The 72,089-nt window shown below is 38.8% G+C and overlaps 1 protein-coding gene across 1 annotated transcript; it reads left to right on the forward strand.

Moving 5' to 3' along the window:
- The first annotated feature begins 18,200 nt into the window (after nt 1–18,200).
- On the forward strand, nt 18,201–57,082 carry ADSS2 (adenylosuccinate synthase 2). The gene is made up of 13 exons (XM_027740993.2): nt 18,201–18,613; nt 34,987–35,089; nt 37,357–37,425; nt 38,179–38,229; nt 40,452–40,518; nt 43,588–43,695; nt 43,997–44,078; nt 45,806–45,932; nt 48,762–48,916; nt 49,329–49,453; nt 50,094–50,191; nt 54,852–55,001; nt 55,764–57,082. Exons 1-13 carry the CDS (start codon nt 18,452–18,454, stop codon nt 55,814–55,816), a joined length of 1,350 nt encoding a protein of 449 aa, XP_027596794.1. The 5' UTR covers nt 18,201–18,451; the 3' UTR covers nt 55,817–57,082.
- Nucleotides 57,083–72,089: the final 15,007 nt, after the last annotated feature.

A 72,089-nucleotide genomic window follows, 5' to 3' on the forward strand; every position in this document is an offset into this window, starting at 1 on the left:
GGTTTCCTTCTCATGCTTCTCCTTACTGAATCAGTATGGAAATGGTACTCAGGTAGTCTTTTGTGAGCCTTCAAGCTGACTTCTGTTTAAAAAGGACTAAGAAGAAAATGGTGTCAGTACTTGACCTCCTCTCATGGCACTGTCAGTATGCATTTCTATGGTATCTAGAGGTTATTCTCAGCAGAAATATTTATCAAGTCCTTTTTGAAAATTTTCTTGCCAATCCCCTCGGCCTGGCTGCCTGCACCGTGCAATGGTTGGGCTGGCGGTTCTGCCATACTCTGCCTGGATGCTTCTTGCCCTTTGTATGTAGTGCCTCAGCTGCTGCTGTAGGTGCAAGGATAAGCTTGTCTCTCAAGCCATCACCAGGCTACCTTGTTAGGATCGATCCTCTGTGTCACAATAAAATGCATCAGTAGGTAAAACTGAGTGTCCAGTAAGCCTGATAGCTTCATCTTGCAAGCCTTGTCATAATGGACATTTATTGTGGCCTTTGGAACTGGCTGGTTTTGTCTGAGAGTTTTCTTCCGTATGATCCTGTGCTGTCTGAAGGATTTTTTAATAGAACAGCAGCTCAAAACCGTAGAGTAGGATCTCTCAAGTTTCATGAACAATTTTGTAGGACATGGCTGTGGTAATGTTCGGAACCGCTCCACTGAACTCTGAACTTCACAGGGATGGACTCAGATTGGTCTTTTGTACAGTTACCAGGTGACTCAAGCAGCCAAAAAGACGTTCTGTTGAGTGAATGGCACCTGTTGAATTCTCCTTTAACAGTCAACTAAAGTGGAGCAACTACTTTGGGAAAAGACTTTATGGGGTTTTCTGAAGCTGGAATAATGAACAAAAGGACTTTCCTTAATAACAGTTGTGTTCTACTTGGGAATTCCAGGTATTTTCAATATGATGCTGTGATTCTAATCTGAAAATGTGTACCTTAAAAAAGTTGCAAAATAATCTCTCTTTGATGTACTGGAAAAGTTGTCATTCCATTTTAGTCACCTCTACTTGAGAAAAATCAAAGCTATCATGCCATTAAATTTCTAGTAAAATGGAATTTGAGAAAAAAAATTATCTTCCTGTAACAACTGCTGACCCTGAAAACCATAATTTTCTTATTAGAATCATACTGATACAAATGCAAGTTTACAATATCTGAAGAATACATAACTCTAGTTTGCTAACTCTCTTCATGGTAACTGTTCATCTAAAAGTAATAATTTTCAGTCTTAACACACCAATGAAATGAGTGTTATTCTGCTGCTGTCATTTATAAAAAGGTAGCTTCAGTGATCTCCTACCTGAAATTTCTATTACTTTATCACTTAAGAAAAAAATAATAAGTACTTAAAATATTATATACTTAATCTGATGAATAGTGATCCCATGAAACATTTCTGATGGAGAAGGTTTTGATCTAAATATTTGAAAATATCCATTAGCTGTGTTGTTTTTGTAAGTGTAGAAAATGCTCACATCATCCCACAGCAGCCCAGATGATAATTCTGTATTTATGCATGTTATACCCAAAACAGATCTGCAAGGAACGGGTAAGTAAAAATTTCTTAAGCCCCAAAATTGTCTGTCTTCATTATAAACAGCCAGAAAAAAAAAATCTAGAGGAGCTGCAGCCTCTGCAGATCAGCAGCAACATAAATTCAGACGGGACTGAGTCATAGATAGCAGCCTCTATAGATAAAGAGGCAGCATGGAAAATTGAAGAACTTCACTAAGTTTGCTGTATCTCCTATTTTATTAAATGTTTCAAAATATCCAAGAAGATGTCCATGCTACCAAATACTTTTTTTCCACTCTGTTAAAAAAATGACACAATGATTAGGTGAATAGTAACTTCTCTTAAAGTTTATATCAAGGATGTACGTTAAGAAATCAAGGTGGTTTGGGATACATTTGCAGCTAATGTACTTAGGAGTGCTTCACTGAAATGCATTTACAAATTTAAGCTGTGATCCTAAAAATGATTTCATATGGCTGCATGAGCTCATGCAGTGAGAACAACAGACAGCACGATGACCTTATGTCAAAATGTTCTTTAAATAAACTTGTTGCTGTCTGGCCATTTTTAATTCCCAAACCAGCATTACATCAATGAAAAGTAGATCTGAAATAGGTTTATCCAGACATTCAATGAAGACCATCCACATCTTAAGTGTCAAATGAGAACTACAGATGGCCTACCTGCACTGGATAGACAGATGAACACCAGTATCTTGATTGTATTCCAGTTATTTCACTTTCAGGAAGCTTATGTTCTACTCCAAGTTAAAAAAAACTATTAGCTTATGACTTATAAGAAGTAGCATTTATTAAAAATATGATTCCATTTTTCCTTAGGTCACAGCAGTTACATTGTTATTTAGCCCTTGGGTCAAAGCATCTGGGGGTACTTTTATTTCTGTCTAAGTTTTGAATCTATCATATGTATAGGAAGTTCCAAAATTTTATAACCAAACGTGCTGTTGTAAAACATAAGTGTATGCTTAACTGCTCCTCTGGGTCAGGGCCCCAGTTAGCACACCAAGATCTAATTTTATTCTCAGTTACAGCTGCATAAGACTATATTAAGCAAACCACTTTATACCAGTAACAAAAATTAGATTAAGCTTTGTCTCGGGATAGAAAGGGAGAACACGACACAGAAAAAGGTATCTTGTTCTTGGATGTTGCTGCCTTGGTAAACAGCGAGAGGCTCTTCAGCTTCTTAGGTCTTCTCTGAAGCTCAGCTTTCTCAGAGAACTCAAAACTCAAAAAAGTTTGTCAGAGTAGGACTAGGTTCTATCCTGCATCACGTTTACTCCAGAGGCCAAAACTAGAAAGCTTAATACTGAGCTGAATTGTTTGATTTTTAAGTTTCTGTCAGCCCTACTCTATTTTGATGTATTGAAGCAAAACTGTTTAGTCTGTTTAAGGTTCCAAAAGCAAAATAAGCTGGTAGCTCAGTTGACTGGTTTTGTTTCTTTTTCTCTCATTTCACTGGAAAATATATTTCCAGAGAAATCGAGCTTGAAATTTCAGTTTTCATACCTTTTCTAGTGACAATCATCCTGTCCAGTCTGACTAGAATTTGAATTAGTCTATGGGCTCAGTGCTCTCAAGAGGGATGGTAAGGTGTCGCTTGCATATGATTATTGGATACAAGTTGTTTCACCCCAAACTCACTTCTGCCGTTTCTATTAACAGATATATTAACTTCCAGACTTATCTTAATAAATGAAATATTTGAAAAGTCAAAAATTATGCAAATTCTGCTATTGTAGATGTGAGCCTAAGTGCCACTAGCTTCAATAAAAGGTGTTTCCACAAAATAATCAAGCATATGTGAGGTGATTTAGATGAATCAATGGACTCTCTTCCTCATTTGGTAGAAAAAAAAGACTTTGTCAATAAAGCAATTTTATTTTCTCTTTACTTGATTATTCTGCACTTCAGTTGTCTAAAAGAGCATCAGTTAGTAAGTAATACTAGAACTCACACCGTTAAGAAGCAATTTACTGAAATTGCCAGAATGCATATGTTCCCATTTCAAGGGGTGGGGTGAATTATTTAAGCTCTGCTGTGAAAAATGATAGAAAAAGCCCATCTCTGGTTATAGTAGCTTTTGATATGGAGTGTTGCTATGTTGCCATCTAGTGATAAAATAGAAAGGTACAATAGATAGTGGCCGATGGAGAGGAAACCAAACCTGCATAAACAGCACTATTTACTCCATTAAAAGCCATACCCATTTCTTGCAGTATAATACATAGTACTAATTACATGCTGAGGCTAAACTCTTTAATAAAAAGAAGGTGAAGTCACAAAATAGTAGTGAAGTTTTTATAATTGGCATTAAGAGACTGTATAAAATGGGTAAGGGTCAGATGGCGAATATGCTGCAGGGAACATCTGCAGTTGAGAACACCTTGTAAAATGTAAAACCAGAGTCACTGTCACTACCCTATGACAAAAATTAACTGATGGATTTGGATTAGCTTCACTGGAGACCTACAGATAGGATAATTTGTAACAAATACCTCTGCTACACATAACTCCTGGTATGTTCACATCTCTATTGGTTATTGGTTTGTTCTATTTTCTCATAAAATCGCAATCAAATAAAAACTGAATTTTTGTCACTGCTGACCTGTTGTGTTTTCATGGCATGCTGTAAAATATGGTGAATAGTACATACTCTTGGAAAGGAAGTCATTGCACTAAAATACCGTAAGCAGTGATAAAAGTAGAGCAACTAACAGTATAAGAGTTCTTATATTAGTTCTAGTATTTATTAACCATAGTTGCTTGTGAAAAGAAACTTTGGAATCCTTTGGAATCCCATGCTGCTCTTAAGAAAAAAGCTCCTGTGAACATCACCTCATGGTGGATGCTGTAGTGTGAGAAGACTCCAAGATCCCTTTTGTTTTTCCCTCACCTACCAACCACTTCCTTGCTATCCTATGTCCTATAGAGAATATGCAAACTCCCAGTCAAAACATGATTGTAATATAAGCGAGCATTTAAAGGATTAAAACTTTGGGTATTATTTTATCACATATGTTTAGAACTACTGCCATTGCCCTTCTACTGCTCATCAAGGGTATAATTAACTGTGGATTCACAGAAAATACTGAAGCCTTCAGCAATAGACGAAAGAAATTGTTTAAGATGTGATACTTTGCACAAATACCTGAACTTTATACAAAACAAGCTAGCAGAGACACTGGGATCAGTTTAAATGAACCTGAATGATGTTCTGCCTGAGATACCTTACTTCTTTTTTGAAATTGTGCCTGAAATATCAGCACTTAAATTGAAACTGTGCAACTCTCACTTAGAAGTCTAGGGAGGGGTGAAGAAAAGTGGATATCCAAGATGTTTTTCTAAATGAGGATGAGGTGTTTGACATAATATCTCACACTGGTCCTGAACACTAGGAATGGTACATCTGAATGGGAGGATATACTGAACGTTCAGCTGATACCTAGAACTTGTCAATTAAGATTTAAAGACCATTCATTACAGTAAAAAAATGTGGTGATTTTTTATCTTGCTTTCTACTCTATGAGCTTCTATATAAAGGAAGTGGAGCAATTACATGCAATGAGTTTTTTTAGGACTGACAGAAAGGCCAACTTTAGTTTAAGTACTGTGGTGAAAGGGCAGCTAAACGTGTAGATGACAGCTTGTCATCTGCTGTCTTGAACCTGTCTTCAAAGAAAAGGAAAAATGGTTCATGAGTATTGTACTTTTTGTTTTGTCAAATAGGTATGAACAACAGGTTCCTGTCTCAAGTTCCAAAACAGCCTGCAGAGTATCTCAGAACTCTTAATATATTAAAATAAAGGTTATTATTAATTATATTTTTGTCCAGCTATCTTAAGGCAGTATATTACATTTCTTTTTTGAAATTCTTAAGTTGGAATCAGCTTTGATATTATAAAATAAATTTACAAAAAATGACATACTATTGAAATCATATTTACTCAATCTAATAATTTCAGAATACCCAACACTCACAGCCAAATTCAGTTTTTGCTGCATTCTTTACACAGCAGCAGACAGAAAACAAAAGCACTTTCCTAACATCTAGTAAAGGCAACAAAAACGACTTCAAAATACTATTAATATTTTTTTTTTGAGATAGTAACAAAGGTTAAAAAAATAAACAAAAAAACCCCCAAAAATATAAAATTATGGCATCTTAAGAATAAAGAAAAAATTAAAATAAATTGTTGCGGCATGAATGCATACCTTGTGACAGATACTGTGCCAAAGACTAGTTACTTTCTGCCAACTGTTTAGGTCAGAAACCCATTCCTAACAAAATTTATTGTATATATTAATCCCTACAACTAATCCATGGGGGATAATCTCTTCAATCCATTCAGTCCAGAGATCAATCTCTATAGATCAGTTGGTACAACAGGTTGTCACATTTTAGGTCTAAATTAAACAATCAAATTGGCATCCCTGTTTATCACATATCATGACTTCCACAATGCTTTTGCTTAAACGTTTTTCCAACAGTTTGCCATGCAGGGGCATGAGTAAATCTGAGGAGAGACTTCTGTTTGACTGTCATACTGAATCACTAAAACTTACTAATTAGTCTATCCCTATGAAATAGATAATAGGCTTCACCTCACTCATTATACCTGTGTTATTACTGCAGTATTAACAGAAAAGAAACCCCTGCAAATTTATTTTTCCTAACACAGTAAAAGAAAAATAAGTAAAGATGTACACAGGCAGTATATTTCAATAAGACATTTTCACTTTCAACTGGTAAATTTTCACGAGACATGCATTTATTTCTTAAGTGGCATCATTTCAACATACTTGTGATGGAATAATTGCGGTGTGATCAGTTTGGAAGCATCTGCACTTTCAGGATCATATAGCCACAAAATTAACTTCTAACAAGTAAAAAAGAGACACAAATTGATAGTTTTTAAAGAAATACTAATTTATCACTGTGATAGTATTTCCCCTTGTGACAAGATAGTGTACACATAAGATAGTGTAACAATATTGAATTAGGTAATGCAAGTGCTGCAAGCTACTCTTGTACTCTTTATTTCTTTTTGATTTGAACAGGCAACAACAACTGACTCAGTCACCTCATCCCTGGAAAGGTGATGGAGCACCCCATTCTAGACACAACTTCTATCCATAGGGATGACAAGAAGGTGACCGGGAGTAGTCAGCATGGATTCACTAAAGGTATATCATGCTTGACCAACCTTATTACCTTGTACAATGAAACAACTGCCTGGATGGAGGAGGGGAAAGAAGAGGATATTGTCTACCTCAGCTTCATCAAGGCTTTAAACACAGTCTCTCACAACATCCTCATGGGCAAACTCAGGAAGTGTGGACTGAATGAGTGGACAGTGAGGTGGATTGAGAACTGGCTGAATGGCAGATCCCAGAGGATCAAAATCAGTGGCAAAGGGTCTAGTTGGAGGCCTGTCACTAGTGGTGTCTCCCAAGGTTCAGTACTGGGCCCAGTATTGTATACCTTATTCATCAGTGTCTTGCATGAAGAGACAAAGTGTCTCCTCTGTGAATTTGCTGACAGAGCTGGTAGCAGTGGCTGATACCCCAGAGTGCTGTGCAGCCCTCCAGAAGGACCCTGATAGATTGGAAAGATGGGCAGAGAGGAACCTTCTGAAATTCAACAAAGGCAAAAGCGGGGTCCTGCACCTGGGGAAGAATAACCCCGTGCACCAGTACAGGCTGGGTGCTGACCTGCTGGAAAGCAGCTCTGCAGAGAAGGACCTGAGGATCCTGGTGGACAACAAGCTGTCCCTGAGCCAGCAGTGTGCCCTGGTGGCCAACAAGGCCAATGTTATCCTGGGGTGCATTAGGAAGAGCATTACCAGCAGGTTGAGGGAGGTGATCCAGCCCCTCTACTCAGCCCTCGTAAGGCTGCACCTGGAGTACTGTGTCCAGTTCTGTGCTTCCCAGTACAAGAGAGACATGGAGCTCCTGGAGTGGGTCCAGCAGAGGGTAACAAAGATGATTAAGGGACTGGATTATCTCTCTTATGAGGAAAGGTGAGGAAGCTGGGCCTGTTCAGCCTTGAGAAGAGATGACTGAGGGGGAACCTCAGTGTCTGTAAGTATCTGGTGGGAGGGTGCCAAGAGAATGGAGCCAGGCTCTGCTCAGTGGTGCCAAGCAATAGGACAAGAAGCAATGGGCAGAAACTGATGCATGGGAAGTTCCACCTGAACATGAGGAAGAACTTTTTTACTGTGCAGGTGACCGTGCATTGGAACAGATTGTCCAGAGAGGGTGTGGAGTCTCCCTGACTAGAGATACCTTCTGGACACAATCCTGTGCCATGTGCTCCAGGATGACCCTGCTTGAACAGGGAGGTTGGAACCATATGGCCCCCTGTGGTCCCTTCCAGCCTGACCCATTCTGAGATTCTGTGATTCTCTGAGGGAAGCAGAACCTTCTGTCTCAGAAATAAAGGGGGAAAGAGTAAGAATTTATGCAGAAGAATTTTTTATCCTCTGATGACATCACACTTCTCTCAGAAGTCCTTCCTCAGTCCTTCTCCATTCTTGTGGGCCATGCAGCTATATACAGATTGTTCTACTGCAGCAGGGGAGGAGAGGTTAGTCACTGTTGAATTTTTTGTCAAGAAAATGTTACAAAGCTGTTATTTCAACATGCATCATGTATGCTTCCATGACTGGCACATCGCTGACATACTGCTGTTTCAGTCAGGAAGACAAATACCTGATATTTCCATCTCAGGGTACGTGCAAGAGGAATAAACATTCAGTGAGATAGACTCACCACATTTACCACAAAGTATAGCAGTGTAAGGATGTGCACAGAGGCAATTATCATAAAACAGCTGACACGCTGCAAGTTTACATCCTACAGTTTGCACCCTGCAGTTTCCTATTCATCTACTCAAATCAAAATGCCAAGACTTGCAATCCATCCTTAGAATAGGGCAAGCTGAGTAATCATACAGCTGCTTGCTCAGAGGTGGCTGAGTAGAAGAACTTGCACAGGGAAAATATAAGGCTTGCCTCCACAGCTGTGAAGTTCAATCATTTTTAGCAGACTGCAAACTACTTATGAATTCAGTTTGTTAGCAAGGGCACTTTTTAAAATTATTTAAAGCTTTCATATTTCCCCACACGATCACACTCTCTCAAAGAGGGGGTGAGGTAGGAAAGAATGTATGTTATCATCTCTTTATATTAAATTTGGCAGATGCTATAAAATAAGGAATTTTATAAGCAAAACGATATTAGTTTACTGTACCAATGGAATGTTCAATCAAAATCATTGTATGCCACACACATTTAAAAAAATTCAAACAAGTACAGAAATTCAAAGAAATTAATAATAGGTTTGTCTGCCAAAGTCTCCCATAATCAGCCTGAGTTTGTGTCAAAATTGTTTTCCATAAAAATAAAAAAAATGGAGGAGCTAAATTAAGATATAAGGCCGAAGAACACATTCAGATTTAAATTTACCTTGCTTTCACTGATGGAGAGTGGATCTGTTCTAGAAAAATACTAAATTATGTATGACTTTAAATTATCATTAAAAAGCTTCCTATTGAATAAAAGTATTTGACACAATTTAAATCAATCTGCTTGTATGAGATATGTATACACTGTCTAAAACAATGTTTTTAACATACTGGCTTTGGTTGTTCCACTGCATAAATATTTTAATATTTAAAGAGAGGTCCATATTTGCTGATGTTTCTCATTTTAAAACATACTCTAAGCATCTATCATAGGCTTCTTTTATAATTTCTCTCTGACCAAAAATATGTACTACTTAAAGAAAGCGTGACTACTTCTTTAAAGTTATCAGATTAAAAAGATCAGCTTGCAAGGAAGTACATCTGTTGTATCAGAGTGCACAATGGAGACCCTGTGTTGTGCCCTATATGAGGAGAAGACTCCCTTCTCCAATAAAGGAGACACATCCCTCTCTGTAATGACATGACAGAGAGCAAAGTGCTTCTTGTGTTAAAATTAGGGCCTCCAAGTCTTCTGCAATCTTGCTGCAGCTGGAGTGGGCAACGTCCATGGGTGAGGGAAAGGCAGGGAGACTTGTATCTTGGATGTGAGAAATACAATAGAATTAGGTTTGCATGAAATCAAACCCCATTAAACATCCTGGATGAAATGTTAAATCTAATGAAGTCAACACTAAAACATCCACTGCCTTGCAAGGAGGTCAAGAATTGATCCATCAGTTAAAGCAGAAAAAAGAAGCTGTAGACAGTGATCAGAGTTAGAATACGAAGCGTGTTTTAATCACCATTCAAGTAAAATGTTAAAGAGCTGTGGCACAGTTCAGAGGGTCATGGTCCATGGAGTAGAATCCAGATAGAGGCCTGTAGTCAGTGGCATTCCCCAGGGATCAATACTGGCTCCAGTTTGATAAACACTTATAAGTGTCTTATAACTCTTACAGTCTTATAAACTCTGAAACCCTTGTTTATCAATGACCTGCACCCTCAGCCAGTTTGCTGATGATATGAAACTCGGGGTAGTCACTGATACACCTGCAGGCTGTGCTGCCATTCAGCGGGACTGTGATAGGCTGGAGAGTTGAGCAGAGAGAAACCTCATGAGGTTCAACAAGGCAAGTGCAGGGTCCTGCAGCTGGGGGGGGAATAACCTCAAGTACCAGTAGAGACTGGGGGCTGACCTACTAGGGAGCAGCTCTAAGGAGAAGGACTTTGGAGTCCTGGTGTATGACAAGTTGACCATGAGCCAGCAGTGTGCCCTTGCAGGCAGGAGGGCCAATGGTATCCTGGGGTGCATCAGGAAGAGTGTGACCAGCAGATTGAGGGAGATGATCCTGCCCCTCTACTCGGCCCTAGTGAGGCCAGATCTGAAGTACTGGGTCCAGTTCTGAGCTCCTCAGTACAAGAAAGACAAGGACTAACTGGAGAGGGTCCACTGGAGGGCCACAAAGAGGATTAGAGGTCTGGAGCATCTCTCTTGTGAGGAGAGACTGTGTGAACTGTTCCTATTTAGTCTAGAGAAGAGCAGACTGAGAGGAAACCTCATTGCTACGTAAAAATATCTCAAAGGCAGGTGCTAAGAGGATGCTGCCAGACTCTTTTCAGTGGTGCTCAGTGACAGGACAAGGAGCAATGGCCATAAACTAAAACACAAGAAATTTTACCTCAAAACAAGGAATAATGTCTTTACATTGAGGGTGGCAAAGCACTGGAACAGGCTGCCCAGGGAGGTTGTGGAATCTCCGTCTTTGGAAACACTCAAAACCCACCTGGATTCCTGTGTAACCTACTCTAGGTGACCCTGCCTTGGCAGGGCGATTGGACTGGATGATCTCCAGAGGTCTCTTCCAACTCTAACTATACTGTGATTCTGTGATTCTGTAACTACAGATTGTCTTCAAATTTGCTGGAAAAAAAAAATCCATATTACTACAAAACTAAATCTGCAGTTTTCAAAAAAAGACACAAGTAATTTTAACTACTGTGACTGAATTAGAAGGAAAAAAAGTTTGATCTATAGTTCTTCTAGGATGAGAGAGATTGCTGCTATTAAGGCTGTCTTCTTGTCAATCAAGGCCTTCTTGTCAATCATGTTTTGTTTAAGTTTGGTACTGTAGTTGGCGCATTCCTTCCAGCAAAACAAAATTTAAAAAGGCAATTAAGCGCTCCTTTCTGCAGTAATATCTGGTAAATGTAGGAAGACATTCTCAGGCAATACTAACACTAATCAAACAGAAGACATACAAGAAAGTTACCATGGGGTTGACAGAAAAAAGTAAGGAGCTTACTAGCCTACTATACAAATAAACTGAACAGTTACATGGCTTTGAGAACAAGCACATGATGCTTTGTATTCACAGGAGTTATAAGAGGGACTCAAAACCCACGAAAAATACAGCTACTGCTATTTACTTCTATTATGTTTAGAGAAAGAGGACTTTGTATACATATTTCATAAGCAAAAGCATGCCATTAAAAATACTCCTGTCTAGCATTATAAATGTTTTCCTCCACAATGAATAAAGCAAGCCAAATACTGTCAGACTCCATGGATAATAGGAGCAGAATACAAGTTACTGTTTTCACCTAAAAACTACTGGGTTTATTCAGAAAATCTATACAACTTTTTTCAGTAGTCTTGCAACTATCAGACTTTTTCTTTCCTTCTTCCTTGTGCTTCTGAGTATAAGGTGATCATAAGTCTGGTAGGGCTTCCTAGACTGACAACCACCAGGGTTCCTGTCAGGTCTTGCTGTGCTAAAATACGTGCTCTTACACTTCACTACTCATTTTTTCTTGTCCTATCTAGCACACTTCAAGAACATTCTTTCACCCTCCACACAAGTGGCACCCTCTGTTCAATTATTTTTAATTCCTGTTTGTTTGAGCAGATGTTTTTTAGCTGCAACTTTACTCTGACTCCCAAGTTTGTCTGTTCTCTGTAATCTACTGCTCATGAGCTGCCTCCTGCAATTCTGTCTTGAAACACTGATTTACCCTGGGCAATGGCAAGCTGTGGTTTTGTTCAGTGCTACATCTGAATTCACATTCATTTTTAGACCTCTACCAGAGTACAGAAAGCTCCTCTTTTTACCTTCTATAGATTTTAATTCAATATGCAAACAAAGGAGTTCTCAATTTGACTCGTATATAGATATACAATATCCAACATTATCTAAAAATCCTAAATTCCAAACGGTCAGATTCTTAATTAATCACATAGATCATTAAATATTATCTCTGTTAGTATGATATACTTTCAAAAAAAGTATTTACAATGAAAAAAACCTTACCCGTTTGTGAAGCTGATTGAAAGTATGTTTTGCTTTGATACACTGTTCTTCCCGGTGTTGTTGGTTTATGTTTTACTTGTATCAATACACACATCTATATGATGCTTTATTACTTGTAGAAAGAGCTTTGATTTATGAATAATCCAATTCTCACTGTGTTCAGTGAGACTATTTACAAACACAAGAGCAAGCTTGGAAACTCAGAGAGTTAGAGAACACAAACAAATAGGCAACAATTAGTTTTGATGTTCATGAAATAAGTTTCAGCAATCACATCTGGTAAGAGAAAACATGAAATTAAGAGAGGTTTCTCACATTCTTACATTCATTGTTACTTAATAGCAACAATGTCTGCTTAGTGGTTTCTTACCTCTCATTTAATGTAAGATTAAAATCTGTTAACAGTGTCCCATACTGTTTTTAAGCTTTAATCATACTAGAAAATACAGAAAGAGGTATGAAACCACTCAGTGGTCATTACAAAAACTCCTGTAAGACAGCTGAGGGATTTTGCAGCTATACATGATAAGCAGTGGCCTTTTGTCCCCGGAGAAAGTATGGGATGCAGATGGGACTGTGGAGCAAACAGTAGCTGGATGTTAAAGGGATAAGTATAAAATACGTAATATTGCAATAAAAAACCTGAGGCTATCAGAAATCTCAGATTCATCGATTCAATAAACCACCTCTACCCTAGTTAAACTGTTCTTACTTGGCAGTTTTCCTTCACAACCTTTAGCAATAAAGATGGGTTATTTTGTAAATGGCATATTCAGTTCTGGAGCTCCATTTCATTACAGGCAATGGATGCTATCGGAGACCTCTGCATCCAAACTATCATGAGTACACAATGAAAATAACACAATTAGTTTTCTCACAATATATTTACACAGCTTACCTTAGACTTTACCTGTGGTTTTGCTCTCTAATGCCCAGCAAATGAACAGTTCAGTGTTGGTTTTGGTGAACTAAAATTTAAAAAAATAAACACCACACAAACCACAAATGTTTAACCCTAGTTAACGTGAGATAAGGGCCTCTGAGAATGTATTTAGATTAAATCTTGAAAATTTAGGACTTTGGAGTCCTCTGAGAAAAAACTCACATTTTTATTAAACAGAGCATACATCTACAGTTCAGCATTTCAGTGACAGATAATCTACACCTCTAAGATTGAATGATTATAGCATTATTTACAAGCACACTGGACCAAATTAAAAAAAAAAAAAAAGAATGTGAGAGAAACTTGAGCCTAAAAGAATGTAAAATATTCACTAAGCTTTTGGCTCAAGATTTTTTTACATATATGTGAGACAACCTAACTACTGTACAATATCAGTGACAGTCTGGAGAACTACAAGATGACTCTCTCAACAGGTATATAAACAAGTCTCTTTATGACAGACAACTGGCAAGGTGCATTTCCCAGCCCCTGAGCTCTCTAAGAATGTGGTATGGGTCATTCTGAAAGCTGACACATCTCAATCACCCACCTTTAAGGTCACACTTCACCCCATTCACCAGTTTAGTCTCATACTATAATGTCCCAAAACCTAGTAGCAAAAGAAATTAAGGCTTTATCAGAGCTTAGGTATATGGGTTACAGGTTAACAGAGATAAAAGTCTTTATTCTAACCTGTATTTAACAACCAAATAGAATTTTGTTGATGCAGTAGCTCTCACCCACAGCCCTAGTTGCACTTTCAAGAAGTTCTGAACTCAGGGTGCTGTTTTCAAACAGATTAAGACTGTGTAAACTGGGGCTACTGTGCTCCCCTGCCTTGAGCTGACACTTTTGCAATGACCTAGATAAAGGACCTATTCTGACCAAAAAACACATCTAGGAAAAAGGTGAATTCAAGATCTTTCTTTGTTAAATATTGTGTGATATTTGACATCCTGTTTTAGTGAATAAAAACAACAAAAAGGATTTATAACTTCATTAGGGATTTTTTTGCTTGTTTGTTTCTCTTACATAGTGCTTCATTCTCTCTGATTGAGAGAGACATATTCTGAGAAATTCATAAATCTAAAAAGTCCTGAAAAAAAAATCACCCAATAACTATCACATATCCATTATATTAAACTTTCAGTGGCTGATGCTGTTAGAGACTAAGAGAGAGACAGAACATGGTGCCTTTGTACACACTTAACATGTAACATCAAGGAACAGGAACTTATTTACACCTGTCCTGAAGGATAAGTTGCTGCTCAAATCACAAAAAGCAATGAAAATCAGGGGGGAACACTGTAATAAAAGCTAACTTGTAACATATCTGTCCATTTTAATATTTAACATATTATAAGCTATTTAACATATATATTTAAATTACAGTATCATACATACAGAAATCTCCATTTCATTTCTGCTCTGTAAAGACAGCAATCATCTTGTGCAGTACATACATCAGGAAATTCCCATTCAATAAATGAAGTTCTTTCATATTCTAGATACACCTAACCAAAAGGTTGAAAATACTTGCTAGTGTGTCCAAATAATTTGTGGCAACATATAAAACCATTACTTTATAATGTTCTTAATCTTATTTTTATAATGATAAAAAACATTAACAATAATAAAAAGGTAACAAAAATAATTAAGGGAAATTTTAACTGGAAAAATGAATTTAAAAACAATAATAACAAGCAACAAGCAGGGTTCAATTACATTAGCATACTGTCCAAATAAAATTATGTATGTCCTAACTGCATAATGATTTCTCTTCCTCCTAAGCTAAGCTGACAGCATTCTGGAGAGTTTGAAGTGCTACAGATGCCAGCCGTGTCTGGCACAGTGATCCTTAGACTTCTTTTGACTATCAATACCTAATATTTTTTGTGAGTCACTCTACATCTTAACATCAAATTAAATGAGGAAAACACTCTAAAGATGCTGTAAATAATCAGGAAGTAAAACTGACATTTTATTGAATATTTTAATGAGATTAGTGAAAAACTTCAAAATTTTATTGTTTAACACAGTTCTGTAGGACATATGCAGATTAGCTAACCATGGCCCACAGACTACTTTTCTGCAACCACTGTTCTAGCGCAGATAAGACCTCAGTGTAAAATATCTGTGTAATACATCACTGTCACAGGCAGAACCAATTTTAACAGAAAACTCCTACCATCGACCACGTGCCCTGACATTTTCACTGCCAACGGTTATTTCTTCAATCTATACTTTTCCTGAAACTCAGAAATTGCTTACAGTAGGAGAAACAGTATCAAAAAAGTATTAACATCATTCAGTAGTCCTTCAACACAATTAAGTAGTACTATTAAGGAGAAAGAAATAGCCCACTACGACCCATCAGCCAATAGTCCAGCTGGCCTTCTGGCTTGTTACAGCATTTTCTCTTTGTTCATGCTTACTTTTGATTTACTGGAGATCTTACCCAAATTCTCCTCTAAACTACTTTGTACATAATTTTTAAATGCACAATCAGAATATGTGGGATACTTTGTCAGTATAATTGAAAACATATAGATGTAACAATTCTACATGTATCTTTGACACATCTGAACGAAATGCATGTCTCATACTGCTTCTGTTCAGCATTTATAAAAAAATTCCTGAGTCTCTTGTAATTTACTGGGAGGCGGGAAATGCAGTCACATGAAAAGCCTGAATGTACCCAAATTAGAGTGAATTTGTGATAAATGTAACTCTCTAGTTTTTCATACCCAGTCAATAGCATTGAAGAATCCCAAAGACAATACAACCTAAACTTTATCAGTGTACGCTTCTGCCATGGGTTCAGTTTTACAAAGTCAATCCTATATACCATCTTGCTAATGCCAGAAGAGGCACTCACATTCCTTCATTCCTCGAATATAAACTCTTGCTATTTTGTGCCACCTCTAAATACCCACCTGACCTCTCACAGAGCAGATTCAGCTTGCCCAAGTAGCAAAAAAAGTTAATATAGTCCATGCATGTTAGAGGGAAAACCCAGTACAGTACCACTGCATGCTCTTGATGGTTTTCTTGCCTATAGTGAATGAACCACAAATGCAATGCCTGTTTTTGGTAAGGGGCATTAGACACCAGTTGTGTTCATGCTTTGGTCAAGAGTTACCATGTTTTAGAACTATATTATAAATACAGTTAGTGAGTTGTGTCAGTAAAGAGTATTTAGTATCTTTTAGTATTAGAATGAAAGCCTCCATTTAGTTTGCAAGGAAAAGAGGGTGGATGATGGACGCACATAATACCATATATTAAAGAAAAATTCTGAACTTGACAGTACCAGTCAGTATTGATTAACTTGATCTTCATTAAGATTGACACTTACAGGTTTTCTGGAAGTGAAGTATTTATAGCTTTCTTCCCTATCAAGAAACTATATCAAGACGTAATCTTAGAGCTCTTCTACACTAAAAAATAGCAGAACAATGGATTCCTGTGCCTGAGACTCTTTGGAAAGTGGCATTACATTAATACCACATTATTAGGACACTAAGAGAGGCTCAAATTTATTTTGAGATCCAAGGGAATATTTGTATTGGCAACGGTGAGGTGTTAATATGATTCAGCTATACTGGAAAATCATATCCTGAAACATTAATCTTGACCATTGTTTGGGGAGTGGTGAGATGATCGATGGCCTCAGAAGTGAGTGCAGTAAAACAAAGTTTGTCATTGTGTCCACAAGACTGGAGAAACTGATTTCAGCAGCTCCTTGTGGCTTTTAGTGACTCCCACAAGCTCTGTGCAGTGATACAGAAACCATGTCTATGTATTTTTTTTAGGATAAGCAGACAAAATATGGACTATTAAGGTACCTTTAAGGAACTATGCTCTTTGAAGTGTATACACACAATTGTCTCCCATCATTTGCAATTGTTCAACATCTTTGTTCTGAACTGACTACTTGGTCATAGCATCTCTTTGCACTGACATTCAGGATTTAGATATTTTCAGTTGTTTTAGAAATGCCGACAACTTTGTATTTAATTATCTGTTATATGTCTCCCTAGCTTTACAAGACACAGTTAAACTTTTCTCCATTGTCTTTTATAGATTCCCAACTTCTTGGAGTAAATCTGAAGGAGCAAAGAAGCAACTAAAATCAAGCACTACAGCCCGCCAGACAGCTGCAGACTGTGACTGTTCAGTGACTCAGGTCTTTGAATAACTGTCTTAGCAATAATTACATCATTCAGATTTTTATGTCTTTTTAATAGCTACTTTACCAAGAAAAAAATCTTCCCCCAGGGTTGTTGGTTCTGTGAAGCAGGAAAGAATGAAAACAGCCACTGAAACGTCAGTTCCACTCCTAAGTACACATGATGAAAGCTTTTCTCTGCTATGGTCTCATGAATAGGCTTGGGGCCATGTTCCGGTGTCTCTGGGGAAAATGGCCTTTTACATTCACCCCCTGGCTCCCCAAACTGTAATTTACACTCCTGTGATCATTAATCCAGCAACACTAACCACGCGGGCGATGCTCTGACACGCTGCGCACACACACACACGCAGGGCTGACACCCGCGACAGGGGCCGCAGGTCCCGCGGCAGCTGAAACCCGAGGGGTAACGGGAGCCACCTCTGGGGAACATGCACAACATCTGCGCCCCCGGCCCCCTCCTTCCCCCTCTGCTGGGCGCCGCCTCTAACGCGTCCCGGCTGCCCTGGCATGGCCGCCCCAGACCCCTCCCTCCCTCCCGCCCGGCTCAGCCTCTGCCGCCGCGGGGCCGCCTGGGGCAGCCGCCGGGGCGCTGTCCTGCCGCAGGTGGCAGAAAGGGGACTACGCGCCCCAGCGTGCACTGCGCTCGCCTCCCTGCGGGCCTACCCGCGGAGGAGGCTGCGCGGCACGCTGGGTAGTGTAGTCGCGGCCGCGAGGCGCGGAGGGCGTGGCAGGAGAAAAGCGGCGTCCGGGGGCAGCGGCGGCGGCGGCTCTGGTTTTTCGCGGGAGTGCGAGGGGAGCTCCAGCTGAGGGCAGTGGTCGGGCTGGCGGGGAGCAGCGGGGCAGGCCAAGCCAGTAGGCGGCGGCACCACCTGGACGCGGGAGCGGCGGCACCGCCCGCCCGCCCGGCGGGGAGGGGAAGGAGGAGGCGGAGGCGGGGGGAGCGGAGCCGCCGCGCGCTGCCGCATGTGCCTGGAGCGGCGCCGGAGCGGGCAGCGCGAGCCATGGCGGAGCACGGCGGCCCCGCCATCCCCAACGGCGAGTGCGCCGCCCGCCGCCCCGGCAACAGGGTCACCGTCGTGCTGGGCGCACAGTGGGGCGACGAGGGCAAGGGCAAGGTGGTGGATCTGCTGGCGCAGGACGCCGACATCGTCTGCAGGTGCCAGGTGAGGAGGAGGAGGAGGAGGCGGCCGGGGGCTCGGAGGAGGCCGCGGATGTCACCTTGAGGCGGGCGGCCCCGCCGGGCGCTTGTGCCCGCCACGGTTCTACCCCCAGCGACTGGGGAGGCGCGGGGCCGGAGTCGGCGGGGGCTGTGGGGCTCTCACCGGGAAAGACTCCGCTGCCCCGCAGCCCTCCCGCGGCTTCTTTGTCCCGGCGCCGGGGGAGGAGGAGGAGGAGGAGGAGGAAGGCGCCCTCCTCGTCGCCCAGAGCTGGCCCCTGGCAGGAGGAACGCGCCCGGGATCGGGTCCTCCCTCCCCCTCAGGCTTCCCACCCTTCGTGTTGGGGGGGGGCGCCGGGATGGGGCCGCGCTCGGCTGCTCCCGCAGCATCGCCGCGGGGCCAGGATCCCCTTCCCGGCTGTGTCGGCGGGAACCCTCCCGGGCCGCAGCGCCGGGAGCTGCGCGGAGCCGAGCGCGAGTTGCAGGATGCACGTGGGGGGATCCCTGTAGTCCGCCACAACTCGGGCTCTTCGGCTAAAACGAGCTGCTAGAGGACTCGCCTGCCCTTGCTTTCAAGATTTGTTATGTCAATGGAATCTTATGTTTAGCTGTTTGTTTATTTATTTATAATTTTTTTTCTCTGTGTAGAGGCCTTATTCCAGCAAAAGAGAAAAACACAAACAAACAACCAGACGAGTCTAGCCTGCAAGCACAGTACTCTTAAATGCCTACGTTAAAACAACACAGATCTGAGGAGATGTTTTTCCTAACATCTCTAGTTCAGTAGTGCTGTAGAGTACAGCACAATGAGCTAAAGCCATGCACGGTGTTTTCTTAAAGTTAAGAGAGACAGTAGCATAAAATGCCTACAACATGTGCAGGCTTCTTGTAAGTATTGTTATGTATGTGCTTTTGTTGAATGCACAATTTAAATTTGGTCTTAAATAAACATATTTTGGAAGAGCATACCATTCCCCGGAGAGTGCAGACGCTGAAGGTTTGTGTTATCCAGTGAGAACTGCACATAAACTGGTGTTTTCAAAAACAAGTCCTTGCAAAGCTGACAAATCAATACCTTGAACTTCACAGAATTTAATTTTGAAGTAAACAAACATTTTTAAATAATGTTTTCACAAATGAAATTTTTTTCCCCCTTAGATCATGTTTTTTTAAAATCTGATTTGGTGCGATGGCATGACTGCCTGGCTTTGTGGGTCATAGAACATAGTGACTCAGTTCGTCCTTTACGACTTTGTTCTTGAAACTTGAAGGGCACCTAGATGAGTGTGTATGTTTAACGCTAGGAAGTTTTGGAGGAGAGACAGAGAGGCAAACCATGAATTTCTGTGTGCACATGTCTTAATGGATTTGTCGGTTGTTTTGAATCCACTCGGTAAAGGATCAAGAAAAGGGAAAAATTATGGTGTTATCTCAGTCTTGAATTTCCTGGTCAGTTCTGCCATTTCTAACAGCTTGTTGCTTCTGATGAAGTAAGGAGTTTTTCTTCCTCCTTTCTTCCCTTTCCTGTTGATGGCTGTGCTCCCTAAGTCTCCTCCCATGCCCTGACTCTGGCACTTGAACAGTTCTGTAAGTTGATTAAACTCATCGGAGTGGCGGGAAACTATTTTCTGTTGGATTTACTTGCTGCAGTTTTAGAAAATAAAACTGAACTTCATTGGCTTAGAGGGCCTTGGTGAATAGGAGAGCCCAGGACAGGGTAAGCACAAAGAACAATTTCTCAGAATGAGAGGGGAAAATAGGAATATTTTCTTTCAGTGGTACTGAGCTATTAAGTAAATGTATCATTAAATTATTAAATAATTTAATATTATTACATAATCTTGTTATGTATGTGACCATATTTGTGATGCTTTTGTTACTGCTGTTAGATTAGAGTGTGACCCTTGTGCTTTTTGTAGTGGTACAAGTCCAGAAAGAAAAGTCACAACGCACTTGGTCTGGCCCCTGCTAATATCAGCTTTCCGTAACTGGAGCTTCTGATCCTTATTTCAACACTATACTCTTACGTATTCCACGATGGTTCTTTCTGTTCATCACACCAGAGTTGCTAGAGTGCCTGTGGATGACATCAAATATTTCCAGCGTGTTCTTGTGGAAAATTTATTAGTACATCTGTTGGAGGACTAGGGAAGTTGTTGTAGCAGGTCTAAGATGTCTTAGAAACTTGGGTTATACTTGCAGTGAAACACTCTAGGGTTGACCCTTGTTCTGGGCAGATGCAAAGCATAAAAAATGTCCTGCCCCAGAAATGACAAGCAACTTATCGCTTAATTTTACAATGCCTGTAAAGGCATTCCAAGACGTTGTACTCTCAAATCTATGGCCGTGCCTTCTTGTCTCCTACGTAGCAGGTGTGCTGATGATTCCAGTGACTTGTTTGATTGGCCAGCTGTGACATTTGGAACCAGGTACTTACTTAGGCACAATTACCTGAATGAGTGTGTCAGGAAATAAGTTGCAATATGACTACTTCTTTTAAACACTACCCTCCCAAGTATTTTATCTTTGATTTAGAGTTTGTGGAAAGGAGTCTTGTGCTCAGAGCAAGAGAATGGTATTTTCTTTTCAGGAGACAGCTTTGCATTTATCAGAATTAGTGTTATGTTTTCAAATCCAATTGTTTGAAGAGGCTAAGCTAAAATTAAAATACATCCAAGGGGCCACATGTTGTTGCTAAAGCTGGCAACTATGATAGTTTTGTGAAAATGTTGCTAGTGCCAAGGGTTCAGATGCAGTTTAAACAAACATGTCCACATAACACGTACTTGTTCTTCTACTGTAAAAGTTGAACTGGTCTTGATTTACCTCTAGGAGGTATCTGGTAAAATGATACTGTTGATAAAACAAACGCATTGGTGAAACGTTTGCCCTTAAACTTACATCTTGTTTTCAGTGGCTTAAAGAACAAAGTCTATTTACCTGCTATCACATAAATTGTAGTCTAGACAATAAAATAGAACGAGAACTGGTTTGAGATTCACAGATAGTTGCCAGAGAAATTGTGGGTTTATGTGTTTTGGTTGACATTGTTTCCGCTTAGTAAGCAGCTAGCCTTGCTATGATCAAACATGGCAGTTTTGAAAAGTATGCATTGTATTTTTGTCAATTCCCCAGGTAATGGAGAGTTAAAGGAAAAAGCTTCTTGTTCTGTTTAAGGGACTTCCTACCGTTGCAGAATGCAACCAAATTGGGAAATTAATTACCAAGGTTTATTCATTTGTGGGAATGATGGAAGTGGCAAATTAATGCAAGCAAATTATTTTAGATAATAATTTTATCAAACACAGTACCAAAATACGCTACGTGTCTCTTGCATTAACACCACCCCTCCACCCAACCTACCAGGGTATGCCATACAGCAAAATACGTAATGTCTGCACTGCATGAATCCGTTCTCATTCACTCATTTCATCGGCAAATTTTTGCTCACTTCCTGTTCTAACTGTTGGAGGGAGCTGATTTATTCAGAGAAAATTCAGAGGTAAGATTTCTAAGCCTCCAGACATCATTTCTATGCCATGTTCCCTATGCTAAAGAATCCCATTTCTCTGCTTCTTCAGTTCTGTTGTGCATCTTGTTGCTACTTCTAAACAGATTTGCAGCTTCTTACCAAATCTTCTCATCTAATTTCAGTGTGGTCTGCCTGCTGTATGGTCACACAATTCCTACTCCTGAACTGCTACTGCGTGGGAATTGCAGTGTGTGAAGTCTTTGTACTCCCTTTTCCTCTTCCTCCTGCCCCAACAACAGTGTGTTTAGCAATGCCACTGCTGATCACTTGATATGTGGCAACTGCAGTGCACGATCTAGAGAGGTCTTCAGTGTGCAGATCCTTGGGGTTAAGCAGTTACCATGGACCAGCTGACAACTGCTGACTGAAGTCCTCACACCAATGCTGCCTGATACCTCCATATTACTAATCTGTATATGGTCACTTTTTATTTTGAACTGGAATTTTTTTATCTTCCATTCATCAAGCCCACTGTTTTTCTAAATATTCTCACTTTAAAAAATGTTTTTGTCTAAAGCCTATGCAAGCCATGCAGAATTAGGAATAGCAGAATCAATAGCTATAGCTATTAGTGCTTTTTCTTAGCTGCTCAGGCATTCAGTAAGTGATGCTTAGCTAGAGCTTTCTTTTTTTCAGTGCTGGGTGCACTTTTGGACCTTGTAGTGGTTGGCAGTGTGCCAGTGATGTGCTCTGGTGAGGAAAGAGAGGTCACTAAAATGAGTTCTTTGGCCTACTCCATCAGTGAGTCATATGCTTTACAGATCTGCTTTAGAGCATCACTGACAGGTGATCTCTTGTTATTGTAAACAATCACACAAAGTCTGCATTATTTTAAAGAGAATAACAGTTGAAATCTGATTTTACAGTTCATAAAGTTTGTGCCATAAACAAAGGCAGCCTTAAGAGCACTGAAGAGCAAATTACACCTTGATCTATTGATTTCTTATTGCTCTTTCAATCTTACTGTAACTACAGAAGCTTAATGTGTGTGTTTGGTTGGTTAAGATGCAGTACTCTGTAGCAGCTTATTAATTAAGATTTCAAATGCTTTTTCTATTTCTGCTGTACTACCTCACACATTTGGAAGGTGTTCTCTGTAAGTATTCCCAAAGTCACTTTTTGGTTTTGTTGTCCTTTCTTGAATATTCTTATGACTGTAGCAAACACTGGTGGGGTTTTGTGCACTGAAGCAATGTAGCGCTGGACATATCTGTGCTTTGAACATTTTTCTTGTTCCTGATCTGCCTGCCTCACTTGATATCTTCTATCTCTTTGGAATAAATTGGTCTTTATTCTGGACTTGAATAATGACTCCTGTTGCCTACCTAACATATGCAGGCATTACAACAATATAAAGTTTTGCAAGTGAGATAAAACGAAGTCAAAACTAGCTCTAAAGAGTCTTTCTGAATATTGTCTTTCAATAGCAGTTCATCAGAGCTAATTCTGTCGCTACAGAAAAATGGATGGAGTTTCTTGAGATTGATAGACTTCAGTAAAGTTAATGTTTTATTTGTTAGACCACAGGTGAATGTGTAAAATAATGTGTTTATTCTGTCATATGCTGCCTCAGACTATACCCTTGATCTTGTTCTGATTCAGCAATACCTGTACTACATGCTCAAAAATTTCTGACGTCTGGCCAAAGTTTCAGAAACCTTCATAAAGTCTGTGATATAATGGCTCCTTGAACTACGTTTAGGTCTTGCAAACATGAATGGATTTGTTAAACGAGAAAATGGCTAGCTGCTGGATGTTTTTTGTACTGAAACTCAGGAATATGTTATTCAGAGCAGAGTTCGTTAGCTGTTAATTAATTGGGGTTGGAGGGGGGAGAAAGAAATTAATCACAAGATCTGGGATGTGAGAGAATGAATTGGTTATCAAAACCTTGATTTTTTTAGTTCTTTTTAATTATTTATGCATTTTTGAAAGGGGGATTGTTTGCAGTCAAGTTCAAAATAAGTTTTTGACACTATGTATTGAAATGAGAGCAAATAGCCTAGAAATTGCAAAGCTATGCCTAGTTGGGGTGTGTCACACGGGTTCAGATGTGTCTCTTCCCTAGACTGATGAGCTTTTTAAAGATGTGCTCAGCATTCACAGAATCTGATTGTGACAAGAAGCAGCCTTTCGTGTGTTTCTTGTAAGTAATGGTAGTATCCAGCTTTCTCGAAGTATTTTTGACTTTTCATCTAAGAGTTAAAGGAAAATGTTTACAACTGTATGATGCCAAAGCAGCATTGACTTGCTTCTTGTCCAACTTGGCAGTCACTTGGACAGCTAGCTCAGAAACAACAGTGGTTGCCCTGAGCTAAAAATGAATCCTGGAATGTGGTAGCAATAAAAGTAAACTGTAGAAAAAATTATGCACACACACATCTGATGGGGAGAGTTGAAAGGAGTGTATGGCTTCTTCCTAAACGTTGCATGAGATAACATCTCTTTAAAGTAGACAACTGATTTTTATTCTAGAGGAAATAACTTGAAAGACTTCTTTGCTCTTCCCTGAGGCATCGTATTTTTGAGATAGACAACTTGGCATGATCATGTCATAAGAAAAGGCAGTGATTGTCATCATAGACTTTTTGGGTAGATGGTTCTCTTACATGCACATGTCAGTATTTCAGAGCTGCTTTAAATACTTTGGTATTTAGTACCAGTATAGAAAGCCATTCACAATATGCTGTTAATTGTAATTCCAGTCTGCTTTCCTCAAATGTTTTTTTCCCTATGCACGTCCACTGCCAGGTAAAGTTGCAGTAATGCAAACCAGTCTTAGCGGTTACAGGAGTACTGCTGGCTGTAGGTGAGGCAGCGGGGTTTGAACTGCTGTCTTGATGTGTCTAAAATTAATTTAACCATTCCAGTTGTTATACTAACGTCTAGTCTACCCTTGACTAATGGAGACGTGCTCTGAAAATAAAAAACATAAGTCAACTTACATAGATCTAAAATGGAGAAAGATACACTATTGTTCCTCCATCTTAGTTTCACGTGCAGTGATTTCTTACTTGCATGTTCTACGTACGTATATGCATGTGTGTCACACTGAAGCGTACGCTTCCTTGGCTAGCACACGTGGCACACATTTATTCTTGCTCTTTGTGCTCTACACAAAGGTTTTAAAAAGCAAGGAATGTCTTTTTTTTTTCTTTCTTATAATGAGGAGTTGTATTTTTGCTTTCATTTTAAGAACAAGCAACTCTGCTTTCCTTTTTGGTTTTGCTGAAAATCTAAGTTGGTACATTCATGTTTCCTATTAGACTGTTGGCATTTTTTTTCTAAAAGAGAAAGGAAAAACCCCAAAGTTTTAAGTTAGAATGAATTTGAAATTAAGTGAAAAATGGATATATTAAATATGCACATTTTTCTGGAAGAGTCCCATGTGCCAGGAAAATGGAAGAACTGCAGATCCTTATCCCTTGATTGGTCAAGTCCTTTATATACTTTTCAGGCAAACCAGTGAGATGGGCTGCAAACCTAGGAGCAAGGAACTTCTTTGATCAAACTTCCCAGAGGAAAAAGGTTCTGGTTCAGGATGTCCCTGTGTAAGCACTTGAGCAGGGCTTTGTATCATTTTCAGAGTCTTTTTGGAGATTCCGTGTTTCCTCAATTGTTGGCTTCACTTAGCTTTAGATAAGCTTCTAAGTTAGCAGGTATATAGAATAAAACAGAGTTTGTAACACCCAGTTCCGTTAACTCAGTTTTGGTAGTGCTGATTACACACTGTAAACTTGAAGTCTTAGCTGATAAACTTTACTGTGCTATTTAAATTCAGCAAGAAAATAATCTTTTTGTTTAAAAAGAGCATCTCTCTTTAATCCTGTCATTAGAGGTCACGTTGCAAAAAGGCTGATGAAGTAGTCATCAATACAACTTTCTGAAGACCAGCATAAGTCATTACTGTTTTGCTAAATTACTTCATTAAATTATCAAAACTCTGCCATAACTCCAGAAAAAAAAGATTGCTTCTTACTATCTAGTGAATCAGCTCAATACATGAACGTTCCCTAGGGGCTTCTCACTAGTACAGCAATGCAATTCCAGAAGAAAAATTGCTGTTAAATATTATTATCAATGCTCCTTCTCCATGCTTTATATGTGATTTGAAAGCTGTTGTGCATGGACAGAATATAACAAGCTAAAGAGCTCTTGTGCTGTGGGAAGGTTCAAAGGAAGAAGACTTGAGTGTATGAACAACTTTAAGGATTAGAGTTTACCAGTCTGGGTCCAAAATATACCTTTCTAAGAGTTACGCTTTTAAAAATTGTTTCACTGTTCAGAGCTCTAAGGAAAAAAAAAATCATAAAACTGTAGCAGGTACTTGCATGAATATTGTTGCTAGCTTTATTCTGTTCTTTATCCAAAATACTTTAGGTGACTTATGATAGTTAAAAGCTATAGAAGGCAAGAGGCAGTAAGTAATTTTGCATAGATGGGGGAAGTGCTGACATGATTGACCTTAAAATTACCATAGATGTCCTGTTAGAAACACTGTTCAATCAGTGTGTTTTAAATGTGTCCTTTTCGATATTATTGATTAGTCTTCTGTAAGTTTTCCAGTAGTATTATCTGGACCATGGCACAGTGTTGTGTTACCTGGTGGATTTGTGTCAGGTGCACAAGCATGGTGTTTGTGGCAAGTGTTGCCTTCCAGCACTTTGATAGTGGTTTTTGGCTAGTGGGATTGTTTGATTTATTGATGTTTCAAGCTTGTGTCTAGTCCAATGTCAGCTAGCAGATAGCTAGGTGACTTTTTCCCCTTCCAAATTAGTATTTTCAGGCACTCAAAACTATTGCAAAAAGGGTGTTTCCAAAGAATGTTTATCAAACAGCCCCCAGATGAGCAATACTTGCAGCTGCCTTTGCTATCTAATAACCCCTCTGTGCTTGTGTCACTGATTCTGTTCACATTTGCTGGGATAGGTATGTTTTAGAATAGTATCTTGTGTGTAGTACTGATCAACCTATGTAAATTGAATATGCAGATTCTTGGGTGTGGTGCTTACACTGAGAAGGATTTTTAGGCTACTTAATATTCTTTAGCAAGCTGAAGGAAAAAACCTTTTTTTTTTCCTTAAAAAAATAGTATCTCTGAGCAGCTTACCACTGTAAAACATTTAAAAAGTGGTGTTTCATAGGGAATGTTTTATGGAATTAGGCTTCTAGAAAATCAGGTAAATATGGGGTTTTGTTACAGGGATTGCTGTCACTCTAACAGTACTAGTGTGATGATTTGTCTCTTAGTGTGCACTTTTCTGTCATATCTCCTGTATACTTAGCTTTTCTACATGTTGAATAGCTTGGATATTTCAAGATTACCAGCTACTGGTTAGGGATCATATGCTTTTTCAAGAAAGCCATTTAAGCATACTGTACCAGTAAAGCTGGAATAATGCCTTTTAAAAAAGCTTATGTATTTGGTTATCCTACAACAGGTTTTGCTGAAAATATTATAGACTGGGTAAAGCTCATGCACCTGATCTTACTTTCAATATTCTACTTGAAAGATTCTAAAATAATACTATAATTCAATAATGTCAGGATTATGTAAGAAGAAAAAAAGCTACTGTCTCTTAATAGGATTTTTAGTTGTTCATCCATCAGAGCATCAAACTAAGAAGTCCCTAAACTAAACCCATATACTGAAATCATAGAAACATAGAATGGTTTGAGTTGGAAGGGACCTTAAAGACTGTCTAGTTCCAATTCCTCTGCCATTGTCAGGGACAGCTTCCACTAGACTACGTTGCTCAGAGCCCCAGCCTGGTCTTAAGACACTTCGAGGGGTGGGGCATCCAGCAGTTCTCTGGGCAATGTGTTCCAGTGCCTCACCACCCTCACGGTAAGGAGTTTCTTCCTAATATCTAATCTAAACCTACCCCCTTTCAGTGTAAAGCCATTCCCTCTTGTCCTGTTGCTATGTGGTCTTGTCAGAAGTCCCTCTCCAGCTCTCTTGTAGGTCTTCTGCAGGTAGTGGGAGGCTTCAGTAAGGTCACCCCAAAGCATTGTCTTCTCCAAGCTGAACAAGCACTGCTCTCTCAAGCTGTGTTCACAGGAGAGATTCGGCAAAACTGATCATCTTCATGGCCCTACTCCGGACTTGCTCCAACATGTTCATGTCATGTTGGGACACATGGCATAGTTTCACACTTGTTATTCATGGTGACTTTCACGCTGTGTCCTCAGATAAATGGAAAGAAATATTTTCTTTCCAATCCAACTGGCACCCTTCTCAGCTGGATATGCGCAGAAGCTTTAAAAAACAAACAGCCCTCCCCCAGACCAAACCAGCAACTCTTTAAATAGTACTAGGAAGCTTTAATGGCTGAGGTGTTTTTTCCTATTCTGTTTTGGTTTGTTTCTTTTTGCATGAAGACTATGATTAGAGCAGCTATTTCTAAGATGCCCAACTTCCTAATTCCATGAATTGTTTGAACTGATAATGTTGTGGGGAAAAAAATAGGTGTTTGGTTTTCCTTTCACTTTGAGCAAGGTCATGTTTTCCGTGTTACCAGCACAAGTGTTCAGTGTCACCTGGTGGCAGTTCTTCCTTCAGCATTGCTGGCAGCAGTGTAGGCTGCAATTGGGAATCTTGAAAAACTGGAGACTGGGTCCAACGATGAGACCAACTACCCTATCTTTGGTGTGTTTCAAAGTCTTGAGCAACAGCAGTGGTCCTAGGTATTGACTCCAAGGTAAAGTCAAAAGTTAAGGAAGGACAGCTTGTATTTATATTACTTTCTGTTAAAAGGTTCATGCTCCTGGCAGTTGAACAGTTGTAGAAATTCAATTAGAGACACAATTTAACATTGTAATTTGGTACATCTGTGGGCTGCTGAAAGTGCAGATTCTTTGGTCACCAAAAAATCCTTTGGGAAAGGAAAGAGAATTGTTCCAAATACTATGCTGAAAAATACAAGGAAAAAAATAACAGAAGAAAAGGAGAAGGGTCACACAAACAATGCTTTTAACTTTTTAGTGCTAAGAAGGTTGCTGAAGCAGAAAATCCAGTTTTGAAAACCTCAAAGTGTGCTTAAACTGCAGTTCTGTACCTTGGTAGAGATGCACAAATAAATGGTGCTGTATTGAAGCAAAGTATGCTTGGGACTTCACAAGTAGTGGCTGTGTTAGCGTCTAGATAGGAGTTCTTAGTGGTCTTTGTTTTGGGTTGCTGCTTTGTTGCTAGATGGAGAATCGGTTTTGTATTCTGTTCTTTGTTCTTTTCCTACATACTAATTTTTCTGTGATGAAATGAGCTCAAGTCTGGAGGCTATTTTCTAATGTAAGGAAAACCTGAAGAGAAGTGGTTTGGCTTTTTTTTTTTTTTAAAAAGTCGCTCTCTTCTAAGTGAGCTGTATTAGAACTTAAAGGGAGAAGTCTGTTTATATTCTTACCTAAATAGCCTAGTAATAACCTAATCTAGAGAGATATTTCATTGTTAAATAAGCAAAAGTTAAGCATTATGCACATTAACTTCATTAAGTTCCTAGTCGCTGGTGTAATATTAAAAACTGATTTTTTTTCTAATATTTTTTTTAATACTTTCCAACAATATACTGTCACTTCACACAATTTGAATATTAGGTGATAAAGCCTCTGGGGCAATAAGCATCTGCTTTTCTCTTGTGTTTCTTTGATTTTGTGTCCTTGGTATGTTCTGGGGTGATGCTGTGGTAAGAAAATGTTCAGGTAACTAGCAAATACCTTCTGGCATGAATTCCAGAATGAAAAGATTTAAAATAACAAAATGTTGGGATATTCTAGATTGTGCCTATTGAAATGAGAAGCTTGCAGTGTGTAGGGATTCTGCTGTGTGTAACTGAACTTGAATGAATTATAACAGGGTTATAATTAGAAATGAACACAACGATTTATCTTCTCTTTGGTAATTCTGTATTTAAGAAAATAATATGCACAGTTGTTGGTTGGTTGGAAATCAGAATTTCAATGATTAGAGTATTATGAGTTTATTTTTTTTTAATTATACATGTTTTTCCTAATAAGTGTTTAAACTGACACTTAGAGGCAGGAGGTTTTGCAGAGAAGAAAAAGGTTCTTAAGAGACTTGAGACAGTCTTACTTAGGTCCAAAATCTTGATTTTTCCTTTTCTGTCAGGTGATCTGAGAGTTTACAATGCTGTATCTGGTATTGTAACATCCTGTGAGATGCAGCAGTGAAAAAGGAAAATTTTCACAAGCATGTTTTTGGGAAGCACATAAAGACACGAGTGGGTCTTTTGTGTGCATGTGGTTGCTTTGTTTTGGTGGGGTTTTTTTTCCTTCGTGTGTTAGGTCAGTGGGGTTATACCACTCTTATAACAGCTGTATCTGAGCATGGAAACCATGGAAGCAGAGGGAGAGAACACAAAAATTTATGAAGCAGGTTCAGTGGGTCTTTGTTTTGACCTTGAAAGCTCTCTTCTGGTCCTACCTATATGGCCTGTCCTGAACTGTTTTGTTAGGTTTTTTGTGGGGTTTTTTGTTGGGTTTGTTTTTTTTTTCCCCTCAAAAAGGCTTCTCTGCTTGTGTTTTTTATTAGGTATTTGTGTCTTTACTGTCCTTTAGAAAGTTTCTTTTGCATAATTTTGGAATAAAATATTGCATTGCAGTACCATGCAAGCAAAGTCTTGAGTCTGTTAGACATTGCTGACTATATCATGCTATTTTATTGTATTGATTACCTTTACTTCTTTATTAATTTTTCCGGTTTTTCTATACCTGCACAATATTATTTCTCTTCCTCTGGCAAAGTCTAGGCTGCCTGATGTCCTTCACAGCCTGCATTCTGAATTCTGCTTCCATTCTGCAGAATGGGAAGAAAGCATCCTAGTAAAGAAGCTCTTTGTTCAGAGTGCTACTGGGGCCTTCTTGTACCTCTCAGATATAAGAAGTCATCATTTCCCCTCTATCCTTTTGTGCAATCCATCTATTTGAAGCTGAATCCAGAGTTGCCTTGCCCTCATGAGTGAGTGTCTTGGCCATGGCACAGATGTTGGCTCAGCTGAAGGAAGTCTTGTTGTGCAGGGCGAAAGGCAGAAGGAGCCACTGCTACATGTATGTAGTATATTCCAGACTGAGCAACAGCATCTTTTGGTCTTGCTGCACACTTTTCCTCTCTGTTTGTGTTTGCACACAGGTGTTTCAGTTTTTTCTCTCCCATTTATGGGAGAGAACTTCTGTTGCTTTGGTACCTATAAGGTTACTGAGATGTGGTAAACTGATCATTTTATTTAGTTAACTGAAGAGTATTGCCAGCCTCAAGAAACGACTTGTATGTCTTAATTTTCCTCTGGCAAAAGCTTTATGCAAGGTATTGAAGATCATTTGAGCATGAACTTTGTTTAACTAATAGTGAAAATAAATTCCACAGTTAGTTCTCCATTAATAATGTTTAAACAGTTGAATCAAAGTTAGTTTGAATGACCTAACTGGTCCCATTTGGTTTAGTTTGAGGGAGAAGAAGTGAGGAATCCAGATGGAAAGCAAAGAAGCCAGGAGCAACTTCATCAGTTTACAGCTGGAGTTATCCTCAGAGGCAGTAGTTGCCTGCATTAACATCAGTTTCTGGAGGAGTGAAAAAACAACCCAAAACGAAGTCAAACCTCATAACCTAACAACAACCCTCCCCTTCACCTGACCACCAGTAGAACTCTGAGTTCAGATTTCTGTTATTAGAATTGTTTACCCAAACCCATGTTGAGCAATGTCTGAGCACACAACGTGTACATTTCACTGCAAGTTTACTGTAAAGTGTGCAGTGTGAACCATTATTTTAATATATTACAATTCATATGCTTGCACTTCTGTGGTTAGGGTAGAGCTTACTTGTAAATCAGCAGAAGAATTTTGAAAACTGAGTTCACGACATGCTGTTATTTTAATGGTCTCATAAGTAGCATTTAAAATTAAAAATATTTTTCAAAATGGCACATTTTGACAGAGTGACATCCAAAGCAGGGCGTGGACTGACTTAATATTCTACCAGACAGCTGCTATCAATAGCACTTTTGGGATTGAATCTTTTCCTGTTGTTGGCATCATAATATTATAAACAACTAAATTCTGAGATTCAAATTTGAGTCTACTCTGAAAATAAGCTTTTGGAAACCTTAAGGTATTAGTATGGCCTAAGAGTGTGTTCAGAAGGTGATTCATCACACATTTTCTGCATTAGTCTCTAGCAAAATCTCTTAAAGTAGAATGCTCACAGTAAACATGCAGAAGTAAATACAACTACCTTACTTCTAGATGAATCATGAATGCTGTTGTGTGAGTAGTTCAAGGTTTAAAAGGTAAAATGCCATTTTTATTCTGTTAACAGTGGGGTATTTTTCAGTGAGCATGGAACCAACACATGTTTGCATCACTCAGCAGTGCAAAGAAGAAATCTTGACACCACCAAAAGTCAGGAGCTGTGTTCTTGTGATTAGCAGAGTCAGAGGCTGCATGCTGTACACCTTATTCAAGCACATGTGACTGCTGAACTTTAAGTTACCACATCTGAATGGCACCAGTAGCTTGGCAAGCTTTGATACTAAGAATTTATTGTTGATCATGATCTAATCTCTACAATGACCATTTTTTCTTTATTTGACATTCATGACACTAGAGAGCCATTTTTTTTTTTTAGATTGAGAAGCAAAACATTAACCCATCCAGCTTGTAGAGAATTTCAAATGAATTTACTGATCTTAGTATTGCTTATGGGTTAGTCCAGTTTATTTATGCTGCAGTGGGAGACTTTGGACTTGTCTTCCCATTTGTAAATTACTAGTCCCTCAGTAGTTCAGTGTTGTACTTAGACCTATCTATTGAATTTTCATCTAAAGTACTTCGGTGTTCATGTTAAACTGGTATTAACTAGACTGATAATAACAGTGGATCTAATAGAAAGGAATAATTTGAAGGAATCTGATGTGGAAGAAGGTAACTACCACGTTCAGCAGATGTACTTAACTATAAATGCTACTTTAGTGCATAACTGTTCTTCGCCAGGAAAGGTTTTACTTAGATTCTCGAACACTGAGTAGAAAACCAGTGTCTCTTGTTATTTGGAAAAACTGCTATATGACTTATAGTTCTCAGAATAATATCTAGTTTTGGAGTAACTTGTAGTAGCTGAGGAGTATCAGCACTGCATTTCAGAAGTGGTTGTAAATGATCTACCTGGTAATGTAGCTAGCTAACATCCTTTAAAATGAAAGATACATTTGTAGAGTGGTAGATTGTGAAATAATCTCTCTTAGAGCTACCACTGAATAGAAAAAATAGAAGCAAGAGGAGGAGGATTATTCCGGAACATTTATTATTTTCTTAAAAGAATAAACTTGAAAGGCCTGGTTTTTGTTTGCATTCAATATGTTTCACATGTTGTAAATCAAAAATGTTGTCATTCTCTGCTTGAGTCAGATCACTTGCAGTGAAAATCTGCATCCAAAAATCTTTACAGCTGCTTCCAGGTAATGTTCACTACACAGAAAAAACCTATGGCATGTGTGTTTATGTACTGGCACAAATGTTTGTTATCTACAACTATTCTCTATTTGTATTGTCAGATACGGCTTTATGTATTGGATTCGTGCTTTGTAAACATTGTAGAAGTAGTGAGTAGCTGTTGAGTTCATTGCTTAGAAAAGATCTTATGTGAGACAATATTCTGGAATATTTCAGATTTATAGCTCCATGGATTAATACTTCATATAATTTATCTTCTTATCATATAATGCTTTTCTTCAGTTTGTCTTGTGCTGAAAGGCAGCTTAGTTTAAAAGTCTTTCCTTTCAGGTTTCTCTTTGAAGCAGTTTGTTTATTTCTGGTGCAAGGTGCCTGTAAAGGATGTTCCTGTGGTTATGACAGACAGAACCATTTTGTATGTAACCTTAACTTGCACAAATGACAGGGTCACAAGAGAGTATAAGCTTATTTTCAAAGGTACAATAAACAAGATCTGGGGATATTTGGTAACTGTTTTGTAATCTTTTTAGTTTCATAAGCCTTTCTTGACCCTCTTTAAGACTTGGTCACAAGCTTCTTTTGGTATTTTAGACATATTTCACACTTCAACAAATCTCTTAATACTTTCTCTGTGGTAATGAAAAGAGCTAGAAATGTTAAGTGTTATTTTGATGTAAATGGTTTCTGGTAACTTACAAAACCACAAAGTCATAGTTGCTTCTAGATTCTCTACATAAACAAAACACTTAAGGTAAAAATTACTTGTACTGTTACAGAACCTCTCTCATCACACAGTAGGTATAGAATGAACCAGTTAACTTTGCTGGTTACTGTTCATACAAAAGCACTCAAAAGACTGAAGCCAAAATTCAGAACAACAAACCTGGATGTTGCCAAACAACTACACTTATCTTTCCCAATAACTGGATGGGTTTTTTTTATAGAGTTTAGTTGGGGATTTGTTTTTTTTACTTTGCTAAGGTTGCAGTTCCACTTTCAGCACTTTCCGTAACTGTAACAGAAAGCTAATGAAACTGATGATGGCTTTCAGAAATGACTGCATGTTCTAGAATATTCATACTTCTGTCCAATAATTTTTAGAAACATTTTAATCTTATTCCAAGCTTTCGTACCTTTGATGAACCAAAACACTGTGCAAAGTCTATATGGCAGATAATACTGATGTTGAAATTGTCCGGTTTGACAGGAAAAGTTTGACTGACTTCCTGGGAAAAGGAAATCTCTGAAAGATCTTTTATCAGTAACAGAAATGAAAATGTGGAATTGGAGCTTGAACAAGTTTATTCCATCTTTATACTATGTTCATTGGCCTTTAGTGTCAAAAACTATTAACACTTTTTTTTCTCCCCTCTCTCCCTCCCACTCAGGGAGGCAATAATGCAGGGCATACTGTTGTTGTGGATGCTGTGGAGTATGACTTTCACCTTCTGCCAAGTGGGATCATCAATCCAAGAGTCACTGCATTCATTGGTAAGTGAACATCTCTAAAAGATAGAGTACTGTAGTTACAGTCTTCTGACATTAAAATAATGTATTTGAGGCCGTAGAGGATAAGGATTCTTTTTCTTCAGTTTTTCATAGGCTTGCACTGTTCCGCTATCATCCTAATGCTGCCCTAACTCATTTGTGAAGTTTGGATTACAGAAGTTTCCTGTATTGTCTTAGATAGTTCGTCTTTGTTCTTATCTATCGATACAAACAGCTAGCTGCCCAGGATATCTTCATTCTCCCATTCCCTCTTATTTTCTCTACCAGTTATTTATTTTATTCTCCCATTACCTCCTCTCTGTTTAAATCTTTAGGCCTGCTAAGGACCTACTGGTACTTTTTGAAACATAGATCTTTCCTCTTTTTTCCATTGAATTGTGAAATGAATGTTGACTCCAAAAGACTTCCCCACTGTAGAGTTCTTACCAAGAAGTCCTCTCAGGAGAGTACATTAGAACTTTAGGGCAGTGGCAGTACTAGGTGATGTCAGGATCTGTTTTCTTCATCAAAGGGGATTTAGACTGTTCAGTCTGTTGTCCCTACAAAACTACTTACTCCCCTCCTTGTCTTGGAATCCTGTTTCCAATCCTACATGTGTGTTTTTTTTTTTTCCTTTGGATTGCTTGTATGACCAACCTTAATAATGCTACATGACCCATACAATTTCCTTCTAAAAATGAATATAAATATAAAATGTGTACACAGCATTATAACTGTATATGTGCTTGAGTGCTGTTTCACTAAGAAGGTGGGTCTCTGGGTCACTAAAGGCTATGACCTCACAACACTTTCATCTTGCTTTTCTGATATCCAGGACTCCTGTCCCTTACACAGTGTACTTGTCCAAATCAGGACTCTGTTGCCATGCTCTTCCTGTCCCTTCTTCCTACACCTCATTGCTTTGAGATTGTAGTCTTGCCTCTCAGCTTGGTACGTGTGTCAAGAGCAAATGGTCATTGACAGTACTGACAGTTTGCTAAACAGCAGCTCCAGAGTCTGTCACAAGTTACTCAATTCATAAACAGTCCAGGTGTAGTGACCATATACTCTCAGTCATCCCTAACTCTGTACTTGATGGGATTTGGTGGTTTATTGCCTCTTTTCAGCTGTTATATTGTGACTTGCTAATAGGATAGTTTTGGATCAACTTGCCCTTCCTAATACTTCTATAGAAACTGAGTCAATGGGCATGGGAATAGATTCCTGCTGATGAAGGGGAGTTTGGGATGTTAACTGTTTCTAGTTTTGAGGGCTGAGGCAGATAGTACTTCTGTTCTTTTTCGATATGTTACTGTGTTATGTGTCTTAAGGAGATTATTGCTTAAAAACAGTAAAAAAGGATGTGTTTACAGTCTCTTTTTGGGGAAAAAAAAACAACTTAGGATTCCAGTGAAAGAGCTTATAGGTTCAAAAAATGGCAATGGCAAAATAATTGGAGTATTATAATAAAGTATTCTCATTGATTAGGACTGCACCACGAAGGTTATAGTGAAGAAGTCTTAAAATACTTTGTATTTTGATGCTTAGAATGCTTTTGTCTTTGTGAAATTAGGTGATATGCAAATAGTTTTGAAGGGCAGGTGCCTTTTTTACCTAGATGTTATACTGGTAGCTTTCGATCTACTGAGCTTGCCATGATCTTTAAATGGTTCAGTTTTGCCTTATGGGAATGCTCCTCCTTAGGCACTCAGTGATGCCCGTTAATTGTATGAGCCAGTGGTCTTTTTCTGAGCAATGTGATGGCTATAGGAAGGTGAGCTTGCTTTCGACAGATCTTTTTCCTCTGTTATTTTTGCTAGTCTGTTAACAACTCCAAATCTATATACAGAGTATCTCGCCTCTGTTGCAGAACGAACACAGCCTGAGGGGATGCTGGTGTTTATGATGATCATAGAAATGTGCTAAGCTTTTAAAAAACAATAGAGTTATTACAGTGAAGTATAAAGCAGGAAGTTAATTTTAGATAAGAGGAAGAGGAAGTTGCATTTCAGACTGTCCCACGATTTTGTTACTATTCTCCTTTAAATTGAAAGTTTAGTTGAGTTTATTAAAAAGATTCAATGCCTATAGAAAGGAGTAAATCTGTCTTCTAGACAAATTCCTAAGAAAAAAAATTGTATTATCTTGAAAGTTTAAAAACTTAAGTAAAACACTCTGCACACAAAACATGAAGTGTCTTTAGCTGTTTGAAATATTTTTCCCATCCTCAACAATGCATTAAATTAATGTAATGTAATGGTTTTCTTCAGGAAATGGCGTTGTAATTCATTTGCCAGGACTCTTTGAAGAAGCTGAAAAAAACTTGAAGAAAGGAAAAGGTGAGAAAATTTTAAGATACTACCTTTAAAATAGTTTGTGGGGCATTCTTCAAAAAATTTAGATGGAGGATGCCTCTGTTGAGGTTATATACAATGTATTTTTCCATAACTCCCTTTAGCTGCTGCATACTGACAGGAGTCTTGCTAGAAGTTTCATGGCCCTCATGGGAAGACAGATAAAAGAAGTCTCTGCACAGTTTCAGAATATATTCTAAATACAAATTATCTTCAGACATTTTTCTTTGCTTAAAAAAGTGAATTTAAGAAGTGAAACAACTTCTTTAAGTGTGTTAATCTGTTCATAGTTGTTTTATCTCTTACAATATTGGCGTACACTTTGACCTTGTTAATGTAAACAAGTGTTGTGGTAATCACTTCTTGATTCAGAACTCAGTTTTTGGATACTTTGTGTTATGTCTATTGCTATGCTTGGCAGCAGTCTACTGTAAGTGAGGTAAAGCAGTGGTCTAGATTATTCAAAATCAAAAAAGCTACTAATTGTTTGCTAGAATTGAGGAATTAGTAGAATAGCTTGAATTCTTCTTCAGAATAAGCCTGATTTTCTCAGCTTTATAGGTTGATGCCAAGTTTTAATTACTGAAATTACTTTTTTTTTTCACTCTGCAATGTGATTGCTCAGTCTTTAAATAGATTGACTGAAGACTAAACATGAAAAGCATTTACACTTTATACATCAGAAGACAAAAACGCTATACAAAACATAATTTGAACTATTTAATTTTGTCTTTTAAGGGCTAGAAGGCTGGGAGAAAAGACTAATAATTTCTGACAGGGCTCATATTGGTAAGTTCCTGTTTGAGGTTTGGTTTTCTGTTGATTTTTTTTTTAATTAATCTCTGGTTTCTCTGAACTTTCTGTGGCAGTAAAAGTGTGACCATTTTTAGCCATCTCTTTACACAGGTCTGCACTTTTCTTTGGATTAAGTCTCTGTGGGCTACTTTGGTTTATTGAAGGTCCTAAAAAAAACTGTTCCTCACTCAGGACCCTCCCAGTTTTATATTCTAGTGACTCTTTAATCCTATTCCATAAGCATCACCTAGTCAGGAAAGCAGGTTCACTTTGTAAGTCAAAGATTAGAAGCATAGAGTAGTCAAAAAGCATTCAGAAGTGAATTGACTGAAGGATTCATTTACCCTTTTGGTGCAAATACAGTGTTGCTTACAGCAGCTTTTTTTTATTGGGAAACCACATGACCAGGTTTCAAACCAGTGATCTCCCTACCAAGGAAATTGCCACATGCTTCTGAAAAGAGATTTTATGGTAAGGGCTCTGTAGGGATGGAGAGAATGACTGCCTTCCTCACAGGGAGCTCATCAGCCGAGCACTGATTCCAGGCTATGCTCCAGACAGCACTGCAGTTCAGAGCCTGAACTGCAGTAAAATAGTGTTTAGAGTCCAGTCCACTAATGCAGAGCTTCAGAGACTCTTCCTGTACCACTCCTAACACATCTTTATTATGTGGATTTATCCTTTAAATTAGTTCTTTGGATATTATAACATTATTGCTGCTCTGGTAGTCGTTTTCTGAAGATACAAACTGTTGAGGACTGTATGAGATAAAAGCTTATAACACCGAAAAAAGGTTTTGCTTTTGGTTTTGCTTTCTTTTTTGTGTTGTTTTGTGTTGTTTTCTTAAACAATGCTGGAGTAGCTTAGTGAGTGAACATGTTATTTCACAATAAATGTTTTTACTTTGGAGTAACTAATAAGTTTGGAATAGTTAGTAACTGTATCTAAGTTACCAATATCTTTTCTGATAGTAGAATCACTGTAGGTGAATTACTTGGAACTTGCTTGATTATTAGAAAAACTTTTCTGTGGTGATTATATTACAATGGCAATACTGGGAAGTTTTTATCTCTAAACAAATTGTGAGTAAAAAGGATTAGTAACTGACTGTCACTCATAATCATTCAGCCTCTTAACAGAAATGAACTTTCAGAATGCCTCTGTTTGGAAAGTTTTGATGGCAATCTGAAGATCTGTTGTCATGATAAAAATGTCTTCTCTAAAAGGGCTGTTGTTGATCTGTGAATAATTAGTTTATAACAAAGGATCAACCAAAGATAGGTTCAAGCTGCTGGGCATAACATAATCCTTTACAATACGGGAATGTGTGGAAATAAACACAAAAGCAAATTAATAAGGCAAACAGGAAAACCACACTTGCAGAGAGACTAGAGTACTTATTAAATGAATCTGTTTCTTGTAAGTTTTCAGTTTTTCCTGTGTAATGTGTACATTCGTTTTTAACTTTCAGGAGGGATAGCACTTAAGAAAACTAAGCTGGCTTCTGTTCGTCTGTCTACTGTGCACAGATATTTGTATTTGACATGAGTCTTGTAAGATTTGGGATTTTGATTGGGGTTTTTTTGGCTTTTATGGTAGGCAAAGACTTGATGCAAGAGATACTTTTCATAATCTTTGTAATTAATAACAATGTAATGCATTAAAAAAAATCGGGTCTTATGAAGATGACCTCTGTTATCATAACAGATGTTGGTGGGAGCTTTTGTTATTTCCAGATGTGTTTTAATTGATGTTGTCTAAAACATAAAAATAAAATGGTTTAAGAAGTCTTTAGAATAAGTGAGAATGTTCACCTTAAGTTCCCACCTAAATTTCAGCAGTATGACCTTTTTTTACTGCAATCTGTTTCCAGGATTTTTTTCTACTGCATGTTTTTTTTAATCCATATAATTTTTTGGGCTACTACAAAGCAGAAATGGCTTAGTTATTCTGTGGGATGTGTCTACTCAGTCTGCAAGTATTCTACAAAATAAACACTTTAAAGAAAGTATCTGAAAATCCTTAGAACTCTTCCATGTGAAAAAATGTAACTTGTAAAAGAGGAGAAAAAAACTCTTCTCATTTTATTTGCCTCTCTTCATTGTGTATATTATTTTTCCACATTGATAAAAAAATAGGCTGGAGTTGATTTGAAGAAATCAATAATGATATAGTAATTTGTTTCACACAAACTTTCAACTTACTTATTTTCTTAGTGTTTGATTTCCACCAAGCTGCTGATGGCATCCAAGAACAACAGAGGCAGGAACAAGCAGGAAAGAAGTAGGTAGTTTTATTTTGTCAAATGTGGGATGACTTTGTGCAAACATGACTTAATGCATTGAATATCTGTTATTGTTTGAGTTAAAAAAATATTCATTATCCATATAACTCTTCAGTGTGGAAAATGCAGGGATCATTTCTTACACTTTTGTCTTCCAGGGGCTAGTGAAAGATTATATTCTTAATTAAAGAGTTTTATCTTGATATTTTGTCTTATGAAAAATTTCCTAATTCTTAATTTGCTTTATAAAAAGAGTTCCCGCTTCCAAATGTTTTGTTTACTGGAGGTATTAGATTCTATAAAAATATATTTCTTGTTATGAAGATTCAAGGACACTTCTGTCATCTCCAAATAACTGAAAGGTCTCTCGTATAACTAATTTAGTATCTCACAATGCTTTATTGTTAGAAGTGCAAGTAAATGTTCACATTGTCTACTATAGGCTGCTACTGACTTTCTGAAGCTTTTGAAGTTTTCAGAAACTATCTGCTATGTTTTTAACTTGTGCTTTCTAAGTAGCTCACAAGTTCTTGGGGTTGGGGAAAAAGCTGGCAGAATTAACAGTGACCTGTCTACAGCTGGAAAGTAATGGTAGCACTATAAACTTCTCAGATACCTGTGAACTTAGACAAACTTGCAAAAAGAGATATTGTGTGGATGAAAAGTAGTTCCAACATCCTTACCTGTAAAAGGTATCATCTAAACGATAACCTTTAAGAGAGTGTCTGGTTTCAGTGTATCTTACTTCACACAGGCTGCTATTGAGTGATAATTGTCAGTTATTTTTACACTGGGTCATTTTCACACTTGACTTTGCTGTACCAGCTGTCTCCTTACCTGTTATTTTAGGAATTAAAAAGCAAACAGGAAGAACACACACACACACACATATATATGTATATGGAAGAATATACTTTTTTTAATGAGTCAGTATGTCTGTATCAGCTATTCTTGAATATTGATGGAGTGAAAGCCAAAATTGCTGTATGACAATATTTGCAATGAAAAATACTGTCAGTCAATGAGCTACTTGAGAGAAGGCACTACTTTGTTAGTTAGTGTTAGTGATTGTCAAGGAAAGCCCAATTAGGTTTTTCTTTAAAGAAACCCGGGAAAAAAAACCTGCATTCAAAGCTAAAAAACTCAAGTCAATCTTAAAAATTCTGTATTTCTTCTTTCTGTGAAGTTCTTCTGCAACAATCATACAGTTTTCAAACTTGTTAAAACTACTCTCTATTTCCTCCTAAATGTTAAGGTTGTCTATGTGACTGTAGTGGAGAGAGTAGTACTGCAGGCTGGCTAAGAACAGGCTATCATGGATTATCAAAACATTGTCTCCTGTTTGTTGGGGGTGAGGAATTGAAATAGCCTGCTGTTATGTCTTAATGTGGATTTGACTACATAGCATATCTGGTGTTTAAATTCTTTTGTGTCTAACACTTTGAACATTGTAAGAGGTAAGTTTATTTTTTTATTTTAACTGAATGCTTTTACCTGTTCAGATGTAGCTCAAAACCATTCACAAGTAAGGCTCATGTAGTTTTCCCTGCAGAAAGGTTATAGAAAAGGTAATATAATACAGTATCTTCTGCTTATACAATTGTTATGACTTCTGTAAATACAGTCTTCTGACAACTTAACTTTTTTATTAATTGATATGTCTTAATGAAACAAAATAAATGGAAACTACTCCTCCTTAAAAAGATTCTCTGTGGAGGGTATGAGTTGGGGTAGAGGCTAGAGTTAGTTATTTAATCCACAATATCCTGGTCTGGTTAAATGATACTGTGTGATGCAAAGCTGATTAGAATGTCTGGTTTTTTGGACTGGAGGTAAACATCACTCCCTGAGAATACTTGGTTTTGAGTCTAGTTAGAAGAATTACGGGTATTTTTTACAAAATTATTGTGTTGAATGTAATACAAACTCCTAAGGACCTAACTAAAATGAATAATGAGCTGTATTTCTGTTCACTCACATATCAATTGATACTTTTTTAACATAAAATCTAGATGTGACCTGTGCCTCCTACTTGAAATGGAGACCCTCTTGAACTGAGGCATGGTACCTTCAAGGCAGTTGGAAGAAATATGGGCCACTCTGTGTATGCAGAATTTATAATGGAAGAAAATAAGGTTGTGTGTCTGGTCAGAAAAAACAAACCAAAATAGTTAAAACTCAGTGTAAAACTAAGCTTAGCAATATACAGCAGATTTCTGAAAGTGCTGCAGCCATTGCACTTCTTATTAAGTTCCTTAATCTATTGAGAGTGATGGGGAAGATATTTGATAATCTACCTGTGACAAGTGCAGGTTGGCTCCATTTTGATAGCTGTCTAGCAAGACTCTGGCAGAATACACTTTCTGAACTAGTTGTACTTCTCTCACAGTAAAGTCAGTGCAAGCAAGTTATATATTATGATATCACTGACTTAACCTGAAAAAGGGTTTTCAGGCAGAGCGGGCAGGTAAGGAGGAGAAGGAATTCAGGTTTTCAGAATCAGCTACAGTGGAAAATCCATTCCTAAACCCTTAACATATACATCATTTAGAGTATCATTGCCACTCTTGGATGCTTGGCAGTGCTTTCTGTTTTCCTGGCTCCAACTCATGTATTTAGAATTAAGTGAAATATTTCTTATATACAGACTTGAAATCCGTACTAGTTTTGCTGTTGCTTTATGGAGAACTTCTTTAGGTCTTCAGGACAGTGTTTTAGAAGGTGTTTAATTAGTTTCAGTTCTTAGTACTGAAGGATGTTTTCTTTGCATTTGGTTCTTTAAGTATAAAAGTTGGGAATCGTGTACAAATAAATATTTAAGAATTCACTGAAATATGAGAAGATATTGGTTTAAAACCAGAAGTATGTGTAAGATTAACATATTTGTGTGTATAAACAGTGATATTCTGCAACTAGATCGCATACTGGAAGTATCTTGTTTTAAATGCTTAAAACAAGGTTAAATGCTCACAATTAACAGCATTTTATTTAATGCTAAGGATGTATTGCCTTTCAGGAAAAACCTTAGTTTTATATCAAGAATAACTCCTGTTATTATCTTTTGCAAGTTTGGGAACTACCAAAAAAGGAATTGGTCCAGTATATTCTTCAAAGGCAGCTCGAAGTGGACTCAGGATGTGTGATCTTGTTTCTGATTTTGATGAATTTTCTGAGAGGTAACTTCTGTATTTTAATACACAGTTGTAAGCCTAGTTTTCAGTTTCTGGGTAGTACCCTGTGTAAGCAATTACATCGGGTTCCTCCTAATTTTATTTTTAAATTAAAATTATTTTTAAATATAAAAATAACTTTATAATTTTATTAAATAATATAGTCAATTATTGGCATAATTTATTATTTAAAATTGTTAAATTACCAAATTATTGCAGATATGTAACCAGTAAAACCTAAGGTTGTGGGGGGTTAAGGCGGAAAACAAACAAACAAAAACTTAAATGCAGCATTTTTGCCTTCCAGGTTCAAAGTGTTAGCCAATCAGTACAAAGCAATATATCCTACCTTAAAGATAGATATTGAAGGGGAATTGGAAAAGCTCAAGGTAAGCCTGCTTCTGTTTCTTGAGTTATGTGATCACTGTGTGCAGCTACTGATGCGTAAATCCCTTGGTGACTGATGCTTGCGCTTGTGTGAGGAGTTAAAACAGAATACATATCATGGAAAATCGTTATTTATCCATTTTGAAGAGTCTGCTATCCTTAAGGACACTTTTTACCCCACTTAATGCAACATTTCAATACTTGGTTTCAAGAGAAATATTGTAAATTTTAAGAAAAAGGCTTGCATACGGAGAACGATTTTTTACCTAATTCCCCTGGCTCAAACATACTGTCTAGGATTAAAAAACCCAGAATTGTAGTTGGGAAAGTATGTTTCATTGTAAAGCAGAATATTAATTCCTTGTGTCAGAAACTTAAAAACTGAAGTAAATTGTTATTCTAAGTAACAAGCCTTAAGAAAAGAAAAACAACCTATGTCTAGCAACATAAAAAAAGTAAGTTGATAGCAGCAAAACTAATGAAGCATGATTATCAGCAAACTAGTCTTGTGGTTAATTACAGTTTCTGATTTGGTGTTTTCCTTGCAATTGGGACAGTTGAGAGATTTCTCACTACTGTTAACTTCTTTTTGCACTCATCCAAGTTCTTATTTGAAAAAAATGTAAAGTGTCTTACCCTTACACTCAGCCTTTTTGTTAATAATTTTTGTAGAAACTTAACTATATGAGATTTTTTTTTTTTACCTTTAGAAAACTTAAACCAAATGTGACACATTGTTTAAAACATTGAGGTATGTGTGGAACAGGGAGTTATTACGCGTTTAATTTTTTCAGAAAATCAGGCTGAAGAAATCATCCTTCTTGTACCCTTAGTTGGCACTAAACTCATTTCTACAGCTCTAGAATAGAATATATGGGAATTCTTAGCACTTCTGTTTTTCTTACTTAAATAATGCCTGTTGCACATGTTGAGTTGTAGTATTTTTATCAATATGTAGACCTAGAAACCTGTTAGTTGAGTACTTCATAATGCTTTATAGTTTACTTAATACACGTTAGGATTACAGAATATCTAAAACTCATTGTTAGGGTGGAAACACAACATGTATTTGTAGCTTGAGGAAAATTACTTGTGCTATGCTAATACACTTCATTCAGTTCTGAAAGACAAAGTGTTATATTTCATGTGAAGTAAATTGTTGGAATGAGAACTTCCATGTGTCTAATCAGGAAAAAGACTGTGTACCAAGTGATAACCTGAAAATTACTGCATTGCATCCAGCTGTTCAGTGGCATTCAAGCATTTGACCCTTAATTCCAATATGTAACTTTTTTCTTTTACTTACGAATTACAATTTACAATTGTGTGCATTTGTTGGCTTCAGACGGCCAGAAGTGAAATTCCCTGGTTTTTGGGGAGAATTCTGAACACTCGGAAATGAAATACCAAACACAGTAAAGTATAGTGATGAATCATGCTTGAATATTTCTAAAGTATTCTAGAAGTTTGGATTTTATTTCTCTGCTCCCCTTCCCACCCTTTTTTTCTTTCTTTCCTCCTATGAAGAGCGTACATGTCCATTGTGTAAATCTGAGTCTCATGTTCTTCCTTCCCTTGTTCACATATTATGTCATATTTAGATTTCTTTGTTTGCTTTTCCTTTTCAGAAGGAATATGAGCATTGTTATGAGGGAACAATAGCAATTCTACTCTAGCTGTCTTTATCATAATGAAATTATACTATACAATAGTCTTTTGTATTATTCAGGGCTACATGGAAAAAGTAAAACCAATGGTAAGGGATGGTGTTTATTTCATGTATGAGGCTTTACATGGACCACCAAAGAAGATCTTAGTAGAAGGTGCAAATGCAGCACTGCTGGACATAGATTTTGGTAGGTATGACCTTTCTGAGACACATGTTGCTATACACTTATGTTGTGAAAGAAAAACACTAAATATAAACTCTCGTGTGCTTAGCTGCTTTTATGGCAGAAGTGTTTTATATTTTGGAAGAACAGTGCTCTGTATGACTAGCAAATAATAAGGGATGGATGAGTGGGTGTGTTAATTAAAATATTTCAGAAAGCTTTAGACTCTCCCAAAAGTAATTATTTGAATAACAGTAAAGATCAGGTGGCTTTTCTTAGAGTGTACCTATTACTTCAGTGTCTGTAATAACTCACAATTGTATACATCTGTGGAAAACACTTGAGAATAGCCATGGAGAACTTTAAGAGGCAAAGTGTATACGCACAGTACTTCTTGACTTTTGGAAAATCAGCTTGCCTTTTTTTTTAAAGTCTTTATATAACACTTAGTTTTCCACTGTTTCACAATGTCAGGAAAGGTGTCAATAACTGCTAATGAGGCAAGAGTGAAAAGGTTATCCCAATCAATTTGATATTAAAAATGGTGCAGTTTTTCTTAAAACACTGTGATTTTGCTAATAAAATTAGAAGCTTCTAGATAGAAGCAACTTCTTATTTTTTATGACATGATTTTGTTTGGTTGTCATTATATTGTAAGAACAGGTAGTTTATTATACCTGTGTGTGTGTATATATATATATATATCTCATAGCCTCTATGATTGACCTCCTGCATTTTGTCACATTTTTCTTCAATCTCACTAGCCTTGTAACTGTATAATTTTTATTGTTAGAAAGATGCTAAAGCCTGAAATTGAAGCCTGTAAGGAGTGCTGTCAAACAAATATAAAGCTGACGTGCACTCTGCTTTCAGCTGACAGGAGTTCTGACACTGGGCATTTTCAAACATACTGAATTTGAAAGCCTCTTCCTTTAAGAGGAAAAGATATGTGTTAGACTAGTCACTCGAAGTGTAAGCGCACCAGGTTTTCCGATGATTATCTGCATATTAGGACACATCCTTTTTTAACAAGTAAAAAAAACAAAGAGGAAAGAGTTCTTCAAATATGCTTGTCACAGGGAAATCTTTGATGCAAAACTGAGGTATTTACAGAAAACTCCAGGCGGTTGTTTTTTGTAAGTGGTGAGGATTTTGGATTTCATATAAATAGGAGATGCAGATAATCTGAAACTCATCAGGTATGTCTGTGATATATACAGAGTTGCTTGGGTCACTTAGATTTATTTTTTTTCCGTGCCTGTGCCGTGAGACCCACGCACAGAATATCTGCTTTCCTTAGGTAGACACCATCAGTAGATTGGACACTTGGGGGTTTACAGTAGACGAGCCGTAGCCAAAAGGTTTGACAATGCCAAATTTGATCATTAAGCATTCTGAATGAGGCTTTTTCTGTGCCTGGTTGCATAAAACTCTTAATCCTGAAGTGAGTTTTATGAATGTGTGTCTGTTGTCAGTGAAGTTGGTAAATGCCCAGCCTTGCAGTCCATCACACTTTCCTGGAGCCTGTAATGAAGCTCACGTGTGCATTTGTCTGGGGATATGTGGTCTCCTGTTTTAAACACTGAGTGAGGATAAACCAATGTAAATATATTAGGCTGGGAGGTAAAAGTGAGTAAGAATTGTCTCATTGACTCTGTTTTTGACCTCTCCTTGCTATATTTACCTGTCAGTAAAGAAGACCTCAACTACTTTGTGTTCTAAGAAGGATGAAGACTAATGCTTGCAAACTGCTGTTACATATCACCTGGGTTTTTCTCTTGAGCCCGTAAGCCTGGGTTTTTCTCTTGAGCAATTTGAGTTAAGCAAAAGAAGGTAGAGATACCTGAAGCTAATCTGCAAAATGGTCACTGAACCAGCCTCTGAAGGATTTTGACCTTTTAAAGTTGTCTGTAGTGCTGAAAGAACTCTGTTGCTTTCAGTTCCTTTTATCTTGGTTGTTCCCCTCTTACCCATCTCTGACTCGTATCAGAAGACAAAAAAAAAGTCTGATGCTTGAGGTAGAAGTTTCTTGATTATGTGCAGTTATTATGAGACTGAAGTATTTGTTCACAATTCAGCTAAGGAGTGTCATGCTCTGTTTCATTTCCCATGACTTTAAAAAAAAAAAAGAAAAGGTATAAACCTAAGGATTTTGAGATGTTTAACTCTTATCTTTGTAGTCCAGGCTGCATTTTAAATGAGGGATGACTATTTAACTAGAAACAAACTTTTACCACTAATTAACTAGACTACCTTCCAGGAGTCTTCTGTTTTAAATGATTTTTTTTTCATTTGATTATGGAAGCAAAGTTGTTCTTGCCAGAACTCTGCATTTTATTGCACTTTCTTATCCTTATAGTGTGCTGACCAGTATGTAGAGATTGTATTTTATTTTTTCGCCCAATATTAAAAATGGCAAACCTGTATTCTCTAACCTTTTAATACTATTTTCTTAAGTCTCCACTTAAATTTTTGCATTGTTCTGTTGGTGAGTATATCTTATATAAGATAGCAAGGCATGGTTTTCTGGTGTCTTACTCCAATTTTTTACTTGTATGATCATTCAGAATTGTTCTGTAGTCAACTTTCCCCTCTGTACCAGTTGAAATAAGTGGTAAGATTTCTACCTTTTTCAGTAGAGGTGGACACTGTACATACAAATCTAAGAGCTCGTTGAATGTGTTCTTGACTGCAAAATACATTTATTGTGTGTTCTGGTTTTTAGTGTTGTAAAACCTAGGTAAGTGCAATGCAAGTACTATTTATCACCAGGTTAAATCTTTAAAAAAAACCCAACACTTTAAAACCAAGTTTTAATAAGTTTCTAAAACCATTGAGTTTATTTTTTAATAGGCACATATCCTTTTGTGACTTCATCAAACTGCACAGTTGGAGGTGTGTGTACTGGTCTGGGCATGCCACCACAGAATGTTGGGGAAGTGTATGGAGTTGTGAAAGCATATACAACAAGAGTTGGAATTGGTGCCTTTCCTACAGAACAAGATAATGTGAGTATTATAGCCCTACATGTGACCTGTGACTGGATGAAATAACTTGTCTCTTTTATGTTAAATCAGAATTAATGGTTAAATGCAAGTAGATGACTGTGTTTGGATATCTCAGTCTTCTGATTCTATACTGAGCTTACAGGGCTGCCAAATGTGGTTGTAAGTTTCTTAAACCTTTCTATGGAATAGAAGGCTAGAGCAGGAACAAATTTTGAGAAGTTTGTGTAAAAGGCATTCTCTTGGATTAGGAAGAGCGCTCTGTATTTCTGTTTTCATCCCAACAGACAGCACTGTGAAAATTTCTTAAGGTAATTTACTATATATTATAAAATGTTGTTAAGTAATCACCTGCATGATGTGTTGCAAAGCAAAAAAACCAACACACTTATGTGATAGTCTTACTCTTTGTTAGGAAATTGGAGAATTGCTGCAACTGAGAGGTAAAGAGTTTGGTGTTACCACTGGTAGAAAGAGAAGATGTGGCTGGCTGGACCTCGTCTCACTCCGATACGCCTACATGATTAATGGATTTACTGCGTGAGTATTTTTGACAGCTTTGCTGGCAAACTGACATAAAATCATGAAATGCTGCAGATTACTGTAAATTGTACATATGCTAATTAGTAACATTCAGACTGTTAGTATTGATTTGTTGATTGTTAATTTAAAATAAGATGCAGCCAGGTATTTGCAGAGCCAATGTTTGATTATTTTGCTGCCTTCGCTGTAGGACAGGAATATTTGGCAGAGGACAGGAACAGACAGCAACAGGCATCATGAAGTCTCAAATGGATGGTCATAAAGTATATTGGCAACATGCTCATTAAAAATATAAATTATATATTATCATTAGAATTATAACACTTTAAGCTATAGACCAATCACTTCAACCAGAGAATACCTGTTTTTTGATTTTTGCCATTTTCTTGTAGTACTAGATCTAAGGATGCAACAAAAAGGATGTTTAAGGCTTTTTGTTTTATTGTTTTGTTTGGGTGGTGGTTGTTTTTTGGGGATTTTTTTGAAGTCAGACCAAATAGTAGATTAGTGCCACATGAGAGTAATTGCAATTTGCAGAAATCAGTGTTATATTTGATTTTTTTGTTGTTGTTGTTTACAATGTGATAAGATTCATGAGTTGTTGAACTTGTTTAACCAGAGTAATGTTTCTTTGTAGATTGGCACTTACCAAATTGGATATCTTGGATGTATTTCCAGAAATCAAAGTTGGCGTTGCATACAAACTAGATGGTGAAATCATACCTCATTTTCCTGGTAAGATTTCTTGTTTAACAGTTTTAGATTTTGGTGAAATATAATCTGATACTTAAAATGCATTTTACTTGTAAAACTTAGGACAGTAATGTGTTACTTGAGTATCTAACCATTAGTGGCAGGGACATCTGTTACCACACCTGTACCCGCACCCTGAAAACGCCTGTACCAAATACTGTCGGTTGTCTGCTAGAAAGATGCAAAGTGCTATATAAAGCTTCTAAAACAGAAATGTTGTTACTGCTTTATCCCTTTTCTTTTATACAGCCCGAATCACCTTCAAGCTAAATTAGAAGCTTGATTCATACTCTTAAACTCAATTATCTTGTTCCCACTACTGTATTGATCCCCATTTTTAGCAGACCAGGTCTCATTTAAGCATGTTGTGAACCACATGAGAGACATGGTGTTGTTGAAAAGCCACATTTTTCTCTCTGTGTGTTACTTTTGTAACAATTCACTTCCTTAAATGGTTCACAGAGCAGCCAAAAACCCTTTACACCTACGAAGTGGAAAAGAGGGAAAAGGGGTGGAGGAGGAAACGAACAATTAGTTTAGGTGAAAGCAAGTCTATCTTCTAATGTATGACCAAAGTATATCATCTTAGCATGATAGAAACTGTAGCTCCTGAGGGGGACAGTGGTCATTTTAGTGGTCTTTTTTACTTCATCAGTGTACCTGCATGTTAAAATATTAAGCTACCACAAGCCAGTGTTTTTATAGGTAATGCATCTTGTTCAGTTTGCAGTAGTAGAGATACTCCAGAAAAAAGGAAGAACATTAGACAGTACGAAAGACAGGGCTTTTTTATTTTTCTAATGTGTGCATAGATGCCCATTTTCATTCTGATTGGTAACTTGGGTAGAGGCTGGTCACAGGTTACAGTTTTTCATATGATATCATCAACAGAGAACTTTTTGCGGGTGAGATCAACGGTAGTAATTGGATACACAACTCACAGCAGGATTTATGAAGTACAAAGATGTAATTACTTATAAAGGAGTAAATGATGATCTGCCAGTAGTCCTTGAAAATAGCACATACCTGGTAGAGGAATTCATAAGGAATTAAAAAAAAAAATCTTTTGTTTCTCCATGTGCTTGTGGGAATACTCTGATTTGCCTTTCAGTATCTTCAAACAAAAGTGCCAGTTAGTCTGAATGCATGCTGAAAGACGTGTCATGCACTTTTATTCAGGAAATTAGTACTCATCTTGCACTAAACCAGGGAATGCTTTTCTCTTTTTAAGACTCAGATAATCCCAATTGATACCCATATCAAAACATTAAGGACATTTGTATATGCTTTAAATGACCTTTGAACATAATGGAGATTGCGTATTTGAATTGAGAACTACTCAGTAGATGCTTTTCCTGTAGCCCTGTCATCTAACCTGAGGCTATTTGGCCTGTCTTGTGCTCAAGCCAGGAAGACCTTCTCTGGCAGTCCATCATTAAAGATGACATAAGCATGTGGCCCTGTTGTCCAGTACTTTTTTTTTTATTCATTGTGTGTCTCAGAACCAGAATCTGGTTATGTACACCTCCTGAGGAGACAGACTTCGCCCCCTTTGTACGTGCCCAGGTACAGGTAGCTGACCTTTTGGTCTTAGCAGCATAATGTGGCTCATCTGCCTAACTGTGTTTTTCTTTACTGTATGAACAATTAAGAATTCTGGTAGAAATTTAGTAGAAGCTGTTGACATGCTGTCTTCCTTAAAGTGTCAGGAAGGAGTTTGAGCTGAACTTCTGGTAAGCTGGAAGATGCTGTCTCTCACACTGCCTCTGTGTTCCACACCTCTCTTTGCTATACTCCTCAGCATTTGGCAGCATTTTCAGCACATATGCTGCAGGTTACCCCTGCCCCTGGCACAAAAAACAAAAGGTAACTTTCTTCCTACTTTGATTTGCAGACCATTAGACTGTTTCTGATGTCTGCATCTCTGCATGCTGTGTGCTTTTTTTTCTTTTTTTTTCCTTTTTTTTTTTTTTTTTTTTCAAACTTGCCACTGACATTTGAATTTAATTTAGAAGAGATCTAGTCTGGGAATCTCTCACTGGCATACTATTTCTTTCTCCCTCCCCTTCCTACCCTCCCACTCTCTTGGAGATGTTCGTGATTTACCCTTCTTGTGAAATGACTGTCTCTAAATTAGAAGCACACACAGTACCCACCATCTCAGGAAAAGCATGCCATATTTCATATATTGTTCCTCTTTCCACCTGGATCAGAGAATCATACGAGTCTCACTCAGGGGTTTTTTTTAGCTTAACTTTCTGTGGGCATTTCATAATGGCTTCTTGAAAAATAACTTTAAATGTCTTATAAATTTACAGCTGACCTCGGTTGGTATTATTGAGGTTGTAGTCTGTTGCTGTGGAGCTGGCCAGTCATAGGAGTTCATGGAAGAGAGAACTCTCTGGTAGCTCTGAGCTGATCGGTTTAAAAGGAACATGAAAGCTGTGGTCTAGTTTTGCTAAGGCCTCCTATCCAAGTTCAGACATCAGTTGATATCAGCAGAGAGACACACAACCTCTAGCTCAGGAAACTTTGAAAACACAGATCCTTAGAAAATTGGGAGATTATTTTGGAGAAGCTTCTTGCTTGCTTTTTTTTTCCTTGTGCTTTTTCCCTGGGCTTCTGCTGTAGATCAAAGAGCTGGGACACTATTCTAGATGCACCTTTGTCTGATCTATATGACTGTTTTCATGTTCAGTTTCTGGAAGTTGCTGGAGGATCTTTTCTTGCAGTGGTGCCAGGTCCCAAACTCAAGCTATTATTTCTGAGTTGGAAGTAACATCACATCACTCTCCAAATTATATCATTATATTTGGTCTGTCTGTTATCTAATTAAGCTGTTAAGGAATATTCTAGAAACCCTAAAAGACAAATCTGCTTAGTGAAGAGCTGAGAGAAATCTAGATGGTGACTACATCTGTTACTGTTACTACATTGAGCTCAGTTTATGACTTAGATTTACCACACATCTTTTATCACACCTGCTGGAAGACAATTAAAGAATCATTTGAAACATCAAGAAATGTATCCCTTCTTTTTCTTCTCTCTTATGGGGAAGTAAGGAATTGAGATAATATAGATTAATGGAAGATGGTAATCAAAATGAGACCATTCAATTCCAGTTGCTTTCAGCTTTCTCCCTCTAACCTCATCAGAGAGGCTTCAAAGTAAAAATGCCCGTGGACGTGCCAGATGAGGCGTTCAGTCACTTTCCCTTTTCAGAAAGAGAGGTTAGCGACCATCTGCACTGCCTGGAGATTAGTTTGTGGTTTTGCACTTTGAGTATATCTGTTCTGTTTTACAGATCCCCTGGACAGCAGACAACACCTCAGTTGTTACTGCTGGCAGTTAAGAAAGTGCTTACCCTTGGCCTCCCCAACCCAGCATACTTAATGTGCCTGTCTGTCTGTTTGGATTACCACAAGTATTGAGTCAGGATCATTTGCCTTTAACCTGTGAACACCTCAGTCCAAAAATGGTGCATTTCCTCACTGTTTTGAGGACAGTAGAGCAGAGTTTCTTTCTGTCTTACTCAAAATGTGTGGTTCGTAAAGGCTGTCCTTACAACATTGCTGCTGTTGAACTACTGCCTGCACCAGGACAAATTGTTCAATATGCTGAGTCTGAGTTTGTTGGCTACGCACATGCTGGAGGGGATTAGTTATGGCTTTGTATTTGTACCTCTACTGTGCCTCTTGCACCTAAAACCCTCTCCTAGGCTGACTAGATGTCTTTGCAAGAGCAACTTGATGTAAGACAGGGAGCCTACGTAATATTAATTACAGTGCCTCTGGCAGGCCCCTGTCTTTTTTAGGAAGGCAAGAATGAATGCGTGCCGCCTCCCATTTTTTTAATCAACGTATTTTGACCATTTTCAGGCTTAAGGCTTTTTTTTTTTTTGCTGTCCTGCGTCATTCCAAGACTAATGTTCAGATAATTACTGGAGTGATTGAATTCTAGAACAATATGCTTAGCATCTTTTTCAGTACTTGAAATCATCACAGGGTTCAGAGTTAATGGACAACATTGTAGCAAATGAAGGACAAAATGGAATGTGCTTATTGTTTCTCTTCTGAGAAGCAGTTGGAACAGTTATGTTCATACATCCTGTGGGACTCCACACTGGTTGACAAATCCATTGTAGAGTTTTGGGGCAAAGGGTCTGTGGGCATCAGAATTCTGTTAAGTATAAACTACATCCTATGACTATGTTTAGTAAAAGTACACTCCTATGCCATTTTAAAATGTGTTTTAACTGCCTTACAAGCTGGTGCTTAATTTTGCATTCACAATTCCCTCATGAAGGGGGAGCTGGATCTTGGTATTTGTTCAGAAAAAAAATCAACATTTTTGGGAATTATTTTCCCCAAAAAGTTGTTTTCTGAACTGAAAAGATTGTGGTTTAAGCAAAATAAATGCATGTGAGTGAGCACTGGAATTCCTAAAGTCTAAGTCCTGATAGTTATTGGGTTTTTTTCCCTATGCTTATATTAACAAAAAAATGACACCTTCAATGCCTGTATTATCTTATGAGCAAACCTCTGTGTAAGAAAAGAATAAAAAGGGTTATAGTTATGTGTTTCATAATAGAGAATATATAATACGCAGGGACATAACATTTTTGTTTCTGTTTGCTTCTCAGCCAACCAGGAGGTCTTAAATAAAGTAGAGGTTCAGTATGAGACACTCCCAGGATGGGATACAGACATATCAAATGCAAGGGCGTTTGACGAGCTGCCTGTAAATGCACAAAATTATGTTCGCTTTATAGAAATGGAGTTGGGTGTTCCTGGTAAGTAAAACAGATTTTCTTGCTGGTTTGGTTTATTCCTGCTCCATGAAACCTGTCTGGTATTTGTATTAATGAACATGCAAAATACTGAAAACTAGTTTGTAACTGTCATAATTGTGATGTACCTGGTGACACTTGTGATGATGGTTTTACTTCTTTTTATCCATCTATTTTGTTGTTGAACTGAAAATTTTCAGAAGCTTTAATATGCTTCTTTCTTTGGCTTATACTATAGTTCTTGTTCAAATGAGATTTTTTGGTTGTTTTATAACTTGCTTAAGTGTCTTTCCGATTGGTTATCAAAGGAGTTTAATTTTGCTACTTTATGAAGTCAGTGGGACTACTAGTTATTAATTAATGTGATTAATTTTATGTGACAGTAAGAGTTCTAAACTAATAAATTTCTCTAATGCTCCCTAATAAAGATGGTCCTGTGGTTCCAACCAAAGCTGGGAATTAGGAGATGATGCAAATCTTTACTTTTTTAACAGTTTCTATCTGTCTTTTTATCTGGAAAAGCAATTCATTTATTATGGCAGCTTCAAGACTGTACCTGCTTTTCTGAGTTACCAGTGTGTTCTTACTTTGAGAACAACAGACATCGTTATAATTTCTTAATGTACAAATACTATATGCTGTGTTTTTATTCAGACTGTGGTACTTAAGATCTTAAGTGCTTAAGAAGATAAGTGCGCATCTTAAGATACAATCCGCTCTTGCTTTGTATTACTTACAATAAAAGTTTGCTTTTCTCTCCTGCAGTTAAATGGATTGGAGTAGGGAAATCCAGGGAATCAATGATCCAGCTGTTTTAAAGATTTCAGATGCATGGAAGAAAGCACACTCCTCAAAAGACTGCTCATTCTTAAATGCATTAGTAGCCCGCAAAGCAAAGATGTTGGAAAGATAGATTTTTGCATGGAAAGAAATGCTAGAGTTGATACCCCCAAATCAATTGCTACTCCTGAAAGAGACTTTAACATGAACGTGTATCAATTCTTGTTCAACTGCAATTTCCAGGACACTCGTCATTGTTGTTCAAGGTGCCATCAGATTTTTTTTTTCTTTACCAAATACTTACTTCATAATGTAATTCCTGTTTGAAAATCTAAGGTAGCATTGCTTTCATGACTGTTTGTCTTTGTTATCCTCTCTCTGCTTTTGGCGGTGTTACTTCCCTGAAATTTTAGACAGTAAAAATAATGCAGTTTTGCACAGATAGTTTTACATCCTCATTATTTGTATTCCTAAGGCTGTTGTATTCTAAATGACTGCTCTTGTGAGTAATTAAAGAGGGGGAGTCCGATTTTATAATGCTATAAATGCTGTCTAAATTATTGTGTGATCTGTTTTTTAAAAGAAGATGTGATGCCAAGTTGTTAAGAATGTCCAGGTTTTTTTATCTGTATAACACAGAAAACTTACTCTTTGTAACTCACAGAGGATACTCAAGTGTTTACCAGGAAGTGTGCCCAGAAAGTTAGAAAATTGATATTGTAAAAAGTTCATTTGCGATTATTAAAGAACTATTCTGATTTTGAGTTAACTGTTTTATAATGTTACTTTTTTTTTTCTGGCATTTTATTAACTGTGCTTCTCTGCTTCCAAGGCGCAGATCTTAAACTGTTTCCCTAATTAAATGCGGTTATATTTATATTTGGTGAGAAGTCTAACATTTTGGTGGCCTTTTAAATTCCTTTCTTTAGAGTCAATAGAAGATGTTTCTCTGGAGAATTGCCAAAGTGCAGACACTTTGTGATTATAAGTTGAAGATGCTTTAGAAATAACATTTAAAGTATTCCATGTATTTGCTTTAGATGTAGAGTAAATAACAAGTGTTCACCTTAAGATATCTGACATATTTTGGCTTTTTATTGTTGAGTAATGAGAAAGTGTTCTAGAACTATTTAAATTTATAACCATTATTATATATTCCAAAGAATCTGATTTCTTTTTGCAACAACCCAATAGCTGCATATTCCCTTTCCAGATTTCTTGACAATGACTGTTTTTACACATTATACTATGGTATTCGTATGCTTCTTTTCACTTTAAAATAAAACTTACTTTGTTTCCTAAAACCAAGTTTGTATCAGGGTGGGGCAGTATTTTAGATTTAGTTTGGTAGATTTCAGCCATGCAGATGAATATAAGAAATTTCTAATGCAAAATAAAAGATACAAGGCCTTTTGGTTTGTCTGGAGTAACCATATACTGTCTCAAATGGAATAGATTTGTTGGACTGGATCTGCTGTTAAAGTGTTTAGCACAATGTTTATATTCTAAATTGACACAAAATAAAATTGCTTATCGTAAGAGTAAAGACAGGAGGGTTGAAGGATAAAACTACTGATATTAAAGGAACATTTTCTACTGAGTTGCTTGCATGTGACAGAGCAGTTAGCAGGGTGTATATCTTACTTGAGTAATGTGTAGAAAGAGTAGGATACCACAGAACGCTGGAAAATTGGCAAGTACGTTGAGGGGCCCGTGCATCAGCATTGCATGTAAAGATGATTGTCCTCTGCGTTAAAATCAAATAACTTGACGCTTGTTTTTTTTCTCGGAGGGCATGAGGGTCTAGTTTTGCTGTCAGCTTCACAGTCCAGGAAGGAACCATAGCATCCCTTTCTAGATGAAGGACATCTTGAATTGAAAGTCTTTCTAATTCCCTGATGGAGAGAAGGAGGGATATAACTCTGTGAAACATAAATTCCAGTGTATTTAGAAGAAAAAAAAAATTGCTATTTTCTAGGCAATAGAGAGAATCGACCTTGCAATGTGAACAATAGGTAATAATTACTGAGTATTCTTGTTTTCCTATAGCTGTAGGAGGCACCAAAGGAATTTCTGCTATCAGTGAAACTACTGTCCAAGGACTAGGGGTCTAGCTGGTTCAAGAAGTGAGGAAGTAGATAAATGAGGGCATGCATTTCCTTCTGCAGTAAGTAATAAATAAAGCACAGCTATGTAGCTTTGTTTAATTTCTTCAAAGCAGAGACCTTCAAGTTCAGAGTATGTTTCAGTTCTTCCATTGTTGTTACTCCACTGTACAAACTACTATTGTTTTTCAGTGGAGGAATTCATATTCCCAGATGCAGCAATATTTCTAAGCAATACAGCTGCAGCATACAATGATACAAAGTATTTGTGCAGTATTTTGAAAGAAACAAAACAGAATTGTCTTGGATGCAATAGTGATTTATGTTCTTTTGCTTTCTTTTAATTTCAGCTGAGATTTTTCTATGGTTCTTCCACTCAGGTGCAGGCCTGGAAAGTTGAAAATGTCTTCCTACCAGTACTGGTCTAGGATATGTGTGGTTTAGGATCTGTTGATGTATATTTACTCTTATGACCTGGAGCGAAGAATTTTTCTTTTCCAGTTTCAGGTGGTTAAGCTTGGCATCTGTAAAGCTGTCGTGTTGTCCCTGCATGCTAGTTTTGCCCAAGTTTTCCTGGAGTAAATTCTTGGACCTGGTGCACAAACACTTTCCTTCTGTTAAGGAATTTCCCCCTCCCCCAAATGGGGCCTTTTCTACCTTTTATTTCACTTGCACGTAGCAGGAAAGGCTGTGATGTGTTACCACCAACCTGACTGTTGTGGAAACAAATATTAAAAGTTTCAGAGATTGTTTCAAGCTTCATGTTCAACTGTGGAAGCAAGAAGGAAGAAGAGACCAGTAGCCTAATACTCTGCCACCAGCAGTGTGTTCAGCAGGGGCAAAGTTAAATAGCTTTGAAGACTCATGTAGTTTTTTTTCCTCTAGATAAAATCCAGTGTTTTGCTTTTTTTCTGCCCCACATCCCCCTTCATTAGTCAAGAACCCTTTGGTCTGAAAGGAATGCCACACTTAATGGCAAAAGGCTTTCGGTTGTCTGTCACAGGCTGGTAGTGAGCTGTAATAAAAAGAAAAACATTCGTGCTTGAACAAGCATATATTTCTTAGGCCCATCCTGTATCCTCCATCTCTGAAGTCTCTTCTGTTGTTGGCATGTAAGGGGAGAGGATGGCAGCATAGGATAGTAGTTGAAATTGATTCTCCTCCAAGCATCCCCTCCCGCTAATGGGATGTTTTCAGGAGGAATGGATACCTGTTAGACCCAACAAGGCTGATGACAGACAGGGTATTTTGATTTCATTCTGTTCTTGCTGCCACTGAAATATTTACAAGGCTGATTCTCCCCGGCTTGTGCTTTACTGCAGCATTAATAGCCCTTAAGTCCCTACAGTTTAGTGAGCCTCCTTTACTAACTAGATAGGAAGGAAAATGAGGGATACTTCTGCTGCTTAGCCTTTCCATTTGTGTTCCATGTGTAATTGGGTTTTGGCAGGCAGCTAATGGACAAAACCTTCAGATAAAGTGGCAGATAGATAATGTTGATGTCCTGCATGACAGCTGCTTTTGTCTATCATCATCCTGGAAGTCTGCATCCTAATAGAAGATGATAGTTTGCTTTCGACGTCATGGCCAGCTCCCTTAATGAACCATAATTGAGAGTTTGACTGGTTTAGAAAAAGTAAAAGCCAAAGTAGCTGGGAATGAAAGTGACAACTAGATCTGGTGAGTTTTCTCCTGCCCATACTGTTCCTAGTCTCTGAAACAGTGAAACTTAGTAAACCTGGTGTTAACGGTAATCAAGCACACTTGGTTTTGGTGTGTGACAGCTTTACCTACTGAAGGTAAAGTACAGACTGCTGTGCATGCATATGTACACACAGGTGATGCATAATTTGAAGAGACTTAAAGTTTTACACCATTTTTTGTTGGGCTGAGTGTTACAACTTATCTGACGTATCATCTTTAAAATACCTTGCAATAGATACACATTCAAATATGTTCCATTCAACTTTAAACAGAGAAAGTTGAGTTAAATCCTGATGATCTTCACTGTCACTTTAGAACCACTAAATCAATTTATCAAAGCAATATATTTTCTTTCACTAGGTTAGATTTTTTAAGTGATTAATCAATTTGTGCATACATCCAGGTACTTAGTCTTTAGCTCTTTTGATGCACGCTACTAGCCTTATCTACAGTGTGTTTGAGTAACTATTTTTAGATAACAACTGCAAAGCACAAATAATTTTCCTTGTTCATTGGATGCCCTCTGCATTGTTACAGAGGGAACTGGGATACCTGAGTATGTTGGTATGGCTTTGGGGGCAGCTCTTTTTTTCAAAAAGTGAGATTACTGTTAACTTTTTTTGTGCATGCAAGTTAGGACTAGTTCATTTACAGTGAGGCAGACCTCCCTAGTTCATCTTGTGTGTCCCTTTCAACAGGAAAAACAGCATGGATCACTTAATTGAGTTTAGATAGGGTAAATCAAATGCGGCTTTTTATGAAGTTCGATTGTACCAGTTGCTAGTGATCTTTCCCTGAGAGCTGAATTGTCAGAGTCAGGTTGGAATGGGATTTCAGCTTTGTAGTTTACTGGAACCAGTTGCAGTTTACTGAAAGGTCTGGGCAAAAAGCATAAATCATTCTGTAATCTCATGCTGACATATGGTATGTAAATACCATGATCCACCCAAAGAGTAGCCAGCATTATAAATGTACTTTCTAATCTCCTGCTGAAATGAGCGCTCAGTATAATGCAGCTGTAATCTAATAGATATTAACAGCCTGAGAATGTACAGTAAGACCTTAATAATTCAGTATTGTTCAATTGGCTCTGACTTGTAATTAGCTTGATAAGGGTTGTGCCTCTTGCAGTCAAGCAACTAACTGTATTAGTTTAATATCACTAGAATTTCCAAAGCCTTGACTTCCCAACAGAAATAGCCAGTGACATTCTACTATTTTTTTTTAATTAAACATTTTTGAAGTTAATATGCAATACAGCAAATTTTCATGGTGGGAAGAAGTCCAGATTTTTTTACAATGATTTCCATTCTAGATTCTTATATACATGATAAAGTCATGCAGCACTCTTGGTATGGCCTAAAACTTTTGGGTGTAGTTTTGGTTTACTCTGCCTGGATTCTCTTGTTCCTCTTGTAGACCAAAGTCATAAAAAAATCATTAGAAGTCGTTGCAGCATTGCCCACAATAGGCATAAAAGGGGAAGGCTTATTCCACAGGTCTAGTGGGTTTACTTCGATGCACAAACCTACCCTGGAGCTCCTCTGGATGCAGGTGCTTTGTGGACCCATCCTAGTTGTGCAGGATAGAAATTGGACATCCTTTCCAGGATGAACAGCTGAGCTGATGAATCAAGCAAAAAGAAGTTAGCGAAGGTATAAGGAGGAGGCCAGAGAGCAGGAATCCCACCCAAGCTGTGGAAAAGTAATTTATTTTGTGTGGCAGTTACGGAAAAAAAATATTTTTCTCCCAGTACAGAGCTTACAAATGAATAAGGGGATGGCATTGATAACAGTGCAAAATCTTGCCTCTCTTGAAGAAATATGAGTTTGTGCAGATGAAGGCACTATTTTCTTAATTTAAGAACTAAGAGCTGGGCAATTCTTCTCCTCCCCCCCCCCCCCCCCCCCCCCCCAAAAAAAAAAGAGTACCCTTCTGAAATGCTAAAAGTCTTGAGCAGATTTTTTTATACAACTGACTGATAGCCTGACCTGTGCACGTGCTGTGTGTTCTGTGGTTCAAGAGGCTGGTGGCAAGATCGGTGCAGGATCTATAAACTCCCTTAGTTTCTTTGCAGAGTATAACATGCCAAATTCCTACAGACAATGATGTTAAATGTTTGGGGGTTTTTGGTTGGTTGGTTGGGGTTTTTTCTTAAGGAGCTGCTGATAGACCTGAAAGAACTTGTTTACATGGCTTGAATGTATTAATCTCCATTTTGGTAGCAAAATCCCTGTGGGATAGCATGCCTATTAGGGATCCCTCAGGAAGAAAAGAAACAATGTCTGCATGTAATAGTAAAGATTCTACAAAATGTTAAATTTTGCAGAGCTATGGGAGTCTCTAGAATGAGTTGCACAATATCAGTGGCAGGTCATAGAGTAGAAACAAATGCAGGAGCCAGTTAACTTTTTAAAGAGTATTTTATGTCAGGACAACAGCGTGCTGCTCTGTGACTAAAGGCAGAATTTCTTTGCAGACTGATTCATTATATCCATGGTCTGATATGGTCTGCTTGTTTGTCACAATTAAGTAATAATTTATTCTACCTCCTGAAAAATGAAATTTGGCTGCTGTGTATAAAACACTGACTCACCAGTATTTGGAAAACAAAGTAGATGTTTTCTGTGCTTTGTTGCCCATCAAAGTTGGTGATTTATGTTTTGGCCACTCCATGGCAACTACTTCACTGGAGTGTGAATTAATATTGCAGCTCCAGGAGTTTGGTGTTAAAATTGATTCTCACCAGAGATCTTAGTCAGACTATTGTTTTGAATAGTGTCATGACACAGCCATCTTAGAAACTCCTTGAATACATCCACAGTTAATTTTTTTTTTTCCTAAAACTAAGACCATCACATCTTCCACTTAGTTGTAGAGCATGATGTAAAACCTCCTTATCTAATTCAGTCTACAAAAGAATGTATTTTCATGCTTTAGATAATTTCAGTCAATCTTGGAAAATGTAGCTATACAACATACAAAAGTGACAACTCCAACACTCACACACAATATGAGCTGTTGAGAATCACTGTTATATTTACCAACATTTCCATATCCCTGTCAGCCAGTTCTGCACAACTGTTGTCCTCATCATAGTCAGCAGCACCAACAGAGATTCCTCTCCTCTCCCCAACTCGTCCCCGGGGGTGATTCTTCTTCTCCAGTTTTACCCTGGCATGGCTTCAGCGGGAAGCGTTCTTCATCCCTCGTCTTTGGGAAGTGGGGGATGTTGCATCTTCCTTTCTCCAGCAGGAATTCTGTATTCAGGTTGCCAACCCAGCTACCTGAGAGAGTGCCAGTAGCAACCATGTCTACCACAGAATTTACAAGGTTTCTCCCAAACCCTGAGTAGCTTGTCTGTCTCCTGGTGTACATTTCAAGGGCCCTCATGTCAGAATTTATCCTTCGCCCTGGACATACACCCAGAAATAGTTTTGAAATTTGCCATTGGAATGTTTAGGTTACATCTTTCTCTTTAACTTTGCCCGTAAAACTTTAGTTACAAGTTTCAGAAGCTTTTGAAACATGCTATATTAAAAAACCTCACCATGCTCTGAGTGAATGTGGCTTTGGATTTAACAGACAGCCCCATAGGAGAGAGGCCTAAGGCAGAGGATAAATGGTTCCTGTAGGGACCTGCAGGGAGCCTGTGGAGGCAAGGGGAAGCAGCATGTCCAAATGCTCCAGCCATACAGTTAAAATTGCAGGACCATCTGTAATCTACTTGCTTGTGCTAAATAGTAATAATCCATTTAAAAAATAGCCTAATCTTGCTTTTGAACCCTGTGTAACTTAACGCAGAAAAAAAAATTATTTTTCCAATGTGAAATCCATACTGCTTTTGAAAACCAAGAAAGCTCATACCAGTAAAGTTTAACTACATGGTATTTCTGCTTACAGACTGGACGAAGACCGAGGCTGCAATGTTAGCTTACCTTTCATGCAGTGAGGTTGCAGACTTCGATAAATTATGGAATGAAGATCAGGAAAGGCAAAGCTTGCAGGCACAGTCACAGGCACTGTCTGCCTGAGCTCCCTTTCCCTTGCCAAGATGGTGTGAGCAAGTCCCTCTGCCTCTCTAGGCCTGTTTTTTTGATAGTTCCTACTTTCCTTATTGACTTTGGAAGGGGCAAGGGGAGCAGTCCCACCAGTGTCAGCCTTGTGTGAGTGCATTTTGGAGTGCTGTTTGAGCCAATTTACTAGCAATGTTGCAGTTGACTATACACAATAAAATGGAGTGGTGTCTTGGGAGACTTAAGAGCTGGACAGGAGAGGGGAAAAATTAATCTATCAACAAATCACTTGGAAACTTGTGCCCCTGCACACCCGAGCCACCATCCGGAGTGCTGCTGCACTTTGGTAAATTAGACTGTAGTGTCTGCTAATCCTCAGGTTGCATTCTCTTCAAGTTACTCCTAGGTCTGCGTGTAGGAACATCTCCTAACTGGTGAATTTTAAAGAAGAAAGTCAAAGGGAGAAGAAACAAAAACTATGATCTGGCACAGGAGGGAGTCCAGGGTTGGTCTTAAAGGGTAAATCTTTTTCTGATGTCTTATTGGACATGCTCTCCAGTACATCTTACTTGCTGTAGACAGAAAGTAAAGCTTTCTTTAACCTTTCTGGAATTAGAAATGTAGGCGTAATTTGAGTAGATTTTTTTAAGCACCCTTCTGTCATATGAGCTACGACCTACATCTCAGCACTGAAATAGGGAGACCAGGAAAAATGAGGTGGGGCAGGGAAGAAGGAAGAGCTTTGCTTCTGAAACACAGACTCCTGGAGCCAGGAGGGACCATGAGGGTCTGGTATGAGCGGATGGTCTCTGCCTTCAGTGATACAGACAGGCACTTGCCTAACCTGAGACCTCACAGCCTCTGTGGTGATCTGCTCTGGTGTTTCTCTCTCAGAAAGTTTCTGCTACCAGCCACTCAGATCCTTCCTGCTGCAGTTCAAGCTTGCTGTTTGGTGGTCTGTTTGCTATGGATAGGGAGGACAGATCATTCCCTCTTTTTCTGCAGCAATGTTTTGGGTATTTGCTGTGTCCCCGTTTTTTCCCCAGGCCGACCAGTTCTCTGAAGCTCTGCTTGGACATAATTTTTAGAGATCTCCAAGGCTGTCTCTTTGGTTTATTTTTCTCTGTGACTGAGGAGTTGGGACCTGAAAATGGTCACAGTTTTTCCGCTGATGTTTGCTGTGCTGAGTGAAAGGGATGGATGACATCATGTATCTTGCTTCAGGAAACTTAATTATGGATTCTAGTATGATGTTTCCCAGCTCTTTAATGTCACAGCTTTGCTGATTCATATTTTGGTCCATTTTCCATTTGCTTTATTGATATTTTTTTGCTTAGGTGTAGAAACTTGTCCACAGCCTTACTGCATTGCAGCCTATCTTTCTCAGACCCTTTCTCCAATGTTAAAGTAATTTTGAACTCTCAGTGTGTTTTCTATTGTACTTTCGGTTGCTTTCAGCTTTGCATCATCTGCACATTTACTGAGGACACTCTTTATCCCATTGCTGACTTCACCAATGAAAATTTTAAATTATATGAAAGCAGAGCCCGTTCACTGAAAACATTTTGCTGGTTTGTTGATGAACCATTTTCCAGGGTGTGATTTTTTTTTTTCCCCCTGACCGAGTCTGCACCTACCCCAAAGCAGTTTTATCTAGACCACATTCCTTTGTTTGTTTCTGCAAACATCCTACAAGTCTGAATATGTCACAATTCGAGCTGATACCAACAGCTTGCTAATGCTGTCAAGAAAATAACCTGATCTTGAGTTTGTGGTTGCTGAGTCTTGTGCCAAACCAGTTTGCCTTGCTCACCTGGAGGTGGTACTTGCTGCTTCCCATGAGGAGAAAGCTTGAGTTTGCCTGTTGGATAAAGAAGTGAGAGGCAAATACAAACAATATTTTCACTAATTCCTATCTAATCATAACTTATTAAGTTACTTAATAATTATTAAGTTTAGAGTGATCTTAGAAAATTGGCTGTAAATAGATGATTTTTGTGCCACTTTTTTTTGTGTGAGAGTACTCTGAACATACTTGTTCAGTCAACCGCAATTCATTCATTAATATGGATGACAGCTCTGTCTACTGAAGCACCAAAAAGAAATTCCAAAAAGGACATAATCTCATTAGTATCAAGCTGCTTCCAGAGCAGAATGGAAAGACGGATTTTCTTCACATTGACCACTCTGCTCACTCCAGGCTTTGGCCATCCCTGTGGGAGCCCAGTTCACTCTCATTCAGAAACAAGCAACGATGGTCAGATTCAGCCCTGGCATTTTGCAAACTTTCTGTCTTCCTGTTTTCTCCCTTCAGGCAAAATTGTGTCAATTTGGTAATCTTGGTGCAGGTGGAGACTTGTCCCTGGAAGAGCAGCCTGCCAGTGGTGGGGCTGCCTAGGAGACGAGAGCTAGAAACTGATGGGACAGAGGGCACTGGCTTGAGCTGGTCATGGGCTTTGCTTGGTTGGCTATTTAGAAGAGCAATTTCCAAATTCAGCCCAGTCAGTAAGGGAGAAAAATAGATACAGTAAATAAAGAAACCTGCAAAGTTTTTTTTTATAGTCATTCTAGAGGGCAGAGCTGGAATTTAAAAGGTTGCGACAACCATGGTCTGTGCCCAGTAGCAGGGGGGTGAGAGATTTCATTCCTTATTGTAAGGAATCCAACTAATTTCAATTATCAACTCATTTCTTAAATAAAAGGAAAGGACTGAGAACATTTTCCTCTCCTTTCAACTTATCCCCCTGCCCCCTAAGTTTCCCAACACCACACTTGCATTGAAACTCAGGCTAAACATTTCCCTTCAGATGCTGCCCTCTGCAAAGGCTTTTTAGACAAAGGCAGCTCGAGAACTGAAATTTGCTGGGCAGCCGAAAGTGAGCACCTCTGGCACCTGAGAGCACCTCTGGCACCAGCGCCGGTCAGCTCGCCACTTGCCCGGAGACAAAGGGAGCCACATCTGAGCCGTGCTGAGGCTGCACTTGCCGGAAGAAACCTAACAATTCTTATTTACCAAATTGGCAAAATCCTATCATTGCAATTAAGGGGATATGTAATTAACTGTGTCTTAATTACAGCAGCTGCCACTTCATCTGAATGCAGCAATTTGCGGAGAAACCGGGGGAGATGCTTTAAATTCGTGTGTGTAAACAGCGCGAGCACAAACAGTGCGGCGTGTGTGGCTCCCGGGGCCGCGATGCCTGTCCCAGGAGGCACGGGGCGAAGGGAAAGGCTCAGTGGCTGCCGGCCCATGGTGGCCTCTGGAAATCCCTTGGGGAAGCAGAGAGCTTTAACAGACCCTGCCACAAACCTACCGCCCAGGGGTTTTACCTCGAGCTGCAGGGCTCAGCGTTGCCCAGCGCTGCAAAGCCCTCCTCGCAGAGAAACGTTTTCAAGAGCGTCTCACTCCTGACTCCCGGCCTATGTGAGAGCACAAGCCCCTGTTGTGTGTGCTGAGTGTACTGAGATTAATTTTGCTTGGTCTTTCACCGTCCACTTTCATGACTTCATCACTCTTGGCTGGCAGGAGCAAAGCGAGGAAAGGGGTGGAGGTAGCACACACTGCCGGTCTGTGTCCCCTCTGTCCTCTCTCTGGCTGCACTCTCCCTGTCTGGCTGCTGCAGGTCTATGTGATATTTTCAAAACGTCTGCTCCCTCTGCTGCTGCAGCCTTCCTCTGGATTGCAGGAGTCATTTCCTGGGAGCTGCTGTGGACTTCGAGTGTTGCTAAGTTTTCCTTAGTGAGTACTAAGAAGGTCAGGGTGTTTGTGGATTCACTTGGGTACTTGGGTTTCACCACTATTCCAGCCCACCTCAGTGGTTTCCTGCTCCTGCTTCCTGCCTGTAACCAGGACTCGGTGACTGGCTGTGCTGGTTTAGGGTAGAGAGCTGTGACAGGGTGGGTGTGGTTTTCCACACCTTGAGAGACAGCCTGAATTTCCCAGCTCTTCTAAGGCAAGAGCCATTGGTGCTCAGTGGGTAGGAAGAGGGCTGGGACTGCCTTCCAGCTCTGCTCCCCAGCAGTGAATCCTTCCAGAGATCATGCTCAGGGGCCATGTTATTGCTTCGTTCTTCAGCTTACACACCTCAGCAGCATCTGTGCCTCAGGTACAGCTCACAAATACTGAGCTAAGCCCAGAAGGCACTAATTGCTGAGCTGCAGCTTGGAAGGAGCCGTGAGCCCCCTCTGCCACTGCTAATAAATAGGATTGATGCTACAAAGGCTGAGGACTGTGCCTGCTGAAGTTGGTAGACATCATGTGGGCTCCATAATTCAGCTGCATTTGTTTGTCCCATATGTTTCACATGTGAAATAAAGCTTCTTTCTGTCAAGTCAGCACAGGAAGGATATCCTGCTTGGTGCCAGCAACATTCCTCTGGTTTCCTAACTGAAACCTAAACTATTTTCTGAGTATTTCAGTAATGTGCATCATCACAAAGACTTCATTATTAATATGAGCATCAGGAATTTGAAAAGATGGGATGACATCCTGTCACTATTTAAATGATGGCATGTGCTCTCATGGATGCTGGTGTGACCAGAATTTCACCAACCATTGCTACTCAGCTGTCACAAGCTATCTTCACATCACTTTGTGGGCTTCTGGGTTGCAGTCAATGGCACTTTGAGGAGAAGAAAAACACAGTTAAACTCATTAAAACTTGTCCATATTAACATTTTAAAAAGCACTTAGTCCTTGTAGATTTACATGATGACTCAGTCTTCATGGAAAACTTTTAATGTTTCTCTTTCTGTCTTCTACCTGCATGGTGTTTTTAATACCAGTTACATTTGCATGGATACATGTGCTTTGTTTCATCGACCTTCTTGTTTTGCACCCCCCATTTGGAAAGGTAAAATAATAGAATATTCTGACTCAGTTATTTCCTTGGCATTTGTCTGTAGTGTTAGTGGTTGTGATTTCGGTACAGTCTTAGCAGAAGAAATTAAATAAAAAACAATAGAAGAAGACAAAGAAGCCTTTCAATTTTTTTAACCAAAGTGGTGCACCGAGGCAGGAGAGATGTAATTTTCATAGCTGTGGAGAACTTCAGCTTTCACCAGTGTAATCTGCAGGCTCCAATATGGGTGCCAGGAGTCTAGCTTTCAGTAACAGGATTTGGAAATGCCACTCAAAGGTTCCCATTGTCATCCAAGTGACCCTAGCAACGATCACAAAAGTAATGCAGAAAATATCAGACAGCAGAAAGAAGATTTTTTCTCCATGTTCCCTGTTTGATAGGTGCATGGTTTCATCCCACCCTGCTGGCACTACCACCTTCATAGGACGCATAAATGCTGTCAGCACAGTCACCTACTGAAGACCTCCCTCGACCCTGCCAGAGGCCAAGTGAATTATGTTTGCTCTCCTGCGCATAAACCTGGAGAGACAAACCTGCGGTTGGTCACACTTAGGCAGTTTATATTCGAGCATCTGTCATGCAGTTAAAAATGCTTTTTTTTGACATCAAGGTGTTTGACAGCAGTGAATGTCCAACACCCAGGAGGTGGTGTGGCAACGCTGTCGATCTGTGAAAGCCCTCCCTACCCTACCCCTGTTGTTTCAGCAGCTGAGATCCCTGGATTAGAGGGACATGCTGGTTTTTGCTATGCTCCCCCCACCCCCAGCCCACACCATCTCTGTTCCCCAAAGGCTGGCCCCTCTCTGCAGGAGGCAGGCAGGGGCCGCCGGCTCTATCAAATTGCAGAGTGTGAACAAAGGACCATGAGGAATTGGAATGAGATCACCAAATCCATTTGATTTATTTGGGATTTGAGCCTAGGTCTTCTGGGTGAAAGTGAGTGCATTAACCCACTGTGGGAGTTAATTCCTTGCCTAGTCATTATTCAGGCATCATTAAAGTATGCATTGTGCTGGAAGTCAAATCAGATTACTCTAAAGAATTTGGAATGGGAAAAATGCTGGGGTTTTTACATCAGTCTAAGTGTTTGGTTATCTCAGTGTTTAGCTATTTACATTGTGCCTGTCACTGTGGCATGTCACTGTATAAACAAAGGGATGCTCTAAATCTCTTATTATTTTAATGGCATTAATGTTCTTCATCTGTGGAAAAAATAAAATAATTTCCCTCTGGAAGATAACAGAGTAAGTGGTTTAACACAAACAGCGGCTCTGGGAAAACTGCTCTTAGAGGCTCACCCAGAGGCAGAACGGTCCCGGTCCCACAGCTCTGCACCAAATGTCATCCAGGCACACCTGGAGATGCTGCTGCCTCCCCCTCCCCTAACGCCGGGGACAAGCCCCCACCACTGCAAGACGGGCTGACCTGCAATAGTCAAAAAAGTGAAGGAGAGTGACGGCCTGGATCTAACATTTAAAGAGAGGAAGAGGAACAGCGCTGCACGGCTCTAAGCTCTTGTGCACGAGTGTAACTTTGTGCAGAGCTCTCCCCAGAAGAGGTAAGCTGGGTGCCTTGTTCAAATCATATGCTCTGGCACCAGGGGGGAGAAGCAACACATGGGTTGGATCAAGGAGTATTCTTTTCTTGGCGATTCATAAAGATACAACTTGGATTTTTGATCCAGATATATGATCCAGACATATGCTGCTCTTATCACAGAAAGGAAAGACGCTAGGATAGTAGCTCCATGCTGGAGGGGGATCAGTGAGGCAGAAGCAGGAGCAAACAAAGGGTGCAAGAAGTCAGCTCTCACCTCAGAGAAACCTGTCTGGCTTTCCGTTTGTGGCAGCAAGGGGAAAGCACCCAGGAACTGGAAGCAACTTGAAAACCAGATCAAATTATTCTGTAACTGTAAAATAAGACTATGGTCCCCCTTGGGGACACACGATGGCTGGGAAGGAAGTCTAAATACTGAGACTATTTCAGTGCCAAGAGACAGAGGTCAGAGAGTGAGGTCTTGGTGTCTGGCACACTTTTGTGAGGAGGAAAGAGGAAGGGCGAGAGCACCAACTGGCTGTATTGGGGATTATAGGCAAAGGACACTACTAAGGCTGAAAGAGGCATCTATAAATTTGGGTCTGTGGGGCTTTTCTTTAATCTTGTTTCATGTAGAAACAAGGGCTAGGCAATCATTCTGTTAGCTCCCTCCAGATGACTCCCAAACTTTCTGGCCAGCTTGGTGATGTTCTCAAAGATGTTCGGTCTCTGCAGTTCAGTTCCTTTGTCTAAACAAGCACCTGAGAAGAAAACACAAACTCAGACCTGCAGGAGCTCAGGAGCAGTGTTAGCCAGGTGCCATGAGGAAAAGGGGATTTACAAGCACTGAAGCCGCAGATCTCTGCCTTCTGCAGCACAAAATGGAGAAATTGCTAAAGAGAGCACATTAGATGTGAGGTAATCTGGGAGCAGGACATGTGGTTGCAGGGATCCAAGCTTCAGACATTCATCTGCCTGGCAGTACCTATTTGTAATTAATTTCAAACTGAATCTGATTTTCCCATGAGCATCTCCATCCAGGGACTGAAACTCATTTGTGTACTTTGAAATCGACAAGGGGATGCATGTCCTGAGCACAAGACTCAACCCAAGCCCCCACACTCGAGGAGTTTAGGGGACATCAGAAATGTACTGAGCTGAACTGAGAGATAGTGAATGGCAGTGCCCAGTCAGCATGGGAGAAGATGATGGAGAGGTGCACAAACTCGAAAGCAGGTGGAGCTCTCTCCTCCCATCTTCACCACTCTTCAGTCCTCTTGAGGCACTTCCAGCCCTGCTAGCTATGAATCTGGTGTAGAACTGAAACTGCATATATCCAAAATGTCCTTGTTCCTGGCCAGTAGCACAGGGAGCAGAGTCCACTAAATGACAGATAAGGATCTAAACCATGTCATTCATGTTTCAACCTAGCATGCGAGGTACTGGCTCTGCATGTTAAAGGAGGGATACAAATTGCTGCCTTCATTTCTAAATATCTTGGCTGAGGCCTTAACTTTGCCCTGCAACAAGGGATCCTGGAAGCACAGTGTAAGATCAACTTGCTGAGGAGGAAATTATTTGTGCATGGAGTTGCAGTGGTGAAAAGCACATTGTGCCTTGTCAGGGATGGCCCTGCTTTTGCATGCACTTGGATTTCACCCAGATTTCATCTGTGCCCTCACTGGGAACAAGAACCATCTATCATCTGTGTATTTCTGTACACTGAAACATAAAAAATCTGGGGGCAGTCATAGAGTGCCAGCCATTCAGGTACTGGGACAGCCTGGAAAAGTGTCCTTATGGCTGCTTTTGCCTTCTCCCCAGATACACCCAGACCAGTTCCTCAGTGCCTACCCCTTCGTTAACCTAGTGGCCTAATACCTCCAATACAACACTCGCAGGATACTGGCATGAGTCTTGTGGCATGTGATGGCATTTGGGACTGACTTTCTACAGGTGATGGGGCAGGAGGCTTGTGAGCCAACACATCTCTTTGGGGCAGGATCCTTGACACACAAATACCTGCTGATGAGCACAGCTCTGTTTTTCCAGTAACATGGACTCATTTTACAGGATGAACTAGGATGA

Source organism: Pipra filicauda, unplaced genomic scaffold, assembly GCF_003945595.2.
Source record: "Pipra filicauda isolate LSUMZ 115617 unplaced genomic scaffold, ASM394559v2 scaffold351_size757598_pilon, whole genome shotgun sequence".
NCBI classification, from domain to species: domain Eukaryota; kingdom Metazoa; phylum Chordata; class Aves; order Passeriformes; family Pipridae; genus Pipra; species Pipra filicauda.

What these genes read in the sequence shown, in the direction of transcription:
- ADSS2 (XM_027740993.2), top strand. Translation starts at nt 18,452, where the DNA reads ATGGCGGAGCACGGCGGCCCCGCCATCCCCAACGGCGAGTGCGCCGCC. An exon ending in AAGAGTCACTGCATTCATTG is followed by an intron (nt 35,090 to 37,356) that starts GTAAGTGAACAT and finishes GGTTTTCTTCAG; the next exon opens with GAAATGGCGTTGTAATTCAT. An exon ending in TTTGATGAATTTTCTGAGAG is followed by an intron (nt 43,696 to 43,996) that starts GTAACTTCTGTA and finishes TTTGCCTTCCAG; the next exon opens with GTTCAAAGTGTTAGCCAATC.